The 72,089-nt window shown below is 42.5% G+C and overlaps 2 protein-coding genes and 3 long non-coding RNA genes across 7 annotated transcripts; all 5 read left to right on the plus strand.

The window, feature by feature from the left end:
- The first annotated feature begins 5,095 nt into the window (after window positions 1-5,095).
- Window positions 5,096-8,464, plus strand: LOC120375762. The gene is made up of 2 exons (XR_005586758.1): window positions 5,096-5,250; window positions 6,272-8,464. It is a non-coding gene; the product is annotated as an uncharacterized LOC120375762 (long non-coding RNA).
- Window positions 8,465-11,486: 3,022 nt separating this feature from the next.
- LOC120375763 lies at window positions 11,487-13,762 on the plus strand. 2 transcript variants are annotated; one of them, XR_005586760.1, is made up of 2 exons: window positions 11,487-11,644; window positions 12,672-13,762. It is a non-coding gene; the product is annotated as an uncharacterized LOC120375763 (long non-coding RNA). The 2 variants fall into 2 exon arrangements; XR_005586759.1 differs by having other exon boundaries at window positions 11,567-11,671.
- Window positions 13,763-27,845: 14,083 nt separating this feature from the next.
- On the plus strand, window positions 27,846-30,196 carry LOC120375764. Its single transcript, XR_005586761.1, has 2 exons — window positions 27,846-27,955; window positions 28,777-30,196. It is a non-coding gene; the product is annotated as an uncharacterized LOC120375764 (long non-coding RNA).
- A 5,886-nt stretch (window positions 30,197-36,082) lies between these two features.
- On the plus strand, window positions 36,083-40,207 carry LOC120375760 (putative surface protein SACOL0050). The gene is made up of 2 exons (XM_039496673.1): window positions 36,083-36,211; window positions 37,671-40,207. Exon 2 carries the CDS (start codon window positions 37,840-37,842, stop codon window positions 39,460-39,462), a length of 1,623 nt encoding a protein of 540 aa, XP_039352607.1. The 5' UTR covers window positions 36,083-36,211; window positions 37,671-37,839; the 3' UTR covers window positions 39,463-40,207.
- Window positions 40,208-43,846: 3,639 nt separating this feature from the next.
- Window positions 43,847-48,454, plus strand: LOC120375758. 2 transcript variants are annotated; one of them, XM_039496670.1, is made up of 3 exons: window positions 43,974-43,990; window positions 44,571-44,667; window positions 45,409-48,454. In XM_039496670.1, the coding sequence occupies exon 3, from the start codon at window positions 45,576-45,578 to the stop codon at window positions 47,769-47,771; it is 2,196 nt and encodes a 731-aa protein (XP_039352604.1). In that variant the 5' UTR covers window positions 43,974-43,990; window positions 44,571-44,667; window positions 45,409-45,575; the 3' UTR covers window positions 47,772-48,454. The 2 variants fall into 2 exon arrangements, with proteins under 2 accessions (XP_039352603.1, XP_039352604.1); XM_039496669.1 differs by lacking the exon at window positions 44,571-44,667 and having other exon boundaries at window positions 43,847-43,990.
- Window positions 48,455-72,089: the final 23,635 nt, after the last annotated feature.

Raw genomic sequence — 72,089 nt, forward strand, 5'->3', positions numbered from 1 at the left:
TCCATCCTGCTATGTCTGTCTGACAAGTAGAAGTGGGCAGGAAATGTTTCCTGCCCTGAACTGTTTCTCTTCTCTCCTTCTCTACTCCCCTCTGTGCAAGGGGAGGAAGAGGCCTACTCTGGCACAGCCAATAGCCTGATGGGTGGGGCCCTCAAACATGGAGCTCCCACATCCCTGCTAAGCCCTAAAACAGAGAGAGCAAGTATTTAAACCTGGGTGTCTCATCCTAGCTAAGTGCCCTAGCTATTGGGCTATTGGCTATCCTGGGATAGAAATGTCTCTGGTTCTTACCAGAAATTTCATCTCAGACTTGAAAAACTTTTCTTCCCCAAAAACTTTTGTGGAAACTGGTCCTTTTCCAAATAAAGCATCAGTGAAATGGCCTTTTTCAACTAATATGTTTTTGTCAAAATATCCCTGACGAGCTCTGCTACCAAGCCCTTCTTTGCATCTTGGTAGTCAACCCTGTGAGGTGATGTTACTCTCTAAATTGCTGTGGGGAGGTGGTTTTCCTGTTCTGCTATTGCATACAACTTTTAATCTCCTATCTGGCTAGCTGCCTGCCTTTCTGCAAAAACCTGAGCAAATAGCATAAAGCAGAGCATAGGGAAAATAACCTGAGGCAATGTTCAAGTTCTCCACTCTACAGCTATGCGCTACTAACAACATATAGGCATGATTATTGGGCCTGCTAAAAATCCCAAGGAACCATCTGGGAGAAATCTGAAGAGAAGGTGGGGATGGTATAAGTTGCTTATCCTGCTCTGTCTGCATTTGAGAAATGACATCCATGTTGAACTAGGCTGAATACTGCAGTCTCTCCCCCTTCAAATTAACCAAAATCTGCCTAGAGGATAACTTGCTTCCTAGGATTTATGAACCACTGAAAGCTTTGAGGAATAGGTTTTAGCTTTCTTTTTGCTGGCAGCAATACTCATAGTTACTCAAAGAGAAACTTGCTGTAACTGGTTCCAGGGGCTCTTACTAGGCTAAGAAGCATTTTAATGGTAATAGCTCACTCCTATTACTGTAAACTTCACATTAAGGCTAAATCTCCACTCTGAGCTAGGTGTGTGATTCTCCAGCGAGAGTAACTCTCATGAAGCTAATAGGAGTATAAATAGTAGTGTAGTTGCAGATACACAGCTCATGACACTCACGTGGGCCGAGTACACACCAGGTGGAATTATATTGGATGCAGCTAAGCAATACTTCTGCTGCTGCTACCAATGCTACTGCAGCTATGTACTATTTGTACTCACCATAGCTGTCATTGAGCTAGCATGATTATGTGTACATCAGCAGGGGAGTCGCACCTCTAGCTCATAGTGTGGCTATAGCCTATGAGAAAAGATTAAGACAATAACTCTATATGTTTACGATTGCTCTTAATGCATGGAGTCTGCAACAGGGAGTAGGCACTTCTAGCCTTGAGAAATAACCATATAAAGAGTTAAATATGTACAACAAAATGGCTCCTGATCCTGCAAATGCTTATGAATATTTTTTTAACTGTAAAACAAAAAACAAGGAGTCTGGTGGCATGTTAAAGACTAACAGATTTATTTGGGCATAATCTTTCATGGGTAAAAAACCCACTTCTTCAGATGCTTATGCCCAAATAAATCTGTTAGTCTTTAAGGTGCCACTGGACTCCTCGTTGTTTTTGTGGATATAGTCTAGCATAGCTACCCCTCTGATTTTTAAACGGTAAGTAGTCCTCTAGCCATCCTTCAGTGTGGAAACACTCTCCATGCTGTTGGCCTTGGGATGTGATTACTGCAATCTTTTCTTCCTAACATCCCACTTCAGATGGTACCCTTGAAATATCTTTCTTTTCTAGTCTTTACCTAATAGTAATGGCTTCCTGTCTATTACTAAAATAAATTAAGCTTCTTGAATTAACATCAAGGCTTTAAACAGTCTCACTCCTTTTATCCCAATCTGTGCTAAGTTTGGATTTTGTACTTTCAATCATGTTGACATGAATGTGTGGAATACTCATCTGTTGTCACTTACCCTATGCTGGAATTCTAGAGATCTCACCTACAGTGCCTTTCTCAACCTCCTAGACTTGCATTACCCTATTCATATCAGACGCTAACGGCTGGATTTTCAGAGGTATTTAGGTGTCTGACGATGTTGAGGAGCACATAATGAAACTTTCAAAAGCACCTACCTGCAACTTTATATTCCTAAATAATTTTTGAAAAGCTGGCCCTACGTCTTTAGGGAATGGCCATTGCTCAGTTAAAAATCAGTGTGTGAATATATACATATACTCCTGGGGGAATTCTACACAACTGCATGGGTGCATAATTCATGTCCCCTGCAGATTTCTTTACTTCCCTGCAGAAAAAATGACTTTCTGACAGGGAAGCAAAGGGAAGCTGCAAGAGCAGTCACACACCACTCCCTAGCAGTGCAGATACATTCTTTCAGATACCTGGCGCAGCTAGGGAGAGATAAATAACTATGGGGCTGAGGACACCCCAGCCATGATTACCTGCTCGTCCCATCTGGGCTGGAGGCAGGAGATCATGGGACTTCCTCTTCTCCTGCAAGTAGTTTCTGGGACTGTGTCAGATCCACCCCCAGAAACCTTCCGCAACTTTAGGAAGCTTAGCATCCTCCCCTGCTTCCTGTCCCCATCGCTCCTCCAATGTTGGGGGAAGGGTCACTGTATGGGGAGCTGCTCCCCCATCCACCCAACCCCCATGCATCTGGACCTCCCATACCCAGACACACCTGCCAAGACTCACCCTGTACACTCAGAACCCCTCTAGCACTCCATACCCGAACCCTACCCACACTGAACCTAAATTCATGCATCTGGATCCCCCCTGCACCCAGACCACCTGCCTCTGGACCCCCACCCCTGCACCCCAGACCACCACCATTGAGCTGACAGCACTTAAACCCCCACCCTGACAAGCCCCACCCCTCTGTGCCACCCTGAGCCCCCACATCCAGATAGCCACACCACTGACCCTCAATTAGCTGCACCCAGACCTGAACTCCACCAAACCCCACTCCCTAAGCACCCAGAGCCCCCCACTTAGGCCCCTCTACCCAGACCCCTCCACTGAGCCCCAACCACCTTCAACTGGAAGCCCCTGCAGAGTCCTATTGCCTCTGCACGTGGAAATGCCCCCCTCAGATCCTCTGTGCATCCAAATCCCTGCCCCCCGAACTGCCTATACACAGATTGTCCCACACAGAATCCTCTCACCCTGCACTGGATCCCCCCACACTGAGCCCCTCCACACTTGGATTCTGCCTGGATGAGCCTGCCTACCCCATACCTGGTGCAGAGGGGCAGGGCCCCAAGGTGTTTCTGGGGCAGGCCCAGGCCTTGTGCTGTATGAGGGTCAGGGTGCAGCCTCACTGCTGTGTCCCTGTCCTGGGGGTGGGGGGTGGAGGGGCTGCAGGGTGATCTCCCACCTTCATGCAGCTAGTGGCCTGTGCTCCCCACTGCCATGATGGAGCCTCTACATTTATTTATTGACAAATAAAACTTGCAGAATTTTTAAATTTTTGGTGCAGAATTTTTAATTTTTTGGCATAGAATGCCATCAGGAGTAATACATGGTGCTATCAAAAGTCCTTATAATTCTAGGCTGTATAGTCATGCTTATTTTATGTACTATGAAACTGGAACCTAAAATGAGATGATCCCCACCACAGTCTGTATAGCCCAACTAAATGCTTTTAGCACCACATGCAGAAGATAAAGAGGTAGTCTAAAGCCAAAGCATATAAAAATCTGAGGACCTGCCAATTATGTTGCTGTCCATTGTTAACAGTGCATTAACATAGGGGGCATCCTTATCTTGTGCTACCAAAAATCCCAGAGAAATCACTTTGTACCTGATTGTGGTCCAAAGGGAGGAGAAAAGGCTGGCAATGGGGTTTGGTGCTTGTCTATAGCTTCTCTCTGCAAGTGATAAATTGTATCCAAATAGAGCTAGACTGTACATAGGAGTCTTTTCTCAGTCTAGCCAGTATTCATCAGCTTGTATTTATTTCCTAGAGCTTATTGAAATCACCAAATGTTGAGGGACAGAACTCCAACTCCCATTGTGATACAATATTCATAAATGCAGCTAGCAAATAAAATTACTAAATCTAAGATTCCTGTATTCTTAGCAATTGGGCTTACACCATGTTTGAGCTACCTCCATGCCACTGGTTCCTGTCTCTACAAACGTATGTTAGGGCAATCTTGATACATATTTGCAACTGCCCTCCAGTGCATAGTTTCCCAAGTAATTAAGAACAGTCCTAGTCCTGCTAGATGACCATATATGTGGTTAAATGTATGTAATCAAATCACTCATACTGTACTTTACTGGGTGTTCAAATACTTAGTTCTAATGAGTATGTTTGTTGTGGCCCATATTCAGCACAGGAAACAGTTATTTAAGAACCTTAAGTAAATGCCAAGTCTCTCATATTCAGTGTTCATTGTTCCGTGGCCTCTTGAGATGCCCGGTGGTGGATGATCTGCTAGTAACAGGGACATCCATTTGATTTCAACTACAATAAAAGCTCTGCAAGGGTGAGACATTTGCAGATGGTAGTGAAGAGAAATGAGAATGGGTTCTCACCCCAAACTTCTTTTTAAACAATAGTCTATGGTATTATCCAATAACAAACATCACCTTTAAGGCATGCATCTGCATGTTCCTAGCCTCTTGTACAAGAGTTTGACTGCACAGTACAATTTTAGACTCCAAGCCTGCAAAGTCTTAAACACATACACAGTAGTCCCACTGAGCAAAATAGAACTACTCATGTCCACTAAGTCATGCATATGCTTCAGTCTTTGCAAGTCTGGGGCCTTATTAAGTAAACCTGAATCAATACTGTAAACTCAGATGCTGAGACATAAAATTAGGTTGAAAGGGGCATGGAAATATATATGTGGCCGCTCCTTATTTTTACTTTGTTATTTAACTCTGCAAAGCAAAATACAGAAAATCAAAACAAAGAGAATCTGAGTATACAAGATTCAGCCACAGAATGTTTAAATAGCTGTATGTGCTACATTGAGCTCAGTTCTTCAGAGACTTAAATAGGCAATAGTAGTCTGAAGGGGGAATTAATTCAGTGGAACTAGTGTTCAGGGATTTGTGGGGAAGTAGTTCTGTGTGACCACCTAGCCCTATATAAGACCTATCTGTTTGCTCAGAAACTATCAGAGGGTGTTGCTGTAGTACCAGCTGCTGAATTGTTTGAGTTTGGTAGGTAAGTAAGAGTTCTTTGTTTTCTTGCTTTGTTAAAATGCTTCTCTGATATTTTGTTATGGGACTATATAGAACAATAAGAGTCTGTTTATGTCTTGTCATTATCTTGGTTGCTACTGAAGTAGGACATGGTTTTGATGTAAACTGAATGATACTATAACTTCTGGGAGATGAATGGTGTGGATTATACATCATTGATGGGTGGAGTTCTTAAAATCTATATATTTCCTATATTAATTAATATGTAGGCTTATACCACTGTAAGCCTGTTAATTCAAACCAATGGCACAGTGCTCTGCTGTATGTCTGGCACTCACTATTATAAACTGACCTGAATTGCTCACAACTTTTTCTTTAGCTAAAACACTAACTTTGCCAGTTTTCTAATCACAGCCATGTTGTTAAAAAAACAAACCTATTTTAATGAGGCAACTAGCACTCACTCTCCTGTTGCTACTGTATGGCCAATATATGGTTAGGACAGAAGAACTCTCTAATAAGTTCTTATTGCCTGACCTTTAGGAACTAGTCTGCTGAAAGCTGTTCAGATGCTGTGTTCAGTTACTATTATTGGCAAGGGAGTCTCCTCTCTGCTCTTTGTCTCTGGGTGTTTGTTATTTAAGTGGCCATATGCTAAGACAGTGAAACTGTAAATTGACAAGGAGTTCTGGGAGGGGAAAAAGGAAACTGGAAGGGCACATTTCTTCTTCCTCTATTGTCCTTTGAAATGCTGTAATGTCCTACTGGATGCTAACAATGTCAGCCTTGCTATATTCCTTCTGAGCATTGAGCTCTTTGCTTCTTATGTGTAATCCATGGTAAACCTATTCATGTCCCATGATTCATGTTTCCATTATTTTCTGGTGGTGGAGCTCAATGTAGTAATGTGGGGTTGTAGCACTAGTCTCACTTACATTCCCCAGTGGACTATGTAAGTTGGGTGTTTCTTCATTGCCAAGTAGTCAGTTGCCATGACCAAGTATTTAACATATCCTGCATTTCATTATATCTTCTTCTTGCAGGTCTTTCTCAAGACTGCTGCTGTACCCCTGCAAACATGGGAGGCAAATTGAGCAAAAAGGGGCTCAACATGGCTTATGAGAAACCAATAACCCATGTGGTTGAAGAAGCTACAGAGGCTGCTACAGGGAGGCCAGAAGAGAGGGAGGAGGCCTGCCTTGCTGCAGAGTCCATGGGACCCACAACTGAGAAGAGGCACAAAGATTCCCAGGTCCCTGCTGATGAGAGAGAAGACAAGGAAGGAGGTGGAGTCCCTGCAGTGGGTGTGGACGAGATCTGTGAATCTGAACCAAATGAAGAGCAGCTGGTGGCTATCAGTGAGGAAACCACTAAATCTCCAGAGGCAGACCCTTCCCAGGTTCTGGAAGTCACAGCGCCTACAGGTGTTGAGAGCAGACCAGAAGGGGATGCTAAATAGATGGAATCCCCCAGCATCTGAATGCCAAGTGACTCCACCCCAGTTTCTATTTCAAGACCAAACTCCATGAAGAGGCACCTTCTGCAGAGTGAGCCTGGCAACACTAGTACTACTCTCTGCTTCTACAACCTGAGACTGTAGCTGTGGCAGAACACCTCCATCTTTCCAACAAACTCTGATCCCTAGTGCCAGAATGTCATGGACAGACTGAGTAATGCTAGTAAAACTACCTCTTTTAGGTGGTTCCCTCAGCACTGGTGAGCTGTATCCTTAGCTCTTAGCCCTCTGTAGGGAAATGGCCCTCTGTAGGGAAATGGCCAAGTAAGATGGCATGCATCTGGCACAGGAAATGTGTTCTACCAGTTGCACCAAGTCCTGTATCTCTTAGGCTAGACTGTGAAAGTACAGCACATCTCAGTACCTGAACTATCATAAACTAACTTGTGTGTATAGCCATCTTTCTCTGTTTAATGTAGATGACTGAATGTAATTAAAACAGTATCTAAGGGTTTTAAGGCTTTGGTGTGATCCCTTATATGCAATGAAGGGGAGGCTCTGAAGAACAAACTTGATTTCCTGTTCTCGTGTTACATTGCATGATGTGGCTAGAAGTCCTGAATGCAGTAAAGATGTGAGGCGATGACTAGCTTTTCTGGCACATGTTAATTACAATTCAGATGCATTTTGAGGGCTCAGCTGGCACTTCAAAACCAGAAGAAACATGTAATTGCTTATATTTTATAAGCTAGTAACTTTTCTCCTCTGAAAAATCTGTTCTGTATATGCAGTAACAGGACACTGGTGGTTTATAGAAATCCTTGTATTGATTTCAAATGTTGGCTGTCAATAAATGTTTTATAGCTGCAACAAACATCTGAAACTTTTTTATAGTTGGTGTCTACCTTCACTGAATAAACTCTAATTACAGGCTGTATGGGGAGCAGGGAGTTGCATTGTCTTAATTACATGAGTTCATACCCATATCCAGTAGCATCTTGACTTCCTCCATACTCTACAGCAGTGACAGTTTTGAAGGAGTCTCTCTTCCCTCTACCCCCAGTGATTTAGTGGTTTTGAGTGGATCCTGGGCCCTGGTGAGTCTTACCCCTGAACACTAAGATACAAGAGCTCCATCAGGGTTCAGTTCAGGACATGAACCTGACAGGCTTCCTGGGCTCAACAGCTTCAGGGTCTGGTCTTAAGCTTTGAGCCCACTTGAGTCATACAGCTGTGATGTTCCACTAGTTAATAGTAGGCCTATGCTGGGTGAGAACCCAGCACACACACAATCTTTTTGTACTCCTTCTAACTAGATAAATCTTTACCACAGTAAATTGTTTCCTTGTGGAAACGCTCATCTTGAGCAGCTCTGTTGAAATAACAAGGCCCCTACTCTGCAGGATGTAAACAGCACTGCTGTTAATAGGACTCTTTTCTAAAACCCACTTTCTCCAAAAGTGAACCTCTGTCTCTTGACAGCTCTGAGAATGGCAGCTAGAATGGAAAATAGGGTCATGGGACTGCAGAACTGCTTACTTGCTAGCTGTTTCAAAGGAGTGTTGTATTTTTGTTCACAAGCTTTCTCATCCCTTCCCTTATTCCAAAAGGTCATACTTACACACACCCTTTCTCATCTTCTCCCCATCTCAGTTCCCCCTCAGTGTGATCAAGGATTCCAATCTGTTCTTCCCCTAACCTGGCTCCAACTCTGGGTATGTGATAAATTTGACCATCTCCTACCTCAGTACTTTCTTAGTCCTATCTGACTTCATGATCACTTCCCTTCTCAATAAGACTTTTCTCTTGGACTTCAACCTATAATTGCATCTTCAGTCTCTATGAAGAATATCAGAAGGATTCCCTTTTTTTAAGGGTTCAGTCATAGGCTCTCAGCTTTTGGAGACATTCAGTTTGGCTCTACTTATCCAACTCTTACCAAGAGGATACTTGCTGGAGTTAAGTTGATATAACTGACAGTATAGTAGTGGTATCCTTGTCTTCGGTTGGCCTTAAATGATCTACTATTCTGGCTACTTCCTCACTTCCATTTTTATTCCATACACGTCTGAACTTGATTTTTTTTTTTTCCTGCTAGCACTGCTTTCTTGTTTCCACCAACACTGACATCTCCATTCTCTAACTCCCTTGACTTTAGTATGGTCTTAACATATTCTTCCTTGTTGACACTTGCCTCTTTCATTAATACATCTCTACTTAGTCTTTCATCATCATTGATTAAGTATATGCTCATACTATAAAGTTATTTTGCCATCCTCCACTCTAAAATGTCTGTAATCTGGATTCTGCTATTATGCTGTAGTTGAGCTGGTAGGGAAATACTTTCAGAAAAAAAATCTGAACACTTTTTTTAACTCTTCAGTTTTTCTTTCCTTAATGCTGGTGCTTAGAGAACACACTATGCTTTGTGAAAAGGACCCAAGATGCAAAAGTTTCCATTTGAACAACACCTCACTCATTTTCTTCCCAGTTTTGCTAAGGTTTCAACCAACTCAATTGTTGGTCTTCTGTCATGCACAGTGCTTGGAATGGCCACTTGCTTCTATCTACCACATTAAAGTTGTAGACTAATACTCAACTAGCATAGCTGAGGTAGGTCTACAAGCATATAATAAATTAGTTTCTGCCAGAAAAGAGATCATGGTCTAAAATAAAGACAGGGAAGAAGAAAGATGGGTTGACAAAACTTACGTATTTGTGTTTGTTTTAAACTAGAGGCCATGTTCTACACAATGTTTAGTAAGCAATAGCTGTAATTATAGTTGGTTACTTATCCTAAGCTGCTAGCAGATAGTCGTTTCCAACCACGCTTTGTTTTCCTACTTTGGAATCCTTCCTGCAGGGAGGCTTTCTCAGCCTCCTTTAAGCTCTTAACCTTATTGTGTTAAGTCTGAAGCTCTAGTTGTAAACCACCATGTACATTCATTCTGTTATCTAAATGCTTAATAGTCCCAACCTGTAGCTTCAAACCCACTCTTTGTACCACGAGCCTAAAATTAGAGTATACACTTAGCTAGTTATGCAAAGTATGAACAGGTACTGTACACTAAAGGCAAGAGCAGAGAAAAACATCTCTCTCAGCAGTTCTGAGTTATGTATACACTGCACATTAACACAGAAGCCTCCTTATCTTGTTCTACCACATAGCTGAGAGAAACCACCTGCCAGCTACAAGTGGCCCAAAGGGAAGTGAAAAGGCTGGCAGTGAGGTTGGTTGGTTGGTTGACTATAATTTTTGAATATAAAAAAAAAAAGCATCCAAGGTGAGCTATATTATATGTAGGAATCTTTATTTATTTAGACTACTGTTCCCCAAGTTATTTTTCTTCACAAAACTCACTATACCTGCCAAACTTTGATGGACTGACAGCTGCTTTCTATAGTTGTATGACTATAATAATTATGGCCAGGGAAAAAGAACACCTTAGATGTATGAAGCAGCTTGTTTCCACTCAGCAGCAGGATTTATACTTCTATACCACATTAAGAACTGCTTAAGTAGGTAATGTTTCATATCCTTTCAAAGATCACTTTCATACATTTGGACTATCTAGACAGACATTTGTCCTTACTCCCCAGATAATGTTTTTTCCATCAATTATGTGACTATCACAGCACTGTAAAATGTATTACTTATGTACAATCAGTTCTCTTGTATATTACTGGATCTCCGAATGTTGCTAATATTTAGCCAGTCAGACTCTCCTAGGACCTTAAGTTAAATGCACACCACTCCGTGCATGCTTTCCCATGGTGAATTATCAATAACACATCATCACTTTTCCACCAGAATTCCCAAGGCTATTCCTTCTAGGTTTACTCATCATCTGATGTAAATATTTGTCACTAAAAATCAGCTTCCTTCACTGGAGCTAATGGGCAAAGGAGAAAGAGGGCATGGGTCATTTTGTTGGTGATTTCAGTTTTTAATTGCCAGCTCTATTTATTGATGTTGTGTCTGCTGTTTACATTCTTTAAATGATCTCTTGAGTCATTCCATCTGATCCTGCCTTGATGTGCATTTGGCTTGTGAGAATTGATCATTAAAGGGGGTTTAGCATTCCTCTTTCCATTTTGCAGATGTGTCCTCTTTACATTACACTGTGCAGCAGAAATATGAGTGGTGCAGGGACAGTATCTTCTGCAATAATCTATGCCAAGTGACCAGATCCTGCTAGGGACATCCATCCAATCAGCAGCCACAACAAAATCTCTACAAAGACAAGACACTTTCAGATAGCAGAGAAGGAGAAATGATGGTGGGTTTTCACAACACACTGCTTATTACTGGACAAAGCAGGGGCAACTTGTTAAATAACATCACCCCTAAAACATATCTCTGCTTCCACCCTGTCAGCTTTGCAAGAGTTTGACTCCACAACACAAGTGTAGATCATAATCATGTACAGACATACACAGGTAGTTAATTTTACACCCTCTGAGTAACCTCATTAAAGGAAAGCTGGCAAGGGGACTATTCACAGTAAAGTTAAACATGCGAGTAAGCTTTTGCAGAACCAGAGCCTGCAGCGACCAGCAGCCTGCATAAACAGGCACATTCATACCAGCATTGTAAACTCAAAGCACGATCCAAGTAAAATTATATATTAAGGAATGTGGGGATATGTAAGTGTGGCCCATTGGTTTTTATTTTTAATTTATTTTTCACTTTTAAAGCAAAGTGAATCAAGTGAAACCATTACTATGTGAATATAAAAGATATAGCTATGTGGTTCTGAAGAAGTTAAAGGATGTCCATCCTTCACACAATCTAGCAAAAAATAATGGTGTCAGGGGAAAGTGATTCAGTGGAACTAATGTTCAGGTTCTCATGGGGAAGTAGTTCTGTGTGACCACCTACTACTATATAAGACCAGCCTAGCAGGGGTAAAGGCAGCTGTTTAAGAGCCAGCACAGGATGTACCATTAGTGCTTTCTAGTAAGCAGTTTTTTTTCTTCTGGGTTGGTAAGAATTGTCTATTGAACTCATGTTCTGTTAAAAATGCTTTCCCTGGTCTTGAATTTGTAGGCCGTATGGTGCAATAATAATATGTATTTGTATGTGATTGTTGGTTTGGGGTGTGCATAGTGGATGGGTGGTGTTACCTTTAATAGGTTCCATGTGTTTCCAATGCTATTTAATATGTATGCTTGTAGCATTGGGGGCCTGTCTAATCAACTACATGTCAGTGTCCTTTGCTCTCTGTCTGATGCTCTCCCTTGTTACAAATGTAACAAATTAACCTGACTGCTCACATCTTAGTATTATTTTAACTAACGAGACAAACTTGTGATCTGGAGAGTGGAAGTATTTGCCCCTGTCTTCAAACTTTTCTTTTATGAGGCAACTAAAACACAATCCACTTGTCATTAAAGGTATAACTCTAGTAGTGAGGCAACTCTCTCTCTCATTGAGTTCTGATTGCCTGCACTTTAGGAATTAGTAAAAAATTTTATCTAAACACCTAGATGTTTAGATCACCTGGTGTTCAGTCAGCAATGTTAAAAGCAAGAGTCTCCTTCCTTTACTACTGTGTCTTTATTGCCATTCTGATGACAAATATGTGCTAAGCCTATGGGTGGGTGACCCTAAACTGACAAGGACTCATTGAAAGAAACAGTTTAAGTAGAAGGCCCACAGGCACTTCTCTATTTGTTATCCCTTGAAAGGCTGTCATGTCTTACTGGGTGCCTGTAATATCTGCCCTGCTGTGGGCAATCTTGGCATTCAGCTCATTGGCTGTCTTATGTGTAATCTATGGAACATTTTATTCCTGTTCCATGGAGAATGTTTCAATCAGCTCTTGTAGGTGGAGAATAATACAGAAATACTCTGCTGGAGCACTCTTCTAAGTTGTACAGTCCTCTAAACACCCAATCCTTATTACTCAGTAGAGTTTCTCCTTTGCTAGTAGATATTCACTTACATGATATCTTAGCTATTTTATCATTGGATCTCACTTTAGCTCTCTTACAGATATCTCTCTGGTTACTAACACTCATCACAGATCCTACCTCCTCAGCAAGATTCAAGTGTTCTCAGAAAGAGAAGCAAATCACTTACTGCACAGCAAACATGGGAGGCAAACTTGGCAAGAAGGGGCTCAATGTGGCTTATGAGAAACCAACGGAGCAGAGGACTGAAGAAGTTACAGAGGCGGCTACAGGGAAGCCAGCAGAGAGTGAGGAGGCCTGCCCTGCTGTGGAGTCGATGGGACTCACAACTGAGAAGAGGGACAAAGATTCCCAGGTCCCTGCTGATGAGACAGAAGACGAGGAAGGAGGCAGAATCCCTGCAGTGCACGCAGAAGAGATCTGTAAACCTGAACTAAGGCAGCTAGATTTGGTGCCTAATGAAGAGCAGCTGGTGGCTGCTGCCAGTGAGGAAGCCACTAAGTCTCCAGAGGCAGGCCCTTACTAGCTTCTAGAAGTCACAGCACCTAAAGGTGTTGAGAGCAGACAGGAAGGGGATGCTTAAAATTTCTGTGCTCTGTAAGGGGAATAGGCAAACAAATTCATGACATGTTGTTATCTGTATGTATTCTAACAATTGCATGAAGTCCTGTATCTTTAGGATTGGGCTGCCTGAATGTATGTAACACTTCAGTATTTGAACTAACCTAATCTCACTTCCTCTCTGTTTAATGTATTTCCTATGGGTTTTTACATCCTTTGGCTTGGTAACTTTTTATATGTAAAAATGAGTGGCTTTTTGAAGACCAGATTTTGTTTATTCCTCTTACTATCCTGAGTTCTCAGGTGACCTCAACTATTTGTCCTGCCTACAGTAAAGATCTTGTGAGCTGATGCCTAGCTTTACTAGTGCCAGGTCCTATCTGAGGCACCAGCTGCCACTTCTCTAATTGAAGGATACGTAATGAAGGTTAATATAATTGTTTGTGAGTTAGCAGGCTCTACACAATACTCATTGTGAAGAGCCTGCTATGTACAATAACAGAACACTGGAGTCTTATAGAAGTCTATGTATACTAACCTGACTGGGTGACTGGTTTATTCTAATGTTTGCTGTCAATAAATGTCATTTTATAACTCTCAATGTCTGAAACCTCTAGCTGGTGTCTACTTTTCAGTGAATGAACTTCACCCGTGGATGTTGAGTGAGGAGATGCTAGTGGATGTAGCTATAAAAGCAATGAACATATTAAATATTGCATCTTAGCAGTCAGTGCTATACAGCAAGGATTAAGTCTACAGTAAAACTTTCAAAGTGACTACATCCTCTCTGAAAAACTGGACCCTGGGCTTTATTGATAATCTTATCCCTCAACTCTGCAGATGCATGAAAGCTACATCCAGATTCAATTCAGGAAATGGCCACAGGCCAAACACTCCTGTTCTCTGTGGGTGGAGAGCCTTATCTCAAGTTTTCTAAGTGCAATATAACACTGTAGGACTTAATAGTATACTTATTCTTCACGAGGGTCTCGGTGCACTCAGTCTGTTTCTTTGGGCATATAGAATTTCTGGTAAGAGTTTACTCCATACTCTCCATTTGTAAAAACAGGGCCCACACAGCTCTGCTGAAGTAGATAGGTCTTTAGTCTGCTTCAGCAAGGTATTACTATAGATTGTTGTAATAAGATGAAAAGAGGGCCCTTCTTCCATAAGTGAGTTTCTGGCTTCTAAGCTGAGAATGGCAGTTAGAAGAGAACACGGAAGGGGGTCGGGACATGACTTTTCAGACATGACCTTTTCACTTGCTACCTGTCTTGGATACTTCTGACTCAAGCTCTCTTATCTTACTCTGAAACTTCATTCACTTACCAACCTGATTCTAGCATGGAAATGCTTGACTGCACTGTCAATCTTCCTCTTCTCCAACCTGGCTTTCACTCTGTCTGTGCTGAAACTAACCATCTCTTAGATAATATAAACAGCACTTGTCTTATTCTCTTTTAATCTTATCGGATTTCAGTCCATTGATCAATTTCCTCCCTTCTGTTACTGTTCTCTCCTGCACCTCAATCTGTAACTGCATCCTCCATGTCTCTATTAGGATCCTTCTCATCTTCTCTCCCTTACTCTCCTGTGCTCTTGGTAGTTTTGAGACATGTTCTGATTAATTACACTGCTCTGAATCAGAGAAGAATACATCCATAAAGTTAATAGATGCTTCCTGGAGTTACATTGCGGGCTTCTCTGTCCTCAGGCAGCCTCAGACTACCTATGATTATTCCAGCTCTTCAACTACAATGCTCCAGTTATCTGGATTTTCTTCCTTGATTTTCTGCTGTCATTTCAAACTGTCCCCCCCCAAACTGAACTTCCTCGTAATCTCTCTCTGCTTCCTCACTTCCAACAAAACTGAGCTCTGCACTGTCCTCTGACTCCCTTGACTTCAGCATTGTCTTTGCTCAGTACCTCTCCTTTCTCTGGTTTGTCTTGCATTTCTTAAATCCGTTCCCCCTTTTTTCCTCTCATCACTTTTATATTTCCACTTCAAAATGCACCACTAAATTAATCTCTGTTTCTCTGAAGGTGTTACCGACTGTTGCAATTCATCACTGCCTTTGAAAGCCATCACTGACTTCTTGTTTTCTCCTGGCAAAGAGTTAAGCTCTGCTGGTGAATCCTGGCCCTATTTAAGTTAGAAGCAAATCTCCAATTAACTTCAATGGGCCAAAATTTGGCCTTGTGTCCTTAAATTCAAGGTCCTACAAAATAATCACACCCTTTTAACCTGCTTTGGCAATTTTATCTCTGTAGTTAAGCTGGTAGGGAAATATTTGAGATTTTTTTGGCAAACAGTGAAATATTTGGGGTTAATTTTACTTCAGGTTTTTTTCAGATTTTCATCATAACAAAAATGTAGGTGTTTGAAAATACAAAATGCTTTGTGAAGAAAAATTGTTGCAAAAATGTCCCCCCTTTAAAAAAAACAAACATAAAATCCCTTTTTAATCAAAACTTTAACAAGGTTTCAATCAGCTCCACTATATTTCAATCAGCTCCACTATATTTGGGTTTCTGTCTTCAGTCATGCTGACCTTTTCCACCTATTTATTCAGTAGCCAAGTGTGGTGTACACCCATTAATCTACAACCCATTTGGCTGTAGTAGGTACACAAACATAATGAATGACCATCTCTGCCCCATGGAGATCATGGGCTAAAGGAAAAGCTGCAATAAAGGAGGGAGCAGAACAAAGTGGTGAGGGTGCCAAAAATAAGAGGGGATTCTTAGCACAGACCAGTGCCATTTATAACGTTAAGCCAGTCAGTAGCAGTAATTGCAGTTTGTCACTTACCCTAGCCATTATCAGACTGTAGTATCCAAGCATCCTTTATTTTCCTACCTAGGAATTCATCCTACACTGATGATTCCTCAGCCTCCTTTAAACGCTCACTTCTGCTGTGTTAAGTTTGAAGTTGTATTTATAAACCAATGTACATTCATACTGCTCTCTAAATGCTTAATCGTCCTGATTTGCGCTTCTAACCTACGTATTGTACTACAAGCCTAAAATTAGAGCATTCGCTTAGCCACATATGCAAAATATGAACAGGTATACTCTAAGGCAAGAGCACAGAAAAATCATCTCACCCAACACAGCTGTCAATTATACATCCATGTGCTCTTCACTGTACATTAACATAGAAACCTCCTTATCTTGTTCTACCAAACATCACAGGGAAGCCATCTGTCAAATGAAGGTAGTCCAAAGGGAAGTAAAAAAAAAACACACTTGGCAATGAGGTTGGTTGCTTATCTGTACTCTCTGTCTGTGAAAAATGGTATCCAAGTTTAACTACATTTTATGCAGGGGTCTATTTTGGGACTAAGCAGTATATCCAGTTTGCTATTCTCATACAAAAAACTCACTGGACCTACCAAATTTTAATAACTGCCATCCTCTTTCTACAGTGGTTAGATAGTTATAGTTGTAACCAGGAATAAAAGAACACCTCAGATGGATATTGCAGTTCCTTTACAGTCAGCAGTAGAATTTATACTGCCATAGATTAGGAACTCCCCAAGTAGGTAATGGTTCATATCACTGCAAACAGCATTTTCATATGCTAGGACTATCTAGTACATATGTGTAACTGTTCTCCAGAGGACGGAGCCTTCTGCAATTATGTGACTATCCTAGCCCTGTTAAAAGTGGAAACTATATACCATCTACTCACTTGCACATCACTGGGTCTCCAAACATTTTGTGCATCCAATGTTTTGGCCCAAATTCACCCCATCTGACTCTTCTAGAACCCCAAGTTAAATACCCACCCCTTGATAAATGCAATTCCATGATGCATTTGCAATAACATATATGAAAGACAATTGCATTTCCACCGTAATTCCCAAGGCCATTCCTTCCAGATTTACTAGTAACTTCACTCACACATTTTGACAAAAATCAACTTCTTTAATTGGAAATAAGGATAAAAGGAGAAAGAAAGCATAGGCCATTTTGTTGGAAGTTTCAGTTTTAAATTTCCAGCTCTATCTATTGGATGATTTTAGGTGTCTGCTGTTTATATTCTTTAAATAAACTCTCAGTTGTTCCTGTTGTATTTTTGTATTGGGCTTTAAAAGTTGTTAATAAAGTAAAAATGAAAATCAGCGGGCCACACATATATTCCCATGTCCCTTTGTATGTGAGTCTACTTTGACTGGGTTTACATGTTGTACATGTTGGTATGTATGTTAGCCATATATGCAAAATATGAACAGGTATCATTCTTATATGCAATTGGCTCTGAAGAACAGATCATTGCCTTTAGGTTAATTGGGGTGGAGGGTAGCATTCTTCTTTCCATTTTGTAGATGAGACCTCCCTATATCACACTGCCTACCAGAAATCTGAATATGAATGGTGCAGCAACAGTCACTTCTGCAAAACGCTATAGCAGGTGCCCAGATCCTGCTAGGGATATCCATCCAATCTGCAGCCACAATAAAACCTCAGCAAATCCAAGCCACTTTCAGATGGCAGAAAAGGATAAATGGTGGGTTTTCACATCAAACTGCTTGTTACTGGACAAAGCTAGTGCAACTGGTTTAAATGACATCACCCCAGGACACAGCTCTCTGCTTCCACCTGGCCGGCTGTGCAAGAGTATGAGTCAACATGCATGCTTCATTTTGCACACTATGAGTAACCTCATTAATTCAATGGGACTATTCACAATGTATAAGTTAAACATCAAAGTAATTCCTTGCAGGATTGGTGCCCCAGCCACCCCCAGTTTGTTTGAACAGACACATACATAGCAACATGGTGAACTCAAAACCCAATCCAAGTAAAGTTATGTGGAAATGGAAATGGGAATATATGTGTGGGCCATGGATTTTAATTTTAATTTTATTATTAACTTTTAAAGTCCAGTACAATATTCTAAACCGTTAAAATGTGACTATAAAGATACAATCACATGATTCTAAAGATGTCAAAGGATCATCCACTTCTCTCCTTCATACAATTTAGCAGGGAATAATGGAGTCAGGGGACATTGATTCAGTGGAACTAATGTTCAGGGACTTGTGGGGAAGTAGTTCTGTGTGACCACCTAGTGCCTTATAAGGCCAGCCTGCTGAGTAAGAAGAAACTGATCAGAACCTAATCAGTAGAATAACTGAAGTGCCTGAGAGCTGGTAAGACTGTTCCTTTGTTTGTTGTGTGCTAAAGTAGTCTTTTGTTTTTAAATGCAGGGAGATATGTTATGTTGTTATTAGCCCCCAATCTGGTAGTTTGGGGGATGTAGTTGGTGGTTTTCTCCCTAAACTTTTTGTGGATGATGGCTGTGTGTACTTGGAGTAGAAGGGAATTCTTAGCAAGTTATGGTTTTGGAATATTTCTTTACTACTCCAGCATATGGCACTGTAACAATGTATAACTGACACACTGAGCTGTGTATTGTATTCTTCTTTCCTCTTCTCTACTACAGGAGTAGTTTGTAGTGTTTGTGACTTTGTTTGGATGCATTAGCCACTAATGAAGCTGTGATCAGTTAAGACATTTAGCTCATTGGCTGATTAATCTGTAATTCATGGGTCATCTTAGTCTCATCCCATGATTAGTGTTTTTTTAATCATCTCTTGGTGGTGGTGCTTCATATAGCAGTGCTCTGTACAAGTTAAACCAATACTCCAACAGTCAACTGACTAACAGGGGTTGGGTGTTCAGGGTAATCACTCACTGAATATCTGGTAATAACTTTTAATGACTAAGTAACTCAGGTACCCTGTATCTTATTTTAGTTTTCTTTTCCAGATCTTTCTGGCTGCTCAGTCCTCGGCCCAGATCTTGTCTCCCACAGCAAGAAGCAAGTCCTTTTCCACTCTTGGTTGGGCTACTACTGTAGTCCTGCAAACATGGGAGGCAAACTGAGCAAGAAGGGATTCAGTGTGGCTTATGAGAAACCAACAGCCCAGAGGGTTGAAGAAGAAGCTACAGAGGCTGCTATCGTGAAGCCAGAGGAAACCCACCCTGCTGCAGAGTCCATGGGACCCACAACTGAGAAGAGAGGCAAAGATTCCCTGGTCCCTGCTGATAAGATGGAAGATGAGGAAGGAGGCGGAGTCCCTGCAGTGGGTGTGGAAGAGATCTGTAAATCTGAACCAAGGCAGCTAGATTTGGTGCCTAATGAAGAGCAGCTGGTGGCTATCAGTGAGGAAACCACTAAATCTCCAGAGGCAGACCCTTCCCAGCTTCTGGAAGTCACAGCACCTACAGGTGTTGAGAGCAGACAGGAAGGTGATGCTGACTAGATGGAATCACCCAGCATCTGAATGCCAAGTGACTCCACCCCAGTTTCCATTTCAAGACCAAACTCTGTGAAGAGGCACCTTCTGTAGAATGAGCCTAACACTAGTCCTACTCTCTGCTTCTACAACCTCTGAGAATCAACTTGGCAGAACACCTCAATCTTTCCAGCAACTATCTGATCCCTAGTGCCAGAGTGAAATGGACAGGCTGAACAGTGCTATTAAAAACTACCTCTTTTGGATGGTTCCATCAGCACTGGTGAGCTGTATCCCCAGCTTAGCCAAATGTGTGTCCTCTAGAGAGGAATGGGGAATGAAGATGGCATGCAACTCTGATGAATTGCCCGAAGTCTTCTAACTTTGTCTAGACTGTCTGAAAATACAGCACATCTCTCAATACCTGAACTGTCATAATTGCACTTTCCAGTGCATAGCCATCTTTATCTGTTTAATGAAGGTTCTGTTTAACTTAATGTGATATATTTGTGCATATTTATACATGCAAGGGGTAAGCGGCTTTAAGACCAAACTTGTTTCCCATGTATTTCACTGTCCTAAGTTGTCTGACAGGGGTATGTCCTGCATGCAGTAATGATATTGTAAGTTGTTAACATAGCTTTACCAGTGTCTGTGAACTACAGTTCCAGCTCCATTTGAGGCATTAGCTGACACTTTTCCAATAGCATAACATGTAACAGATGAAATTTAATATCAGGTCTTTCTGTATAAACTAGCAGCATAATTTCAGAACCACTATTTTCTAGGTATAGTAATAGGACACGGGAAGCTTGTGAAAGTCTATATGCAGTAGCCTGGTATAGTGAGTGATGTATTCTAATGTTTGCTAATAATAAACTTCATTTTATAATTGCAATATGCCAGTGTTCTCATATTGCTTGTATCTACCCAAACTGAAACATTTTTTTTTTTGGCATAGACTACCAGGTTAAAAAAAACAAACACCTGAACCATGCATCAACATTCCATGTTCCTCAGCTAGGAGGAGGTATGGAGTAAAAATGTAAAATACCCACATGACATGGTCTTTTTTTCTCTTTTTTTAAAGAGGGGGACTAAAGTAGTTAAGTCTCTAGGCTTTTTTTAATAGCTTTGCACTAGAACTTGGAAGATACTTGAACTGGATGCAGCTTTCAATAGGCCCTCAGAACACAACTTCCTGCATTTGGGAGATTACAGAGTTTAATTGCATGACTGAAAGTAAGAATGAATACTCACTTGGCTTGCAATAGCCCCCACACAGACTATTTCTCTATGCACCTTGTATCTACTAATCTTTTTAATAAAAAAAAACTCACTATAAAGTCAAAACCCATACAGCTCTGCTTGAGGTAACTGGGTCCATTTGGCTTCATAAATACAGTGGCTGTTCCCTAACTGATGCTGGTTTAACTGAAAGTATGTGGGCAACCCATCTTCAAGAAGCCTGCTACTACATGTAACAATTCCAGCTGCTACCTCTAAGGAGTGTTTCCCGGTTGCAGTTGCCCCTCCTAGCTCCTCTGTTGCCACTTGAGATTGCCTTGGTGTAAGGAACAAGCTGAGTTTTGTATGAAGTCTATTGTCTCATTGTCAGCTGACATCTGCACTGTCCTCTGACTTGTTACCTTTATCTGCATACTTCCTGACATCAATAGTCTTCCACTAGTGTTACTTAATTCCATCCCACCTTCATTCTCAGATCAGTGATGCACTAATCCTATAGAAAAGGATTAACCAGTAAGTGTTTCACTATAAAGTTATCTTCCTTTGTAAAGAGAAAGACAGACCCTTTTTTTTTTTTTTTTTGCCATTCTGCAACTATCAGTCTGCAAGTCCCACATTTATTTCAATGCGGGTAAGATTTTTTTTCTCTCGTCATTAAGTCAAGCTCCTATACTCTCACCCCCACCACTGTGATTCTGTCATTGCATCTGTCTAGTTGAGTTATAAGGAAAATGGTTTGGGATTTTCCTGGAACTTGAGACTTTTTTCCTTTAAAATTGTTCCAGCATTCACACAAATATTTGATGAAAATATTAAATTTTTTGTGACATGAATATTTTGGTCTAGAAATTTTCCTTTACAGCCATTTTCCATCAAAATGTCTTTATTTTTGTTTTTTTCGTCCTTTCCTCTTCTTGTCATGCTAATGTGTGTGTTAGGGTAATTTATACTCTCAAGTATGCTGTCCTGTGTGTAATCTTCAACCAGCTTGACTGTGTTATGTGTACACGTATATAGTAAATGATAATCCCTGGCCTATGGAGATTATAGGTTTAAAAAAAATCAAGGCATGAAAACTGGAGAGGGGAGAATAAGGACTGGGCAACAATAATAAGAGGCTGTTTAGCAAAGACCAGTGCTAGGCACAACTTTTAGCTAGTCAGTAGCCTAATGGCAATTTCACATGCCTTAATGGTTAGCAGCTGGTAGTTTCCAACCAGTTTGTATTTTCCTATGTTGGCATCTTTCATACACAGATGTTTCCTCAGTCTTCTTATTTAAACTCTCATCTTAGCTGTTAACTTTAAAGCTCTATATGAGAACCAACAAAATTGTTAATATTGCTATCTAAAATCTTAATTGTTCTGGCCTATACCTTTACACTCACTCTTCATTCCACAAGCTTAAAATTAGAGCATCCACTTAGTCATACATGCCAGATATGAAGAGATATTCTATGCTAAGGCAATAATCTAGAAAGACCATCTCATGCAACACAGTTGTCAATTATTCATTGGTGGATATCTGAGTGTACATTCATGTACAAGTCTCATTATCTTGTTCTACCAAATACCCCAGAGAAACCCCTACCTATTAATAGTGTTCAAAATGAGGTGAAAAGACTGGTAATAAGGTTGGCTGCTTGTCTGATCTTTGTGTGAGTTAAATGGTATCCAAGTTGAGCTACATACTATGTCAGAGACTTATTAAGCAACTAGTATCCTCCAGTTTGCTATTTTGCTTCACAAAAATCACTCGACCCACCAAACTTTGATGGACTGTCATCTACTTGCTACAGTAGTTTGATAGCAATTGTAGCTAGGGAAAAAACAACCAAGAAGCCTTCACTGGACTGAGCGGTTCCTTTGTACACAGCAGTAAGGTAGTGGTTCATATCACTACAACCAACATTCACTTTTGTTAGGACTATTGTGACACAATTTGCAATTGTTTTCCAAAGAACAGTTTTTCCAACAAATATGAGAAAATTTCAGCCCTTCTAAATGATTAAACTATGTACCATCAGTTTCCTTGTATGTTACTGGGTCTCCAAACATTTAGTGCATTAGAAATTATGCTTTTGGGCTATATTAATCTCATCAGACTCTTCTAAGATCCTGTGTTAAATGCCCACCCTTTGGTGCATGCTTTCCCATGGTGTATTAGCAATAACATAAAAGATAATTGCTCCTCCACCAGAATTCCCAAGACCATTTCTTTCAGGTTTACTGATCATCTCACTCAAATATCTGTGACAAAAGTCAACTTCTTTTAGTCAGAGAAGAAGCATGACATTGGGCTATTTTGTTCGCAGTTTCAATTGTTAATTGCCAGCTCTATCTATGACATAATTATGTCTGCTGTTTAAACGAACTGAAACCCAGCAATAAAAACGTAAGCACATTTGCAGAAGAGTTACTCAAGAAACCTACACATCTGTGATCACTTTATATTTAGTGTGGGTTAATAGCCCTTGCAGGAAGTGATTTAGGACATATGGCCAGAATCTGTACAGATATTATATTATAGGTTTATTTTCAATAAATCAAGGAACATTTTGGACCAGAACATGAGACAGGCATATACCATATATTCTATACTGCCCATTAAGCTGCCTCTAAGTCTTGAAAGCATAGACTTCTTTGCATTTCATAGAAGCTCAGGGTTGGAAGGGACCTCAGGAGGTCATCTAGTCCAACCCCCCCAAAAAGGTAATAATTGGAAATATACCAATCTCCTAGAACTGGAAGGGACCTCAAAAGGTCAGCAAGTCCAGCCCCCTGCCTTCACTAGCAGGACCAATTTTTGCCCCAGATCCTTAAGTGGCCCCCTCAAGGATTGAACTCACAACTCTGGGTTTAGCAGGCCAATGCTCAAACCACTGAGCTATCCCTCCACCCTCTAACATAGAATGGATAGATAAAATTGCAAGATCCCAAACCTGATTCAAATGGCAGCCCTCAGGGTCCTTTTATTCTCTTTTCAGTTCATGTTCTTGCACGTTCCCACGTTTTTAATTTCCACCTTTGTGATTATTGCCAACTGTAGCTCTCTAAGTATCCAATCTCTCTTATGCAGCTGTTTCTGAGACTCCTCATAGACGTCCTGCCACCAAGAAGCTTAACTTAAGAATTTCTTATATACTTTCCTCCTGCTCACTTTTTTCTTTCTAGCTTCCCTGTCATCCAGGGTGCAGAAATACTATATTGGTGAGTATAACACAAATCCATTGGGTACCATTGAAAGACAAGGTGTGTGAGGTAATATTTTATTGGGCCATCTTCTGTAGGTGAGAGAGACAAGCTTTCAAACTCCAGAGCACTCTTCTTCAGGTCTTGTTCCTCGTGTCTCTAATAGCCTGGGACTAACACAGTTCCAACAACACTGCATACAACAGTGGATACTACTGACAGCTGCGTTAGTTCTGCAGCCTTTGTAATCTCACTATTATGATAGTGCCTAGTAGGGCCCAAATGGAAATTATGAACCATAGTGCTGGGCACTGTAGACACCGAATAAGAAACAGCTTTTGCCCTGAACAATTTACAGTCTAAATAAAAATGACAAATACAGGAAAGGGACAGAAAATACAAGCAGAGTGAGCAATTCAATAGCGACAAATGTCATGTTCACTCCACTCTTTTTTAATCCTTTCTATGATGTTAGGTTAACAGAGGACTAGCTAAGTGGAATGGAGGGGAGTGAAGTAAACAGCCACTTAGAACAAGCAAGATAATATTGAGGAAAATTTCAGGGGGTCTGATGGGCTTGGCTTCAACTGCCAGCTTCAGTCTCTGGCTGGCACCTCCCTGCAGTTCTTCTTCCCCAAGTCCACATGGCTGGGGAGAGGACAACACCAGATGGCTCCCAGTGCCAGTAGTGTGGGGTGTCCCCCATGGAGAATTCTCCATCCAAGAATGCTGTGGGGAATCATGGAGACTGGCTCTTTTCTTCTTGTACCTTCTGTTATGCTCATCTACGCTGTGAGCAGTCCCCACTTTTGTTATTGCCTCTCTCTACTTAAAAAGAATTAATGTCCAGAGATACCATACTCAAGGACTTTTTTCTGATTAGCCAGTATCCCATGGTGAGCATTTCTCTTCCCAGGACTCATTGAAACCACACATTGGCAGGCAGGCCCCACAGTTCTGCAGCACTGTACTAATTGATATTTATAGCTAATAAAACTAGTTTCACTAATATAGGTGCTATTTTACAGTCAGCAGGGTGGTTAACACTTCAACAATGGATTAAAAGACCGCTTCTAACTTCATACAACCACAAATGTCTTCCTAGAAGGAGCAACCACACTGCGGAACAATCTCTTCATGTGTAAAATTGCCCTTCAGTGTACAAAACTTCCAGCAGTCAGATGTGTCTAGAGCAGTGGTTCTCAAATGCATTTGAGCAGGTCCCCCTTCTTTGTGTCTGTAGTCATTTACACCCCCTCCACACACAAGTACATATACTGCGATCCAGCTCTGAAGGCAGAGCGGAGCTCAGCGGCTGCTGGCCTGGCACCCAGCTCTGGAGGCAGCGTCATGCCAGCAGCAGCAGCACAGAAGTAAGGAAGGCAATGTGAAAAGTGCTATTTGTCAATACCACTTTTCACAACAGAGTTAGTGCCCCATTGCGATCCCTACTTCTGTGCTGCTTCTGCCATCCTGGGGCTGACAGACAGAACTCCACCATCTCCAGGTGAGGGATTTGGGGTGAGAGAGGAGAGCCCGAGCCTGGGCTGGCTTCTGCTGAGGGATTGGGGTGTCAAGGGGAAGGAGAGCCAAAGCCCAAGTGGCAGGGCTCCGGTTGTCAGCTATGGGGCAGCAGGGCTCTGGCTGCCTCCGTTATCCCCGCCTCCTGGGTGTGCATGGCCCGTCTGAACAAGCCTCAGCCACCTCAGCTCTTAAAACATTAAAAAAATCACACAGCTCGCACCTTCCTTGACACATTTCCACAGGCACCGACTTTCCAATGTGCAAGGGGGTACTTGAACCGTGGCTCTGTCCCAGGTCCCACCCCCACTTCACCCCTTCCCCAAAGGCCCCGCCCCGTCCCACCTCTTCACACCCCATTCCACCCGCTCCCCTGAGCATACCACACCCTCGCTTCTCCTCCACTCCTCCTCCCAAGCCTCCTGCACACCGCAAAACAGCTGATCGTGGCAGGCGGGATGTGTTGGGGAAGTGCTGATTGGTGGGGCCAGGAAGCACTGGGGGGAAGAGGGGAACTGATAGGGGAGTTGCTAGTGGGTGCTCAGAACCCACTACTTTTTCCCCATGGGTGCACCAGGCCCAGAGCACCCATGGAGTTGATGCCTATACCCATGCCTCCCTTAGGAGGCCCACCCTACAGTTTGAGAACCACTGGTCTAGATATACACTCATTCCCTGGTGGAGATATCCATGGCTTCACTTCTCAGGCTGCACTAACAGTATCTTAGGGAGGGAAGTAAGCAAGATTTACTGGTGGGTTTTTGTTTGTTTCTTTTTTGACATAGTGATAGATAGTGCTTTTCTATAAAGGTATGATCTGTGCCTGTCAGTTTTCCCTGCTGTTCAGGGTGTAGGCTTATAATAAGGTGGAAGCCTAACAATCCTGTGATCAGGAAACTGGATGTACTGAAACACCTGCTTAGCTTGCTGACCCAAAAACACGCTTTCATTTGTCTGCACTATAGAGGCAACTCTCTTATGGAAGACCCAGTTAGATTCTATCTTCTTGCCTGACAACAAAAACTGACAAGCTCTTGCTGCAGAATCTCCACTACCTAGTGTTCTGTAAGAGACAAATCCTAGCTTGGTTTTCAGGTGTTCTGGCTGTCTTTATAGTGCTGCCAGTAGCCATCAGCTTTATGAATCATAAATCTAGCAAAGTCCCATTGAGTCTGAGGGCGCATAAATAAGGAGCTTCGTGATATTCTGAATTCCTTTTTCTTTCTATATCAGCATCTTAAAAGATTTACCACATGGAATCTATGAGTGATCTGCTATAAATGGACTCTGTGAAACAACTGGTTAAGTGACTTGCATAAAAGTAAATTCCATTTTATACTGACTAATGCAGTAGCAGAGAGGCACAAGTACTACTGAGCATCAGCACTTAAAACTGATGTGCATAGGCAAGTATCTGATGTACCCTTCCCCATTCACCAGGTGACTTCTTGCATTGATCAAGTGGCTAAGGTGTGTGGGTGATAATAAATTTTTCTCTCTATTTTTCAGGTCAGATGTTACCAGCTGCCAGGATATTGATGAAATACTTACCAGAAGCTTGGCGTTTTTCTCCCCCTTCCCTCCTCCCCTGCATTCCTTACCTCAACAAAGACCCTTTCTTGTGAGGCATTAATTGTTGAATCACAAAGCAAAGCAAAGCAAATGGCTCTCATTGGCCACTTCCCAGTAGGCTTCTAGCTATACTATGCTACAGAGCTCCCCCCGGAGCGCTGCTTTACCACGTTATATCCGAATTCATGTTATATCGGGTCACATTATATTGGGGTAGAGGTGTAGCATGGACACTGTATGGAAACTTGGTCTCAATTGTTTGTTCGTTTTTAAGATGGTGAAATCTGCAAGCCTCTTTGTATCCAAAATATTGTAACTGTACTAGCGAACACATAGCCACCTCTTCCTCTCAGACTAAACACCCAAACTCTCTAGGTGAGAGCTGTAACAGACTCGTGCCCTCTGTGGATCACATTCCACAAAGGGGGACATGAGTAAGTTATATATTCACCTATCTTACTATGCAACAATCTGCCTGTACACTAGTTGCTAAGTATTTCAGAGCTCCTAAGCATTTGCAGCTCTCATTGATTTCACCGGGAGTTTTAGGAGCTGTAAATCAGGCCAAATATTTGAATGAACACATATAATACCATACAATACAGCGTGCTAGAAACTCAAAAAGCAAGCCAGCCAAGAATACAGGAAAGGGCACCAGGATCTATATATGTATGGTCTATCTATTTTTTAAGTTTGTTTTTATTATTAATTATTATTATTTCAAAACAAAAGACAATAGGAATGGGCAAAAGAAGTCTGAAGTCTGCACATAAAAGATACAACCACACAAGTTTTAAAAAGCCATTCAGTGTAACAGACATCCTCATTCTTTAGATGATATAACAATGAACAATAAGAGAAATGGAGCAGTGATTTGGTGGAACTAAAGTTCAGGGAATTGTGGGGAAGTATTTCCTTGTGGCCACCTAGCGCTATATAAGGTTAGCCTTCCTTATAAAGAAGATTGTTCATGAGGACCTACTGCAAGCTGGCTGATGTTGGTGTTTTTGTAGGTTGGTAAGATATTTTTTCCTTTTTTTATTTATCTGTTTTAAATGTTTCCTGGCTCTTTTGTTAGCATTGTGTATAGTTTAATGTTATCTTTATATACACACACAAAATGCACAATGGGACTGGGTAGGGGGTTTTGTTTTTGTTATTGTTAACAATCAGTATAATTGAAACCAAGTTTTTTAAAAACAAAAATATTGTTTTTTCCTGAATGGTCTTGTAGATTAAAAAGAGAGTAAACTTAGATTACTGCAGGCTGTACTTTACAAAGATGAACTTTGGGGTTAGCTTGTTTCTCTAAGAATGTATGGCAAGTGTGTAGGATAAGGGGCTGTCTGAGTAATGGGAGAAAAGGCTAGATTCTCTCCATGTGTAGTCACAATATAATTCAGTCTTTGACTTGAGAGCTATCTCTTCTATCGTTAGTGATATTATAAAACCTAGTTTAGTTTGTTGGTTGAGCTGTTGATGATAACAACAGAAGGAAAACTACCTCTGATTTGATAAAGTGGCTATCAATAACAGGACAAACAGGGAGTTGAATTTTAAAGGGTTAGAATGTGTGGACACCTGTTGGTCAGTGGCAGTAAAGTTCTGTCTGCAATTTTAGTCATTTGAATACTAACTGTAAAGATAATTACCTGCTTCCTCTATCTGGTCCTGCTGAAATAAGGAAATGCAGCAGTAGTTGTCCAATCATCATTAGCAAGTGGGCTTCTATTAATTGGCATGGTATAGTATTGGGTAATGTGTTTGCTTAGAGTTATATGGGCTAAGTAGCTAAAATGTATGGCTGCTTATGTTGCTCCTTCTGTCTTTACAGCTGAGATGCCTTTTGGTGGTCACTAGAATATTCCTGACAGACAGAAGCCAAGCAGCCTTTTCTGTACCTCTTGGTACTGCTGTGAAGAGGTGGAGTATTTTGTTCCTAACTATAGTGCTGCTCCAGTGCCCCAACCATGGGAGGCAAACTTGGCAAGAAGGGGATCAGGGCAACCGAAGAGACAGCTGAAGATCGTAAGGTTGAGGGGGAAGTTGCAGAAGTGACACCAAAAGATACAGGTGAGGCCCAGCCTGCAGCAGGGTCCATAGACCTAGAGTGTGGCAAAGAGTCCCAGATGGAAGATCAGGAAAGCAGGGGAGATTCTGCAGAGTGCAAGGAATCAGAGGGAAGTACAAATGCAAAGCCAGAGATGCAGCAGCACACTGAAGAGGAACTGGTGGCTTCTGCTGCTTACATTGAGGCTGATCTACCCCTTCCCCAGGAAGTCACTCTTCCTAAAGTAGAAGAGAGCAGAGATCAAAGCAAGGCTGAAGAGATCAACTGCTGAAACCCAAGGAATCAAGTGTGGAGAGACTCCAGCTTCAAGCAAGATTTGTTAGAAATAACAGCTTTTTTTCCCTCATCACAGACCCTGTAACCAAAGTATTTGACTTCATTCCTGTAGACTTGGGGCCTGCAATCCAGCAGAACTCAATCCAGTTGAGAAACTTCACTCTGGCTCTGCTACAGTGAATGCACAGCTGGAGCTCTAACATTTAAAATAATATGTCTATGAGCTGCACTTTGTGCATTCATAGTTCTGACCTCAAGCCACATGTCTTCCCAAGGAGAATAACTTGTGCAATGGGGAAAGGAGTTAAAAGAATGCATTGTGCACCATGAGTTACCTTAACTATTTAAATGAAGTCCCAGCTTAAACTACAGCTTCCCTGGTGTCTGAGCTGCTGAGAATGTACTTCTGTTATGATGAAGGATTGGAATGATGCACTTGAATTTACCCTTTGAGATGATCCCATTAATATTTAACAGTAGTCTGATGGGGATTATAGCATTATTTTAAGACCAATGTAAACCAGTGGCTGAATGGGGAAGGGGTTTCTTAGTGAACCTTACTTAAATAAGCTAATCTTCCTTTTGTAAATCAACATCATTCAAATTTTCTATGCAGTGTTCCCATGAATTAGCATGTAGCTGTGCTTGACTGAATCTACTACCATTCTGTTAACAGGTCTGTTCATGACAATTTCAGCTCTAGTTTATGGGATTTAAATGATCAATCACTGAGCATAATGTACAATGGGTGTATTGGAGCTATGCAACTGTAAATAGTGCAACCAGACAACACTGTATTCCCTGCATGTGGAGTAATGGGGCATGGAATCATGTATTACAACCTGAAGTCACAATATTGTCTTAATGTAACTGCCAATAAATACTATTTTATGATTGCTGCAATGTATAAGGTCTGTAGATCTTCTTAACCCTTGTCTTCATCAAACAGATTTCATAGTCACAGCCTGGTGTAGGACATAGGGGCAGGAGCTAGGTGTTTCTGAACATAGCTAGTAAGAGGCAACATGAGTAAGGTGCTTAGGCACCTAAAGAGAGATGCTTTGGGCCAACATTTAGGCAGCAGCCACATTCTCAGAACAACTGCTCAGTTGCTGTCTAACCCTGTAGGCACTTGAAATTTTCACTGGTCAGCATTTGCAAAGACCCAAGTTCTGATGTCACCCCAAAGTTAACAAGCTGTAAGGAGCCATCCTGCAAGCCAAATTCCTGGTGGCCTCCAAGTGGGATTCTCAAACTAGGTGTCTCCCTGCCTGTCTTGCCATTGGGGCTTAATTCTGTAGGTGCTCTGACAGCATTCCCCACAAGAGCCAGGGTGCGAGAGGTTTCTGTACTAGAATATCCAATATCCCAGTGGCTAGGGCATTCACCTGAGATGTGGGAGACCTGCTTTGAATCTAGACTCTGCCTGATTTGGAGCAGGGATTGAACATGAGTCTCCCTCTGGCCCAAGGAATAGTTAAATACTTCCACAAAGTAGAACAGCTTCAAGAGATTGCAAGTCCCACCCCAGAATACTCAATAGCCTTGTGTTTAGGACACTCTCTGGAGGGTGGGAATCTGGACTCAAATCCCTCTTCCATATTGAGCAGAGTGGGAATTCAAAGGTGGGTTTGTCTCATCCCAGATAAGTGCCCTGACTATGGGACAGTCCAAGCTCTTTCCTGGGGAAAAGGGTCAACCTGCTTTACATGTCTCCCTCCATGACTGAGAGTCCTGAGAGGAGGGAGGTGCTTCTCTCACCTGTCTTTCTGGCACCTAGGTGCTGAACTCCCATTGCTCTTGGCCCTGATTCCCTATCCTTTCCTCTGACTCTCATGCCTAGCTTATTTGGTTGCTTGCTGGCTTCTTTCATGCCTGGGAGCCTAAATGACACTGAATTTCACAAGGCAATGGGGTGTCTAGGGGTGAGATGTTTGCAACACTAGAGTACATACATAAAACTTTCCCTAAGTAATCTAGGAGCACAAAGCCAATTGGTCAGAAAGAGGTCAAACAGTCTACACTTGATGAGTTTGGCTTTAGGAAATTCCATGTTTAGAATTATGTGCCACCATGGTGCAACATCCTGTGCTTCACATCTCCTTGTACTTAAATTCAGAAGTAGGAAGAGTTCTTGTTAACATTGATGTGTGCACAAACTGGCTTAATTTAGTGCAAACCCAACTCTTCCCTGCCATTGACTGAATTGGCTCTGCAGTGCTGTGGCAGAGTAAGATGGACTAGTATGCTTCCTGGATCATGGAAGCTGTGATCTCACCTCAGTGGGGAGGTCTTTTGAGTGGTGGTGTTAAAGGGGAAGGGAACTGCCTCTGCAGTACTAGCGTAGCATGAAAACCTTGACTTCTGCTTTCCGCTCACACACACCCCAAGCTCTACCTGTATACTCCTTTGTTCCTTGGCTCTAGCTATCAGCCTTAGAAACAAGCCCAAGTGCTGCTCAGCTTATAGTTAAAGTTCATTCCTTCCCCTGATAATTGCCATTTTATGCCTGCCTATATTTTCCTTTCCCAGTCAGTCCTGAGGGTCACTGTTGGCTCAAATTTTGCATGGGGACTATCTCAAGGACCCTGAGTTCTAGTTCAAGCTCTGCTGCTGCCTAGCTAGTTTGAAACAGGTCCTTATCTTCTCTCTATCTAAAGATTTTTCCCCCCGCTGTGGAGAGGCTGTACTGTAACCTGTTCTGTATGTCTTTCTCATAAATTGTTTCTCCAATTTACTTTTCTTTGGGTCTTTTAGGTTGTGAACTCTCCCATGGAGAGATTCCCTGTACATCTCCCAGGATGATAGATCCCCATTCCCACTTGGGATCCTTTAGCTTTTCTATAATGAAAGTTGACTATTACTGTTATGCAAATCACAATGTGTGCTTGATTAAACCATTTAGCTGTTTATACCAAACAATCTACTGCTGAGCTTGGACCTGTAGCTTGGGTCAACAGATGAGTTGTTGCTTATACAATGGTGCTCTGTTAATGGCACTTTAGAATGCTGATAGCCTGATTCTGCCCTGCCAAAATTTACAAAGAATCGTGGGGTGAGGGGTACCCAAAGAGAGGAGACAACCAAAGTAGTCCCTCTCCAGACTTATCTGTCTATGCTCTGCTTTTGAGAAACAACCTCAAAACCCCACTGAATAAATACAAGAATCCTTGTTCAGACTCCTAATACCTGTCTCTGATCTATCACTTTTAATCAGTAAGTCTCCATGTACTTTACAAAGGAGGTCACTATCATTACCCCCATTTTACAGGTGGGGAAACTGAGGCACAGAGCAGTGAAGTGACTTGCCCATAGTCACCCAGCAGGTCAGTTACAAAACAAAGATAAGAAACTAGGTCTCCTGAGTCCTAGTCTAGTGTTCTAGTTTCTAGGCCATAGTGCCAGAGTGTTTGCCAGTGACTTTTACTTTATGGGGCTTAATGAAACAAAGAGATTGGCCAAAAACTTCTAATTGGTTGTGCTTGTAGATGGTGCTGAAATGCCCATACCTAATGAGACTAAGGGTACCATTGTGGCCAGTGGTGGGGTTAACACCACTTCCCCAAATTAAGAACTCCCTCACTGATAATGGCTTACCCAACTAGAGTGGAATGCATTTTATGACTTATCTCACATATTTACACTTGCCCTGCAGCACACACTGTCACATAAGTTATAATCACTCCCAGCCCTCTTAAATGACTCTGCTGCTATCAATGTAAAAGATGCACAATATAATCTCTTTGATTACTAAACTATCTGTAAAGTGAGTAATAAATGTATCTCTTTATCCCTGGTGTAGTTACACTTACTTCATTCACATTACCAGCTGAACTTAGCACCTATGTTTTGTGTCACATACTTTGGTCGTGATCCTGTGGGGTTATGCCCATTTCCTGGTGAACAACATTTCACCAATAGCTTAACTACAATGGTGTAGTCATGCCTAGATCAAAGAAGTTACAGGTGCCCACCCAGAGGGACCAACAGAGACGATCTGGGCCCAGGAGTTGGCAACAAACCCATCCTGCGTTCATCCTATAGCGGTGGCTCTTGTGTCCCATGGGGCTGGGCCCAGCTCCCTGCTCCAGACATTGTGCCCTGGCACACAGGGTTACATCACAGCTCAGGTTTGACCCAGCTGCCCCTCCATCATGACAGTGTGGTGGTTGGGCCATATTTGAGTGAGTGGTGCTGCGACCCCCTGGTCACAATGCCTGACTGAAGAGTGGCTAGGCCAAAATTTGAGTGGTATGGGCGGGGGGGGTACACTGAATTGTTCTCTAGCATGGCAGATTGTCTTGAATGGCCTCTAGGAGCTAGGGTTGGGGGTGGATGGGATGAATTAGAGTTGGAGGGGAACTGGAACGGGGCAGGATTGCGACTGCAGGGATCTAGACAAGTGTTGGGAGGTTGAGGGGTACTGGCCTGGAGCTGGGGGTGGAGGTCAGATTTCAGAATTAGGAGGGGGTTCCTAATCTATTCTTGCACCGAGGCCTTGTTGCACCACTGATCCTATCACATTGCCTGGGGGAAATCAGAATATCATATGGAAGGAAGTGAAATTTTCTTTCCTTCCTGAGTAAGTCTAAGTGAGTTAAGGATCTCAATGAAATATATGTGAAAAAGTGAAAGGCTTCTCTGTGAAGTAATGGGAGTCAGGGTGCAGGGAAGGGTAATGGCCATTTCAGCTTTTCATTGCAGAGTGCATTCTGTGGTCAGTTTCAATCATCTGCCGCTTACATTCTTTGCTTAAATTGAAGCCCAACAGCAAATACATAAAAGCATTTGAAGAAGAGTTATATAAAGGCCCTACAGAGCAACCTCTCTCCATTTAGTATGGGCATGTGATTTAGGTGAGCTCTTTAGAGACATCATAGATACTAGAGATAGGGAAGCTGATTTAGTACTTTCTGTGGCAGGCATTAGGTCTCATAGAAGGTGTGCAGATTAAAGCCAAGTACCGGCTAAGCTGACTAAAAATGCAGAGTCCTATACCTGATTTCATATTTTGGGGGGATTAGAAGTGGACAAGCCAGGCCTCATATGACATTGTGCATTTCTGGGATGAGGGGTAGAGGAGTCACAAAACTTGGAGACTTTTTTATGTTTGAAACTGTCAATAACTATTTTATGATCACTTCAATATATAATGTCTCTGTAAGTTCTCACTTACTGAGTGGTTTAAGGAAGAGAGTGAAATAAACTTCAATGGTTCTGGTTGTCAATGGGCAGCAAAAAGACAGTGACCAACTTACAGAAACTTCTTCCTTACAAGCTGAATAGTCACATAGTTCAGCAGAACTTCACCACTTCTGAATGCTGAGGACATATGAAATTAAAGCATAGATAGGAAACTCTTAAAAGCCCCTGTCTCACTGCTAAGCATGTTTACATTTCCAAGAAAAAAAGTGTGTCCAAATGATAAATATGAGAGAGTCTGTAGTGCACAATCAGATCTTAAAAAGAGGGGAGGGGACACATCTCCAATACTCCACTCAGTAGCGTCATGACAAATGGCTCCCTACAGCATTTGCTCTCTGAAGTCTCCTACTTACACCACCTTGCTGTGGCAGAACTATTCCTATGGGCTGCTGGGGTGTCATTCTACATCAAGAAACCTGTCTCATCTCAGAGGGCAGCATTTTCCTGAGCTCTAACAATGCTACCAAAATAGTAATTCTAACCTGTAGATAAGCATTTGCTCTGCACAGGGCTGGCTCCAGACCCCAGCGCGCCAAGCGCGCTTGGGGCAGCAAAATGCCGGTAGGGCGGCAGCCGGCTCCGGCGGACCTTCCACAGTCATGCCTGCGGGAGGTCCACTGGAGCCACGGGACCCGCGGCTCCATTCGACCTCCCACAGGCATGACTGCTTGCAGCGGCCGAATTCCTAGAGCCGCCCCTGGCTCTGCATATAGCCAAACTGAAGTCTAAAATTACAAAATATCCCTTAAAACAGTCTGTTAAGCTACATTCACAAAATCAGAAGTAGTACCATGAAAGAGAGCTTAGAAACGTCACATGAGGGCATATAAAATTTCAGATATAGAGCATACACTGGTAATAATACAACACTGGTAAGAAACTCTTGTCTTGCCAAAGAAACCACCTAGCAGCTGAAATGATACCCAAGAGCAGTTTAAAAATGGATTTGACTACTTGGCCACATGTCTTGACTCATCTGCTTTCAGAAATAGTGTACAGCCTTAGCTGGAGTAACAGGAGTTACTAAGGCATGGTCTACAGTACGGGAGGGAAATCGATTTAAGTTACGCAACTTCAGCTACGTGCTTAAAGCTTTGCAGGATCAGGGCCTAACTCTGCAAGACAGGACAACTGTAGAGATCAGAAAACCTAACTGCTTGGTGCAGGATATTGTCACTGGCTTTTCCTGCATAGGACAATATTACATGCCAGTGTCCTTGCATAGTTTTCAAACATCATTCAGTCTGTATGAATGTCAGTACATGTTACATATTGTTCTTCCTTCATTTTTAACTTTTAAAGCTAAATACAGAGTGACCAAAAATATTTAAGATCATAAGAACGGCCATAATGGGTCAAACGGTCCATCTAGCCCAGTATCCTGTCTTCCTACAGTTGCCAATGCCAGGTGCTTCAAAGAGAATGAATAGAACAAGTAATCATCAAGTGATCCATCTTTGTAGCCTAAACATAGAGAAGCAGCCACACAAGGTTATAATATGGGACATTCATCTCCATTTTCAGACTATACACAAATAAGGAACATGGTGTGTGGGAACAGTCATTCAGAGGAACTAATGTTCAGGGACTCAGGGGAAAGTGATTTTGGTGCTACACAGCCCTATTTAAATCCAGCTTGAGGGACAGAGAGATGTTGAGGGATTAACTGAAACTGTAGAGTTAAAGCCTATCATTATTTTACAGGGTGAAACTTTTGGTAAGTGGGTATTTATGTGATTAATCAAGCAATTCTTTAGATCTTTCATTACAGATTTAAAAAGGGGCAAGGCATATATTTTTGGATGTGGTTCTCTTGATTGGGTCTGAAGCCTAATGTTCTAATAATAATATGTGTGGTATTTTAGACACTGTGTGAAAGGATCTTGGTTGTGTGGCTGGTTATCTGAAAAATGATTCTGTAAACATAATATTGGGAGGCATATGCATTTTCTGTAATGGGAAGGGTTGCAAAGCTAATTCCTGCTTAGTTATATTCATGGTGCCCTATTGTCTTGCCAAATGGCAAATTGATTTGTACAGGGGTTGTCTGAGGCACAATTTACTCCTGCAAGTGTAAGTTACTAAAAAGTTCCTCTTTGCCTGAACCAGTAGACAATTCCTCTGCCTCTCAGCTGGACTGACTTTGCAGAGATGAAATGTGAAAAGCAATAACTTCCTTGTCACTAAAGTATGTAGATAAGATTCTGAATAAATATAGCTTTGTACATTTTAATAAAGAGTTGCCTTCCTTAAACTTGCTTTGCTAATCATAGCTGCCCTCACAGATGTCTTGTACCTGAAAATGTTTTGCCTAATGTCCATGATGTAGGCTTGCTCCTGTTTGAGGTTAAGTACCCTATCCTGTGCAATGACTGAATAACTCTGTATCTCAGTCTGTCTGCCATTTGGAAAGTGGTCATGTGAAACAGTACCCCAGCTTGCTTAATGCAAAACTACTAATGGGTTGGCTCTGCAGAGACAATTCTGCTGTGGGAGAGTAGCCTCAGTGCATCATAAGAGCTAATTACACAGGCTTTATTGCTCATCTTGCTATGAGACAACCCCAGATTGGTTTAAAACTCTTCAGGAAGAGTTGCTAGTTTAAAGCTTTAACCTCTTAACATGTAAATCCATGAGACTATACCTAGATACAGTGCATCTCTAATATGGAGGGGCTATGCAGATTAATTTTTTTTTTGGGGGGGGGGGGGGAATAAGAGATGAGAGGCAGGCAGTGAACACTTTCCTAATCTATGTAATGGTCATAATTGCAGGCCACACTGTACTTGAAATCCCTCTTAGGTCCTCTCAGGTATATCCCTTTGGGGACAGATTTTGCTAATGACACCTTTGGCTGGGTGAAACTGTGATCCTACCCCTTTAGATTGGATCTCTGTGCTACAGCCCTGTTACCTACTAAACATATTAACCCACCAGTAATTGACAGCTGTAAGCCCTTTTGCCCCAAGATCCCATGACAGGAGACGATTAATGCTTTATTTTGAAGTTGTTTGGGTTAATTAATTGATTCACCCAAAGATACTTAGCATGGGGTGCAAAAGGATAAAACAAAAGAACTAAATGACTATTTCACTCTTGCCTAAACTTTAATCTCATTTTGCAAGCCTAAGTAGCCAAACTCCATGGGTGTTAATGAATTTGTTAATATCTTGCAGGTGGGATGTTGACTGGCTACTAGGATACTTCTGGCACGGAAAGCAAGAGCCTTTCACACCCTCCTTTATTCCAGGAAAAGCCCTGCTACCTGCACTGTACTGAGGGCATCAACAAGAGTGAAGCCACTTCTGAATATTTCTAGCTGGGCTGCTGTTGTAGGCGTTCAGCATGGGGTGCCAACTCAGTAAGAAGAAAGGGTTCTGCAGGATTTGTAAGAAATGTAAGGACCAGAAGGCTGAAGGAGCTGCTGAGATTAATGAGACACATGCTGTTGCACATACCTCACAGGAGGCTTCTGAATGCACCGAGAGCCAGCCTTTCACAGGGACTAGGAAAGACACTGAGCAAGCCACTGTTGAAGCACAGCCTAGGAGGTCCGATGGGGTGCCTGCTGCACCCAGCTCACAGGAGACACCAGAAGACACTGAAGAAACCCTGTCTGTTCTGCAGACTGTACAAGGCTATGAAGCCCAGACTACTGCACAGAGCACAGGAAAGGCCTCCCAGGACACTGATGCCCAGCCTGCTGCAGAGATGGAGCAAGAGATTGGAGAAGCTGAGCCTAATACAAAGGTAACACAGAACAGGCAACCTGTTAAACAGGACTGGCAGCTGGCTTCATGCATCACAGAAGACTACGTAGAAGATCAGCCTGCACTTGAGGCAATGCAAGAAGCTGGTAAGATGGACACTACTGTACAGACAACAGTGGAGATTGTTGAGGGCCAACCTACTGCAGAGAACATACAAGAGACTCCCCAATACACTGGTGAAACCCAGCCTACTCTACAGACTGCTCAAGAAAGAGAGGTCCAGCCCATATCTGAGTCTGAACAAGAGGCTGGTGAGACTCAGTCTGCTGGAAAGACAACAGAAGAAACTGAGGCTTGGCCTGATGCAGACAGAGTACAAGAGTCTAGGGCCCATTCTGTTACACAGGACAGAGAGCCTGCTGCCCAGTGTCTGTCGGTTGCATGCACCACAGATGTGACTAAGCAGGCTGCACAAGAGGAGCAGGCGCAAACCACTGCATGCAGTACAAGAGAAAGTTGGACTGTACAGGATGAAGCTGAGGTCTACCCTGCTGCACAAACCAAAGAACAAACTGGAGCCCAGCTTGTAGCACATGGTCCACTTGAGACCCAGCCAACTATACAGACCATAGAGGCTCCACAAGGTACTACTAAAAACATGCAGATTATGGAAGACATTAGTGTGGGCCCTGCAGAACCCAAGGCTTCTCAAGAGAGTCCACTGGAACCTGTGACCATTCCTATTAAACTAACAATAGAAAAGACCCAACCTACTGCACAGGCCACACAAGAGATGGAGGCTCTACATCCTGCACAGACCAAAGAATTGAAGGAGAACCAGGGTCAGCAGAATGACGTGGATTCCCAGTCCCCTAGTGATCTTGCAGGATACAAGGAGAGACGGGGGAATTCTGCAATTCAAGAGGAGGAAGATCAGGCACCTGAACTAGAGGTCGCTGAGGTACCAAAACCAGAGCAGCAGCAGCTGAATGTGGAGCAACTGGCACCTCCTCGAGAACTACCATTTTCTCATGTCCCTGAAAATCATGTAGAAAAGTGCCAGCTTTTGGAGGAGGCTGAAAATGCTGAGACTCCCATACCCTCAGAAACCCAAGGATCTGAGGGTGAAATGGCCCTAGCATCAGACTCCACAGCTAACAGTGACGCTGTACCTGCTTCAGAGGAGCCCCAGCGAACAGAAGTAACTGACTCCATGTCTGAGCCCTATAACCTATGCAGAAGGACCTGTTGCACCTGAAGTTCCAGTAACTAATTGTGATTCAGCTGAATCACCAGAGTCAGAGTAAAATGGACAAACTGAACACTGATTTAATGCCACTTCTCTCCCATTAAATTCCTGCTCTTCAACCATAATTGCCCAAAACCACTGTCCCACACAGTAAGGCTGGGAGGAAGATACCAAGCATGCCACAGGGGATATGCCCATAATAGTTTCTTAATGTCCTGTAAAATATTATGACTGTCCAAATTTGCAGTGCATCTTCCTGTATTTTCCACTCTTCTAATATGGATTTGGGAGCCTGGTTTTCCATTTGGGCCAAGCCAATCAGATCCACATACACAATGATGCGGTGTTTGTGTGGGGTTTTTATAGATCCACACTTTAGTGTAGTCAGGGAATGCTTTTTTTGTCCCTTATGTTATTCCCCCTATCCCATTCACTGTCTAATATCTAAATTAATCTGAATGCTGCTAACAAAGTTTTTTTGGGTATAACTCTGCATTTAACCCATTACTTGTAGAAGGAGAATCTGCTTTTGTCTTTATAGTTAGATAGATATATTATATGGAAAGAAGAAACTACCACTGTCAGATGAATTAAAACTATTTAACTTATTTTAGATGGTACAAATGTATTGGGGGGGGGGGGGGGTCTGCACAGCTGCTATACAGTATTAGTGAATGGAGAAATCCTTTAGCAATCTCAAGTAACATTTTAATGTTTGTGACTCTCAATAAATGATGTCTTTACTGATCATTAATGCTTGTGCCTGCTTCTCAGTATTGCATGTTTAATTTCACTTGAACATGTACATTCCTGTGACCTTTCTAATGTGAAAGTTGGATATACAGAATTAACAAATACAAACATGTGCTCTGTTACCAATAGTAGGGCTTCTTTTAAACTCCTTTCTTTCTGGATTAGTTCCAGCCGCTAGCTGGTTTCTTGGGCAGAAAGGGAGGAATGGGGGAGAAGGGTTGCTTTACCACTTATCTCTCTGCAGTTGACAACATTCAACTCTGCCTCTACAAGGAATAGGTGTCCTCCACACTGAGCAGTGTGCATGCGAACACAATGTAGCTGGTTCCTAAGATGTATGAAACTACAAACCAAGTGATCCCACTCTGCCTTAGGCTTCTATCAGGAATGGGGCTGGCATCACACCTGAACTCTTCATGTAGTTACTGTTACTGAATTCTGATGGCAACAAAAAGCATCTCTTATGGCTCACTGCTGCAAATTTCAGTGCTAGAATTCCTTTTTTTTTTTTTTTTTTAAAGCAATGACTGTTTCATCATCAGTCTAACTAGTAATGATTGGGGCTGGGGGAAAGTTTCCCTCCTGTGTGAAATTTGGACATTCCTTTTCTTCCTAAAGGGGATGAAAAGTCAAAACTCTTCTGGGATCAAAATGTTCAGGAAACCTTGATTGGAGAAATTTCAAAATACTCCAACCTCCCCACCACCACACACATACTCCCTAAACAAAATGTCTGCTTTAGGAAAGCAGACCGGTTTGGGACCGGTTAACATTAATCTCAAAATTCCTCTGCCCTGCATTGCAGAGTATGGTCGTGTACATTACAGAGTGCACCAAAATGTTGTACTCTAAGTACCCCATGCGGATGTTGCTGGTGCAAACTAAAAAGTACCTAGTTCACATTAATGCATCCTTTTTTAAAAAAGAGAACTAAGTTAATGCAAAGCAGGTACTTTTGAGTTTGTGCCAGCAGTGCCTATATGGGTTAGTTAGAATGCACCATTTAAATGTACTCTGTAATTCACAAACCTGTGGCGCACAGTGTATATATGTAGCCTTAGTCTATGGCTGAAGCTGTCATAGTGCCATGTGGCAGTTGTATTTCTAGGTCCCACATGCTTCCTCTATTAGACATGGCTTCTGAGTCAGACTACCTTGCCCAGAGAGAGTGGTCTCTCACTTTGCCAGGAAATAGATCATTTGCAATTTTTTTTTTTTTGAGCAACCCTACTTGTGACCCTGTCACCTTGTTCTATTTCTAAGGCCCTACCAAATTCACGGCCATGAAAAACACATCAGGGACCGTGAAATCTGGTCTGCCCCTGTGAAATCTGGTGGTCTGTGTGCTTTTAGCCTATACTATAGTCTTCATGGGGGATACCAGTGTTCCTCAAATTGGGGGTTGTGACTCAAAAGGGAGTTGCAGGGGGTCACAAGGTTATTGGGGGGGGGGGGTCATCATAGTAATGCCACCCTTACTTTTGGGCTGCCATCAGAGCTGCGCAGCTGGAGAGTGGCATCTGTTGGCCAGGCACCCAGCTCTGAAGGCAGCAGCCCATGAGCAGCAGTGCAGAAGGAAGGATGGCACCCTGCCACCCTTCCTTCTGCACTGCTGCCTTCAGAGCTGGGCAGCCAGAGCGTGGCGGCTGCTGACTGAGGGCCTACCAGCAGCACAGTCTGACCCAATATAGCCATTCTTATGTTCTTATTTATAATGTACTTTGAGATCGTCTCATAAAAAGCAGCTATTATAGGAACTGTTTCCATAAATAACATTTTTTAATTAAACCATACCACTGTATTCTAACTATATATAGTCAACCAATTAATTTAATCTAGCAGTTCTCAAACACTTTCCCAGTGAGGACCAAATCTTAATACAGAGTGTGTCTCATAAAAACAAGCTCTCATGGACAATGTTCCCCTCATGTTCATGCTCTTGGGAAAGTATTTTGGCCTGGGTTCCCAAAGGTAGTTAGGCTCCTAACTCCTACTGATTTCAGTAGAAGTTACGATCCTAAATGTCTTTGGATCTGGGCCTTAATGATTTCTAACTGATCCATTGGTTTCTTTAGTTCTGAAGAGCATCTCCTGTTTCCACTTTTGTTATAGTTTAGCTGTGGCTAGTACTAGAGGCTGTGAAACCTGAGATTTTGCAACTTTTGTTTTACAGGTCTGTAGACTTTTTTTTTCCTTCCCTTCTGTGAAGAGCATGCACTTCTGCAGTAGCAGCTGGAAAGAAGGAGGAAATGCCAGAACCTTGCAATCAAACAGCTCTGTGCAGAGCACCACTAAGTGCTGCTTGGGCCTGCAGTACTCCAGATACCACACTTTGCAAACTGCTGATTTATTCCAGTTTCTGTGAATTCTCCACCAGTACCTTAGACTTAGCAAACTATGAAGTAACTTCAATTGCCAGATATCTTCCATATTCATCAGCTCACTCTGTCCTTCAGTTACATTGAAATCAAATTGCAAATATACAAAAGCATTTGAGTAAGTGTCAAAAATAATCTAGAAAACAACTGTAGTCACAGATTAGAGCCAGGGTGGCCCATTGCGTTTTAAGCAAGATAGGTTCTAAACCACACTAGAAAGCAGGAAGTGGGCAGGGATGAATAAAGGCTAAAAATAGCTTGAAACCTGTTTCCACATTTCCATAGCAAAGAGTCATGAAAGGGAATGATTGTGCAGGATCCTAAGATCAGTTTTGGCACCACACACTTTGGGAGCCCGTTCCTAAATCCATCTTGGTTTTAGTGTGGAGGGGAAGGAAGACTTGTCTTCCATTTTTCCATTTGTGGTTCATTTGTTTTTTAATTAAGATTTGTCTTTGCATTTTTCACATATGATGTGCTTAATGCTTACATCTCATTTTCTACCAGTGAACAGAGTAAAGGCTTGTCTACACTTTATAGCAAATGACATTAGGGTAGGATACATGTTTAAAGAGCAATAGTTGTTCCTGAGCAACTTCCTGGGTGGAGACACATACTCTGGAACAAGAATGCCTTGTTTCTTTTCTGCTTAACCCATTTTCAGAGTGAATTAAGGTATAAAAGCACTAATAAATCACTCTTATTCCAGAATAAGAGTGTTCACACATGGAGTTAATCAGGATCAACTCTAGACAGGCTCTAAATTTTGTGTGATATCTGCAATCCTGCCATATCCAGTAGTGGGCCATCATCTGAGGCTGGGGATGTCAATCTATTTTACAACCACAGTAAAATGTATAATTACATGATTCTGACACTTTCAGATGGAAGAAAACAGGTGACAGGGATTAATTTTCAGTCCTTACTCCTTGGGGTAGAATAAAACCACGGGCTATAGTTTCACAAACATCCCTTAATTATAAACCCACTTACATATCAACTGTTGTACAGCTGCTAATCTGTTAATTTACTTCATGCATTGTTAAGTCATTGATTTGCATGGACAAATGTGGCACCATGTTGCATTTGTTTTACTTTTTTTGTAATATTTAAATACACAATGGTCACATACACAAAAATCTACAATCTGAATTTAAGGGGATGAGGCACAGGATGTTCCAAAAGCCATAGAATTCTGCTCCTTCACCATTTAGAGAGGAAACATGGGGCAAAGGAATAGTAATTCAGTGGAACTAATGTTCATGGAGCTGGGGGAAGGGGTTCTGTGTGACTACCCAACCCTATTTAAGACCAATCTGACATTTTCAAGATAGGTGTTGTGGACTGGCATAGGCTGTAGTTTTAGAGCTATTAAAATTTTTTGGAAGAAATTTCATACTGAGTTGGTAAGGAGATACTTGTTTATCTGTATCATCTTTCCATTTAAGTTCTTATACTTCCCTTGGTCATTTATTATAATGGGTCTTTTATTTTCTCCTCAAGGTATTGCAGAGCCAAACTTCATCCTCAGGCAGTAGTAAGCCTATTGTTGTGATTTAATGGGAGCAAGTGTAACTTAATTGCAACTTAATAGCAATAACAGTATATATCAGAAGAAACTTTCTTTACTTCTTGCAGTTTATAGACTATAATCACAAGGTTACTGCTTTTCACTTCTTAGTCCTGTAAAGCAATTAGGTGAGACCTTGGATGCAGCTGTTACTGGTCTCAAATTAAAGGGGGTCTATCTTCTTTCTTTATTTCATTATATTTAAACATTAGTGGGCCTATAGAAAGTACCCTATCTGAATACAAACTTCTCTGAATAACAAAGGTTCAAGGTAAATTTTCAGAAGTGCCTAAGTATCACATAAAATCAATGGGATTTAAGCTATGAAGTCACTTAACTTAAATGCTCTTAAAATATTAGCCAGCCTCAGAAACAGGAAAAGACCATTCCATAATGGCAGATTAATGTTGTCTTAGTGTGTTTACATTGTGGAATCGATATCAATCTCCAAATTGCTTCATAAACACCAGACTCTCTTCATTGTTGCTGCAGAGCCAATGCAACCATTCAAGAGTGAGTTAAATCCTATTTTGCCTCTTGGTGGGTTGGGTGTTTGTGTTTTACACCTGTGTACTTTCCTTTTTTTTAAAGGAAAGCTCTGATTAGAGAAAATATTAAAAATGTAGCTGTGTTCAGTTTTATAGCTTTAAATAAACTGTTTGACTAACTAATCAGGTAAATTACCATAGCTATGAATCATTGAAGACCAAGTGTTGCTAATTCACATAGTTACTTAGAGATGACCAAATAAGATGTATGGGTCATGTTTAACACTGATCAAATCAATATTTGCTACAAAAAATATATATTTTTATTTTCAAACAAGAATGTTTGACTTTAAATTTCATTTTTTCTATGTTTCGGGGTGGGGGAACTAATGTTTAGGGATTCCTCCTCACCTGCCTTTTTTCCCATTACAAAGAGTAAGTAAAAATGAAAAAGATGCAACACACTCACAAACAAAACTACACAACTTCAGTTTCCCAAACATCAAACAAAAATTCAAACTAAAATGTTTGGTTTGAAACTTTAAAGAATTTGTGAGAAACAACTTTTCAGCAGGAAAAAAAATCAATCACAAAATTGCAACCAGCTCTGCACATGTAATCTTTCAAATATTGTCAATTTGGATGTAGTAGTAGTGTCTAAATCTCATAGTAAGAGAGGTAAATAGGACCTAGTGTCTGATGGGCTTTGGCCCACATACCAGGGCTGAGGTGTGGGTGTTCTAATGAATCTCATACTATCTTGCAGGTGAGATGCTTATTGCTGATTACTAGGAAACTCCTGACACAAAGCAGAAATTCAGTTCCCTACCCATCTGCCACTAAACCAAGACCTTGGATGTACTATCCCTCAGTGCCAAAGACTGAAGCTACTTAAGAGTGGTTCTGCCCCAGCTGCTGCTATCGACTCTCAGCATGGGGAACAAACTGAGCAAGAAGAAGGGGTTCTGTGTGACTTGTGGGAAAGTGATGGACCAGAAGTCTAAGGAGGGAGCTGCTGCGACTACGCAGCCACATCCTATTGCAAGGGCCTTTCGTGATGCTTCAACTTGGACTGGTGAGAGCCATTCTCCCATAGAGAACACCCAAGAGACTCTACACAACACTAGGGAGGCCCGGCCTGCTGCAGAGACGGGGCAAGACACTGGTGAGGGCGATCCTCTTCCACAGGTGATGCTGGACAGAGAATCTGCTGCACAGACAACAGAAGAGAACTTAGGAGCCCAGCCTTCTCTGTGGAGTGTGCAAGAGACTGAGGGCCAGATGACGAGACAAGCCACACAGGCACTGCAAGACATGGGTGACGTCCATCCGGATGCTAAGATGCCACAAGAGACTGAAGCCAAGTCTAGTTCCCAGATAACATGGGCCAAAGAGCCCGAGGCACAAACGATGCATGAACAAGAAGCCCAATCTGCAGGAGAGTGCACAGAAGACACTGCTGAGGTTCAACCTGCTGCCCATCCCGCATATGGGACCTGGCCTGAGGCACAGGTCACACAAGAGATTTGTAAAGCTCAGCCTACTACTGTGCAGACAATGCAAGAGATTCTAGAGGACCACGCTGAAACCAAGCCTGCTCCGCAGCATGTGCAAGAGGCTGAGACTCATATGATTGAACAGAACCAAGAGGCCCGACCTGCTGCAGTGGCTACCAGTGTGGTTGGGGCTCTTCCTGCTCTCCAGGCTTATCGGGAGACTGAGGCCCAGCCTTTTATAGGTATTCCACATGATGGAGATTGTGCTGCCCGCACTAAAACCACGCAAGAGATTGCTGATCCCCTACCTGCTGCAGAAGTGACTGAGGAGGCTGAGCCTGCTTTTCAGACTGTACAAGAGATGATTACTCAGATCGTAGGAGAGATACAGACTGCACAAAGCAAAATTGAAGCCCAGCCTGCAGCAGAGACTGAGGGACAGTTGACTGCACCTGCCACTCAAGGTGCCACACAACATATTCCTGAAACCCAGCCTGCTCTGCAGATGGTACAAGGAATTGCAGCCCATCACACTGGAATGACAGACATCAGGCTTTTGCTCAATCAATTTACTACACAGACCACAGAGGAGGCTGATGCCTATCTTCCTACACAGACTGTGCAAGAGACTCAACACTCCTCTGCTCAAGCTGAACCTGCTCTGAAGATCTGTCAAGAGTCTGAGGCCCAGATGACTGTACTGGTCACACGAGGCACAGGGGTGGCCCAGCCCATTACAGAGATCCCAGCAGAGAATACTAGAGAAACTGTGGCAAAGTCTGATGCAGCAGCAATTGACCAAGAGACGAAGATGCAGCATCAAGGTAGAAAAGTCACTGCTCGGTGTCATAGGCTGCAAGAAGCCACCACCCAAAGAACTGGTGAGTGCCCTGCTGTTGCACATGACATGGAAGAGATGGGGGAGGCTGACTCTGTTTTGCAGACTGTGCAGGAAACTAAGATGCAGCATTTTACACACATTGAACATGAGATCAAAACCCAGCCCACAGCATGGGCCACAGACGAGATGGAAGCTCAGCCATCTCTGCAGTTATCTCTTGAGGCCCATGCTGCTTCCCAGGAATCTGAGGCTCCACCTGCTGTATGGACCCTGCAAGAGACCGCACATCAAGACACTGGTGTCATCTCTGCAGTACCCAGGGCCTTCCAAGAGGATACAATGGAGGCTGTGACTCTCCCTAGTGAAGAGACCCAGCCTACTTTACGGGCTGCACAGGAGACAGAAACCTTTTGTGTTGCAGAGACCCCAGAACTGAAGGCAAAGCAGACGAGTCACCCAGATTCCCAGCCCCCTAGTGCCCTAGGTGGCAATGAGGCAGGAGAGCAAGACTTGGCAATTCCTGAGGATGCTCAGCCAGCTGAAAGGGAGGCTACTGTAGTAGCAAAGCCAGAGTCGCAGCAGCTAATGGAACAACTGGCTCCTGAACAACAAGAGGCGCTCATGCTGGCTCCTGCCGCCACCAGTAGTGAGGCCTCTGAAGCTCCACAGCCTGGCAATGAAAATTCCCCACCTCTAGAAGCCCCAGTGCATGAAGCAGTGAGAGCAGAAGACCAGGGTAGGCTGAGACTCCTGCAGCCCCTGCAACTCAAGGTAAAATGGCCCAAGTTTTAGACTCCAGACCTATCAATTGTGAAGTAGCATCTCCGTCAAGGGACATGGCTGACTCTCCTCCTTTGGCTGTGGAGGACGCAGGTCCAGCAGAGGGACTCACTTTGTCTGATGTTCCAGTAAGTGGATCTAATGCAAATATAGCAGAGCCAGAGTGAAATGGACAGACTGGGCTTTGCCACTTAAAAAGAAGCATATTGCTCAGTTGACCAGATTCCTGATCTTCCATTGCATTTGTGCTCATATGGCTGTTCCATGAAGTAGGGATGTAATGCAGAGAGCATATCTGCTGAGTTGGGGGAATGCCTTCTACAATTCTACACTGTTAACTATGGGCTTGGCTGAATGTGCATCCTTCTGCATCTGAAATTGCTGCAAATGTATCTACAATGTAAAACAATATCTACATTTATAACATCTTTCTAGGGGGTTTTAGACTTGCTGGGAACTATTTTAATGCTATTGATTACTTTTCTACACAACTCACTGACCATTAAGCCCTTCACATCACTGGCTTAACCTGCAATTTTATTTCCTTCACTTTATTAAGTAACCAGCCTCATCTGACAGACCAAACTAGATCAAGGAAAGTTCTGTAACTTCTTAAAATTGCACAAATGCAACAATTGTCCTCACTCAACTGGAGTACAATAATAGTGAATGATATTTGTGTGGGTATTGGTAGGAATGTTGCTGCCTGAATTGATCAACTGATTACTCTCAATAAATGCTGTTTTCCATTAAGCTGTTTGGCTATCTCTGATAATTAAGGGGAGATGGACAAGGGGTGGGGATGGAATACAACTTCACAATGGCCTTTTCTGTGGGTTAAGTGGTAAATGCTACTGAACATGTATGTAAATGCTGATTCTGATCCAGGTGAGATCCTAGGCAACTGACTACAGCCCTTTCCTTAGTGTTGATGATGCTCTCTTAATCCTCTTCCTTAACCATCCACTCGCATCAGAACTCAGGTCTAAAACAAAACTAAAACATACATCTTCCCACAAACACTAGCATTAAATGCCCTTAACTATGTACCTGCTACCTCAGGGGGAAAGCATAGCGTGGTCAATAGTAACTGCCCAAGGTACAAGTGTACCTGCATACCAATAGATATGAGAGGTCTTTCTGCCAAAGAAACCAGCCAGCAGCTGAAATTATTCCAAAGACTCTGAATGGGTTGGCTGCTTGACTAGTTACTCCACAGTTGATAGAGAGCATCTGTCCCTACCTCAACTGGGAAGCAGGAGTCACCCTGCAGTCTGAATGCAGGCATGAGGTTGTATACTGGTTTTTTGTATCCTGGCTCTATCAGGAGTCACAAAGAAATGTCCCAGTTGGCCCCCTCTGCTTTAAGAAGAATTCATCTAGTTCTGATTTAGGCTTGGAAGGATTAGATTTGTATCAGTAAATTTCACTGTAAGAACCCATGCATGTGTGCACAGAGATTGAAAAAAGATGTCTATCAACAGTTGAAATTTATAGATAGGCTAAGTACGAAAAATGCTGCTTAAGAACTTAAAATATTTTCTTTATATTGTGACATTGACAACTTATGTTTTAATGGTTATAAACCTTGAACTCTTTCAATTGGTGTCTGTCATTAAATTTCCAGCAAGTAAAAATTTTAAATCAATAAAAATAAATTGGCATCTGTTGCAATTACAAAAAAAGTCAAATTCTAATAAGCCTATTTTGTATATTAAAATAGTGATATCCCTGGCCTACTTTCCCATGAGGAGTGGAGTTAATATTAACGCTCAGTGGACTGTGTCACTTCTTCTCTTGGTCCTAATGACTATTCCACTGTGGATAAATACTTAAATAATCATTGGCTGAGAGAGAGAATGATGATGTAGTCCTAGCTGTTAGGGACCCACTAGTAAGGTGAGAGACCCTGGGTCCAGGCCCCTGCTCCAATCACCTCTTCCATTATTTATTAAGAGTGCAATGGTTTCACCTGGAGTGACTGAGGAATCCCCCCAGCAGAATATCCCACAGCTCCGCAGTTAATGAACACTCCTGAGATATGGGAGCATCTTGTTTAAATCCTTTTTCCTCCTTTGGCAGAGAGGGGCAATTGATCCCACATGAGTGCTCCAGCTGCTGAGCTAACAGTGATAAGGCGAGCACTACCTCCTCTTCTTCCAAGTGTTTTGGGTGGAGTGAGGCAGATGCCTAATTCATTCCCTCAAAGCATCTTGGATGCCTAAGTCACCTGATTCCAGGCAACAGGTTTCCAGTGGTGGATCACTAAACTGAGATAATCACCACCCTGTGGCTCCCACCTAGGTGCCTATGTCTAAAAGCGGGGTGGGGGCTTAGCACACACTCCTCTCTTCAGCATCTCCCCTTGGCTAGTTTTAGGCAGTGAGCTATCTAACATGCTGACTTTTGTGGATCACCTAACTTGGTTTTGTGTACCTCATTGCTATTCCAGTGTTTTCTAGGTACCTAAAAGTTAGACGCCAGGATGCTCAGCATTGCAACGCCCAAGTCCCTTGGTGATCCTACCCTCAGACATCACTAGATTTTGGAAAGACATAGAGCAAAGTGAAATAGGCCATCTTCACTCCCATTTTAACTTCTTTGACTTCACTGAACTTCAACCACAGAAGAATTCTGCCCCTACCACCATTAGTATCCCCAAATCAGCTCAAAGAGTCTCATCTACCAGTTTTCTACCACCAATGCTATTATCCACATATCTGTTAGCCAGCCTGGATTCTGTAACAATGTCTGGAGAAGGAGGGTGAACTGTGTTTTCCCCCTGGGGATCCTGAGGTCACTCTCTCCAAGTTCTTTTTTTTTTACATCCTCAAATATGTGATGTTCAGCTAACTATTGAAACCTTCATGGGAGGAAATGGTCAAGGAAAATCAGGGAATGGGAATTATTTTCATAACTTTGGATTTATTTAAAAGGTGACTAGTGCCATTTTAGATACTATAGTGTCTAAATCTGTAAGAACTGTAACCCTTCACTACTAAAACATTTCAAATAGATATGAATATGGAGATCTAATATATTTAATTCCATTTCTGCTTGGAATGTCTGCACTGAACAAAGGTGGAAGGGGTTGGCAGTAAACTCAATCCTGCTCCAAAGCTATTCTTAGAGTTGAGCTGGGAAACATTGTTAGTCAGGGGTATTGGTTATGTCACAAGCTGGTAACATCTGTACAAAAAGACCATACAAAAATGCCAACAATACACTTGGTCAAATTTCTGACAAACTTTAAAAACAATCCTTGTTTTGGTTTTCACATTTCAATTTTTTTTCCCTCCTTTTATTTCCCCCTTGCCCTGAAAGAAGGGTGGGAGAGAAAAGAGGTAGATGCAAAAATGCAACCCAAAAGCAAAAATAGGAAAGAGAAATTGTTTCTGAAAATTTTCCTGTCAACTTTTTTGTGCAAATGCAATATTCTTAGCAGTGAGAGAATTCTGAGCTGAAAAACTTTAGCCAGTTCTAATAATTGGTCTCTCTGTTGTAGCAGCTGCGTCCAAGTGGCACTGCTATGCTTCCAAGAGGATTGCTAGGAGCTAGTGTCTGATAGCCATTGGCCCATGCAAGCTGGCATTTTCTTGCAGGGATGGAGTGCAGGTATTCTAATAAATCTCTTAATGTCTTGCAGGTGAGATGCTAGTTGCTGGGATTCACCTGACATAAAACAAAATACTACACCCTCCATCCTTCTTTTCAACCCTTTTGTTTATCTACAGTATTGCACTTAAACTCATCTTTCTCTTCATCACCTTTTCTCTGGCTTACTTTCTCTTATGTGAAAGTCAAGCCCATGCCTTAAAACTCCTAAATAGTGTCTTCCTCTCATCTTATTTCACCTCTTCTTTCCTTCTACTATTCCTGTATCATATTGCATTGCTATTGGGGTAGTAGCTTCCCTATTTGTGTCTTCCACCTTCAAATCCTTCCTTTAAGCAAAACAAATAAATGTTTCTGCATTAATGTCTTGAGTATTGATTTCTTCTTTCTGTGAACTGCTAGTCTATCTGTTGTATGATGTCTGGGAGAAGGACCGTGCCTTATTCTGTTTTGTATGTCACCACAACGATGCTGCTATTTCAGGATTTAACCCTTCTAGCTGGTATCTTAACAGTTGGTCCTCACACAACAAAATTCAAATAAAAAACAAAGTTACATATATGTTATGTTCCTTATCTTAATCAAAAGCACACAGCCACTTCTACAAAACATGAACAAGTCTCATCAACCATCTGTTTTTCACCATGTGTTTATAACCAGAATGTGTGTAGTCTTTCCAAAGACTATCTAAAGGTATAATTAATTACATTAAAATGTTCGGAACGGACATTATATTTTGCACTTCAGGTAGTAAGCCACTGTCTAACTATTAAAGACCAGGATGGGACCTAATGTGAGGGACAAATTATTCCACACTGGCTACTGCAGTATTCTCTGAAGCATCTGGTGCTGGCCACAGTTGGAGACAGGAACTGAACTTGTTGGATCTGATCAAGTTTAGTAAATCCCATGTGTTTTAATTCATCCTTGGTGTAACTTCATTGATCTCAGTAGAATTACATCAGGGATGGATTGAGCCCACAATCTTACTTATTGGCCTCATTCACTGTAATCCGCATTAGCAAATACTGTGTCCAAATGAAATTTCAAATCCTTCATGGACATGGTGTTCAGTGTCCAACTTCTCAAGGTGGAGATGCAGTATCTGGTAAAGGGGCATAGAATGTTTTCTTCCCTGCATTCCTGAATCCATTCTTTCCAAAGCTGTTAAGTATTTCAGTCAAATATTTCCATGAAATGGAAAAGGATTCAGTGGAAATAATAGTTAAAGGGGACTCGGGGAATGGAAAGTGGTGACGGAAAAATGTGCCTAATGGTCAGTTATAATGATCTGTTGTCTGGACTCTTTAGTTAAATTGAAGCCCCTCTGCAAATACTTAAAAGCAATAGCGTGAGACTAGAAATCAGCAAACCAAGGGCCTCTTTAGCCTGGGCACCATGGGTCCTGCTGGAAGGGGTTTGGGTGACATCTCCAGAGGCTAGAATTCTCACAGATACTAGATATGGGGAAACTAGTTTGTTCTTAGACAGGGAAGTAGCAGACTTGAATTCAAAAATCTGTAGGCCCCCAAAAGCAGTATTTTTCAATATGCCTGAGATGGGTTTCCATTACCAAATTTGAGATTCAGTTTGGGGGTTGAATCTCCTGATCTCTTTTATCCTGTCTGACTCTGCCATTGGCTCAAGGGCATGATTGATACATCATACTTAGGGCCCTACCAAATTCACAGTTCATTTTGGTCAATTTCATGGTCACAGGATTTTTAAATTGTAAATTTAATGATTGTGGTTATTTAAATCTGAAATTTCAAGGTGTTGTAATTGTAAGGGTCCTGACCCAAAAAGGAGTTGTGGGGGTGGAGGTCACAAGGTTATTGTAGGGTGGGTTGCAGTACTGCAACCTTGGTGCAGCTTTCAGAGCTGGGTGTCCGGAGAGATATTGGCTGCTGGCCCAGAGCCCAGCTCTGAAGGCAGAGCTGTCACCAGCAGTGCAGAAGTAAGGATGGCATGGTATGGTATTGCCACCCTTACTTCTGCACTGATGCTGGCATGGCACTGCCTTCAAAGCTGGGCACCCAGCCAACAGCCACCGCTGTCCAGACACCCAGCTCTGAAGACAGTGCAGAAGTAAGGGTGGCAATACTCCAACCCCCCCCCCAAAATAACTTGACACCCCCCCTGCAACTCCCTTTTGGGTCAGGACCCCCAATTTCAGAAACATTGGTCTCCCCCATGAAATCTGTATAGTATAAGGTAAAAGCACACAAAAGATCAGATTTCATGGTCTGTGGTGCATTTTTCATGGCTGGGAATTTGGTAGGGCCCTAATCATACTGTGTCCCTACTCTTCGGGGGTCATTTGGAATTTGAGGGAGTCCTGCTTTCCACACTGCAGATGCTCACCTCGGTGATGAACAGTGAGGCACAAGAATGTACAGTAAAAGCATCTCTCGTGATGCCTCCTGCTGGGTGACCAGCTCATGCCTTCAATGGGACTTTCAACAGGAGTTGGGTCCCTCAATTCCATAGAGAATCTGTGCTTTTGTTTAACAGTCTTAGTACCACAGCTAACTTGGTAAGATGTGTGCCACTTTCAGGCAAGAAGAGATTGGGATCAGGCTCCGTGCAGCTGTTTGTTAATGGATAATATCATGAGCCATCATTTCAGAGCAATACCCCAGCTGTTTGCATCTGCCTGAGCTGTTGTGCAATGTTTCCCTGACACAATATCTTTGTAGCAGTCAACAGCTTGTGTGAATAATGCACATGCATTGGACACTTGGTGCCTAATCCTGCAATGATTTACAGTATGTGAAACCCCCATGAGCAAATGCAGAGTGTGAGCCTCTGAATCAGAGCCAGCTGAAAGTAAATGGGGAGAGCAGGGTGAAGGCCACCAAATTTGTGTGGGTCTAGTGGATAGGTTGGTGTCCTGAAATATAGGAGAGCTGCATTCTATTCCCAGTTCTCCCACTCATTTGTGCTATGACCTTGCATAAGTCACTTTGACCGAGAGCCACAAAGGTATTTAGACTCTTAACTTCTGTTGGAGTCAATGGAAGATAGAAATCTAATTATCTTTGTTTGTCTTGTCCTTCACCTCTCTGGGCTTCTGTTTTCCCACCCATCATACTTATTTACATTGTCATCTTGTCAGAGTACAGACTATCTCTTACCAGGTATATATATGGTGCTTAGCATTATGGAGCCCTGATCTCCGTAGGAAACTATTGTAATGCAAATAATTTACTCTAACGATGGTTCAATTTGTGTTGGAGATTACTGATCCACTCAGTGTAGCCATAATTTTCCCACATGTTTAGAAATATCTCAACAAATTGGAAAGCTTTTTAATCAATTAACTGCATCACATAATTCAGTGCAGCTCAGCTACACAAATCAAAGGGCTGGGCCATCTAATTTAAGCCCAATGAGCCACATAGTATATGGAGCTGTGACTATGTAATGGGGCAGGGAACACTCATTAGGTGGAACTAATATGCAGGAAGTTGGGGAGGATTTAGAGAGTGGCCACCAAGCCCTATTTAAGAAGAGCCTGAGTAGTATAAAGGTAGCTTGAGAAGGATTTGTACAAGTTGTTGATTTGATAAAGTGTATTGGAGTATTTTTCCCTGTGGGCTGGTAAGAAAGTTATTTTCTTCTCTTAATTTATTAAAACTGGGGTTTCCTATTGCTTGAGCTTTATGTTACAATAGAGGTATTGGTTGTTTTAGTAAAATTTCATTAGGTGGGTATCTTTGGCTAAGTATTTTGTGTTTCCTATGGGTATCTAGTGTATTATGTAGGAACTAAAATTATGAAAAAGAGCAGTTGATACCTGATATAAACAATGTCAGGGTGGTGATGTTCTGTTTTTTCCTAAACTCCTTGCTAGAGAGGAACAAAACTAAGGGTTGCTCTAGTTCTGAGTGTCTCAAACTAAAATTGGAAGCCAGCTGGTTCTGGAACCCAGGTTGTTGAAAATCTAAAGCTCTTTTTAAAGAGGCTTAAGTAAACAGTTATTGTGTTAACTGAAAGACAGCTAACTTGAGATACTGTCTGTGTTTATAAAGGCTATGGTGGCCACTCTCCACACACTGGATCTAGGCTACAAACACTCTTTTCCCCTCTATACTAAATTCTCTTTACCCTAAGGTATACCTACCTCTTATGTCTGGGGAGCCCCTATGGAGTTTACTAACTACTGCAAGTGGCTGTTTCTTGCACTGCTGAAACTCTAAACTGGGGTGGGGGGAATAAATGTGAGTTCTCCTGTCTCAATTAAATATCACTTAATAAAACTGTCAGGCTAAAGGGAGATGGCCTGTTCAAATGTAGCCCAAAATGTGTACATAAATATAGCTGGCTTTTCTAAAATAGATCAATGGAGATGATGTCCATCAGAACTGTACACAAATATCCTCCTATCAATAGCAGTAGTAACCCATACTCTAATAGCAATAAGCTGTGATAGGGAGTGTATTAAGGGACTATTGAATTTGGGTGGCTGAAGGCTCCTGGCTTCATATGTCACAATGTACTGGAGTATTCATTAATTATCTAATGATACATGCTTTACCATGTTTTAGTGTTGTAACCCTTGCTGAACAACTGACTTAGTTGTATTCTGGGCCCTACCGAACTAGCTGAAGCCACCTTCCTCTCTATTTCTCCCCCCCCCCCCGCTTCCTTTGTCACTTTGTCCTACAGTTGTGTAGTCACTATGTGCATCACTAGCACTGTATCAGGATAAATTCTTCAGTTTTGCCTCTTCAGCTCCACTGAAGACCACATGGCAGAACTTGCCTTGCAGAAACTCTAGTGCTAATTACCAAACACAAGTAGGAATAAATGCAGTCTGACTCTCCTATCCCTTGTCCTACTAACCACTCTGCTGTCTTGCAAGTTATAAACTGGCAAAATCTGAGGTGGCATCAACTAGAGACAACACACATTGCTGTTTGCAGAGATCTCTGATCTAAAACAGATGAAGCACATGAACAATACTCATACTGAGGGAGACTCTAACTTTAGCTCTCCTAAACATTAGTATATCAAATTCCTCCTGCCATCTGAATGGCAACAGAGTTGTAGTAATGCTACTTTGACACTAAACTGGTTAACTGTACTTGCGTTAGTCCTACAGAATTTGGCTTTTTGCTGCAGCAAGATGTTAGCTTTACTAGAGAGCTGTACGTTCCTTGTGCAGGGAATGGGAGAAGACTAGAGTTCAATTCTAGTCTCTTCTGTCCAAGCTTGGCAGCAAACTTAGCCAACATGTTACTCCAGAATGGGGAAAAATGACTGATTTTGTTTTGAAAAGCAATTCAGGCACTTTAAGATCCACGAATGACTTGCATGATAAGTTAAAGTTATTTGAAGGAATATTGTAGCAATGACTAATAATTCCTGGGAACATGATGCTTCAGGGTGGTGATTACGCTGAGGGATAACAGTGATAACCAAATGAGTCAAAGATCTGGGTAACTGCATGTTTGACTAGGAACTACTTTTTTGTGTATTTTTCTATCTGTTGGCTAGTGTCATCTGGCACTCATACCTTGTTCCTCTTCTTCTCCCCCCCCCCCCCCCCAGACCTTGCTATCCAGATCCTAAAATGGGAGGCAAACTTGGCAAGAAGAAGGGGTTCACTGAGGCTGATGATAAATCTGAAGACCAAAAGATTGAAGGAGCAGCCACTGAGCTAGAAGATACTGCCAAAGAAAATGGGGAGCCAACTGCAGTGACCTCAGAACTAAAGGTTGTGAAAAAGGATGAAGGTCTCCACCTCCCTGCGGAAGACCCAACAGGAGAAGGAGACTCTGTAGTAAGCCAGGGAGATGTCACAAAAGACGAACCAGTGGTCAGCATGGGTGCAAAGGCAGAGCTGCCAGAAGGTCATGATGCTGCCGGTAGTGAGGCCCATAAAACTTCAGAGCCTGTAAGTGAAGTTGAAGCTTCCCAGCCTCTGATGCCCACAACTAAGGAAGATGCTGAGAAGGCAAGTGCTATAGCATCTGGGAACTAATAAATTGGCTCCAGCTTCACACTCATCATATAGTAGCAGTGAAGCACCTAGACAGATGACTTTGTCAACACAACACTAATTCTATTGCTAAGACCTCCTCTGAACAACTGGAATAGCTAACTGGATCAAACTAAAATACCAGTACCAGAGTTGGAAAAAATGCCTTAGTTGAGGAATAAATGGCGTCTTAATTGCAGTAACTTTATTTTGATCTAGAAGGACAATATAGTGTTCCAACAATATGGGAATCCAGCTAGTATGTATACTACAGGGAAACACAGAAATGAAGTGTCCTTTAACTGCTGTAAATGCTTTAGCTGTACTATCTCAATGCACAATGATTAATCTCCTGTTACTCCCAGACCCTTTACACCAGGGGTGGGCAAACCTTTTGGCCTGAGGGCCACATTGGGGTTGCAAAACAGTATGGAGGGCTGTGTCTCTCCAAACACCCTGACCCATCCAACTGCCCCTGCTCCTTGTTCCCTGACTGCCCACTCCTGAGAACCCTGCCCCTTATCCAGCTCCCTGACTGCCCAGAGCAGCATGTCTGGCAGCTGCACCGCCTGGCCGAGCCAGACACGCTGCTGCTCTACCCTGCAGGAGCTCACAGCCCCACTGCCCAGAGTGCTGCTGGCATGGCTGCAAGGAAGGGAGGGACAACAGGGAAGGGACAGGGGCTAGCTTCCTGGGCCGGGAGCTCAAGGACAGGGCAGGACAGTCCCATGGGCCATAGTTTGCCCACCTCTGCTTTACACAATGAATCTGGTTCTGCTCTCTGAGCCTAGTTCTGCTATGGGATATCTTACAGCCTTAATTTCAGATTTGGTTTTTTTGTTACAGTGGATGAGGTCTAACTTTTAGATAACCTTCTCCTGTCTACTTTCCTTAGTGCTATTTACTTATCTAAAGATGGCTTGGAGTAAGCTAATAAAAATCCTACTAGACTTAAGTTACTGCATGTATGTGGTGCAACTCTGAATAGTTCAAGTCTGTTGGTGAATAAGTCTTTTGGAAACTACTGCATTGGTTGTACATTATAGTAAGTATTTGTATCATGAGAATTGTTGAATGGCTCACTGAAGCTGGTACTAGAAACTGAATTCTGCATGTCTCTATTGTAAGCTGATTGCATCAACTGTTTGGCATTTACACCTGTCAATAAACAACTTTTTATGACCACTGCAAAGTACCATTGTATTGAGCTGCTTGACTTCTTGTAGAATTAAGGAAAATCCATATTTCAGGACTATGGCCTTGTCTGGTGACTTATTGAGGAGGTGGTGCTGTATAAATGTGAATTTCTCAAGCAAACTGAACACTTGCATAAAAGATGCAGTTTATTGCAGATAACTGTTCCAAGTAATTAAATGTAATGGTCAGAAAAGTCTCTGGGGCTGGGGAAAATGGCCTAGACATTCAATCCTCTATCTGTTCTGAGTCATCCCTAGTTGTCCTTGTTCTTTATATTAAGGTGGCTTTCTCTGCCACAAGTACTGTGGAGACAACGTAGGATGGGGTGAGAGCTGGTTTGTTACACCTCCAGTGTGTTCCACAAAACACAGTGAACTGAACTGGTTACTGATGACTGCACAGAAAGCAGACCAGGCTAACTTAGAGTCAAGCAGTAGCAGTCTTTACAAAACAATCTCTTATCCCTGAAACTTGATTAAACTCAGAATGAAAGTAGGACCTAATCAAATCTTTCCCTCAAGACCTCACACTAAAACCTCAGATTCTAGCCTATAGTTAAACACACTCCTTCCTGTAACACACATAAGACTATTGTATACATGTGAAGGGATGTGGTATTACCCCTAAATAGCTTTAGTATGATTCATAAAACATGAACCAGCACCTGAAAGACTCATGTAAACAGCAAGGGGGTTGTCAGTTACAAGTTGTGCACAGTTATGGCTGCTTCTGTAACTACTCTATTATCTAGTTCTGACAAACCCCAGTGAAACCAGGCTATGCAAGGAGTAGGTTAGAAAAGCTATTCCCTGCTTGTAATAATCTGCAGTGGCAGAATAGCACTGCCTCTGCCTACAAAATAGACAGGAGTGGCTTAGACTAGACACTGTCACTAAAGAAAGCACCCTTGCCAAGACTTTCTAAATTGATAAGGAACTAGCCTCCATAGTCACTTCCAGGGTTGTCAATGTCCAAATTTGTCTAAACTACACATTACAGGCTCCCTCCCCCAGGCCTCACTTGCAGAGCTGGGCTTGTAGCTGATGTGGAGCCAGCCTGCTGGCCTACAAGATGATGGTAGGAGGCAGCCCTAGCTGAGAGAGTGCTGAAACAGGGTCAATACCTGGCAGCTTCTCCTTGCCCCCAGCTGTGCGCCCGCCCGCCCCCCCTCCCCCATCCCCAGTGGAGCTATTCAGGCAGTGGATTCTGGGTCCCTTTCCTACAAGTTGTTTTCCCATTGTTTGGAGTGGAAATTCTAGGTAGTTTTTGTGCCTTTGACTTGAATGTGGAGGAGTCTTGGAATTTTTTTAAATCACTGAGCGCTTCTGTCCAGCTGACTTTATGATCCTCGTTGACTACAGGCCAATTTTCCAACGTGTCAAGGTCACTTTGAATTCTAATCATGTTCTCAAGAACTTGCAGCCCCTTTGTCTGAAAATTTTAACAGCATATACTCTATTCCATTATCCAATTCATTGATGATATTTAATAGTGTAGGACCCCACTAGATATGGTCTCCCAGTTTGACAGCAAACAGAGTATGTGGTCTTTTGAGGGTGGGGTGTCTTCATCCAGACCTTTCTGGGATGACTTATCCAAGCCTCAATGGGGAAAGGTGTGAATCTCATCTCCCTTAATTTTTCCAGATGTTGTGGCATGCCATCATCCAGCCCCTTACTCCACCCATATTCTGGATGAATAGTGGGAATGTACTGACATGCCATCCTATGGGCAGCTTTTGGTTACATAGTACATGGCAGTCAGTGTGTCTGCCCAGAATAGAGGGTCTGTAAAAACAATACAATGCCTTCATATCTACAGCCAAGTGTCGTCCTCTCCTCCTGCTACCCATGCTAATGGCCTGTATATTTCCCCAAGGAGGCCATGGGCAATCAGGGCAGATGTGACTGTTTTAATATACACACAAACCAGTATTGTCCCTCTCCCCCTGCCCCACCCCATGCATACATACATTGTTTGTGTTAACTCATCTTTGGATCAAGTGCTGCTTTTGCCTTCAGGCATTAATTGTTCTTTCTTTGGTGTAAGCATAAGCACTAGTTTAGACAAACAAATCAGGGGCAGACTACTCTAGAAAAACTACAGTAGGATTTAAAGACACTGCCCCAACACATGCATCCGGTCAAAGGAGATGAGGGGAAAGTGCATGAGTCATTTCCTGAAAAAACTCCTCTACTCCATTGGCAGCTGGGATGGTCTAGAACCAACATTGCATTACCAAGTGAACACAATGGGATTACACACATTTTATCCCAGAGCTAACAGGAGGGTAGGAAAAACTATCCCCAGGGAGGTGTGCTGTCCTATATCAGGTATTGAAGGGGATTTTCTCTTCCAAAGTAAACCAAGTGATGTCAAGGATAGTGGGTACCCTACTAGGAGCAATAGTGGTAGGTTTCAGATGTCCTACGAGTATGGGACATGCCAGACTCTGTGCTGTAGTGGTGCCTTTTGAATAATGGTAGGTATCAACATTACCATGCTCATCAGTGGATGTAGAGTTCAGTGTCTAAGGCAGTAGCAATGAGATGAAGCTCCCTCTCATGGGCACAAGTTCTGTGCTTCAGAAGTTCTAAGTGCTGGGCCCCATCAGCTTGAGAAAAGAGCCTCTATTCTCCAATTCTCTTGTGCTTATTCCCCCTGTGTGTTCATATTTCAAGCAGAATGTGGGATGCTGGTATAATTTGCTGGTTTTAGCCCAGCAGAGAAGTCAGTTCCTATCAGGGTTGCACAACCATTTCAATGATGGTAAAGTGGCCAAATTATGCTCTGTTATGACCAGTGCATCTCTGCACACATATACCACTTTATCTAAGGTTCCCTAAGAGTTTTGCTGTTACTTATCTTATGGTATGGCCTAGGAATCCCAACAGAGGTAGGGCCCAGTTGCTCTAGGCACTGTAGACGCATAGTGAGAGGCAGTTGCCCTGAAGAGCTTCCCATATAAGTGGGCAGGGGCGGCTCTACATATTCCGCCGCCCCAAGCAGTCATGCGCGGGAGGCGTCCCGGAGCCCCGGGAGCAGCGGACCTCCCGCGGGCTTGAGTGGTGAGGGTCCGCTAGTCGCGTGGCTCGGCTGGACCTCCCGCAGCTGCGGGCGGTTCGCTGGTCCGGCGGCTGCGGTTGAGCTGCCGCAGGCATGCCTGCGGGAGGTCCAGCCGACCCGCGTGACTGCAGTGACGCCTGCAGGAGGTCCACTAGAACCGCGGGAGGAGCACCCCCTCCGCAGTCATGCCTGTGGCAGGTCCGTGACTGCGGCAGGTCCGCCGGCCCAATCTGCCACCCCTGCCGGCAAGTGCCGCCCCACGCGCGTGCTTGTCGCACTGGGGTCTGGAGCCGGCCCTGTAAGTGGGAGATCTTCAGAAATGCATACAAAGATTTAGGAGCACAAGATTCACTAAAAGGTTCTTTTGAAAATGGCTCCCTAAACAAAGAGAATACAGGAGAAGGGGAAACTGAGCCAACAGAGACTGTATGACTTGGTCACTGAGTGGGTCTGTTGCAGAATTGGGATTTCATCCCAGTTCTGCTGAGTCTCAGTCCAGTATCTTAACTATACCACTAATTGTTTAAGCTTTACAGCCCCTTGGGAGGTAGGGGGGCATTATCACCATTTACAATTTGGGGGAGTGGAGTCAAAGGCATGTCCAAGATGTGACATGTTCTTGGCACAACTAAGGAGGGAATCTAAATGTCCTGACTCCCAGGCTCCCTGTAATAAACCTCCAGATAACATTTTCCCTGATATTTCCACCTCAGAGAGATTAGTAGTGACAGAAAATCCACAATGGAGCAAAACTGCTTCTCAGAGAAATGGCACTAGCAATAAATCCTGACTGTCTGATCTCATGAGTGAGACAAATTTCATCTCCCATACCCACCCATTCAATGTATTATACTTCCAAACGCTTGGGTGTATTCTGCTGTAGATCAGTTACGTGCTGTCCTCTAGAACAGCGGTTCTCAAACTTTAGCAACCCGAGGATCCTCATTTTGATTTAAAATTTTTCATAGACCCCCAAACCCATCACTCAGCCCCAGGCCCCACCCCCACTCCAACCCTTCCCCAAAGAACCAACCCCCACCCCACTTCTTCCCGCCCCACCCCTCCTCTTCCTCGCCTCTTTCTGCCCCCTCCCCTAAGCACTTCCCTCCCCACTCCTCCTCCTCCCTCTCAGCTGCTGAACAGCTGTTCCCCAGCATGCAGGAGGCACTGAGAGGGAGGAGGAGGAGTTGATCAGCGGGGCCTGCAGACCCCCTGGATTATCCTTGTGGACCCCAGTTTGAGAAATGCTGCTCTAGAAAAAAAGAGAGAAAGTTCCCTGGAGAAATAGGCTTTCATTTCCCCTGCAGAAGCACCTGGATGTTGCCAACCCATATTTACAATGAAGGGAAAGGAGTTGATAAGGGAAATAAAAGCTGCAGAAATGAATCTCACTTTATATTTACCAGTTGTCTCAAGAAAATGTTCAAAACTGCCCAAGATCCATTTTCAAAAGACTAAGGCTCCTCAATCCCATTAACTTTCAAGGAGACTTAAGCACATAGGAGACTGTATGAAAATGAGACAGCTGCTAGGTGTCTGTCTATCTTTAAAAATCTGGCCCTTCAGAACTTGTCTTGTTTTCAGAAGTGACTTAGGCACTTAACTCCCATTGATTTCATTGGGAGTTCGGAGCCCAAATATCTTTACAAAATCTGTCTCCAAGTTACTTGGGGTCTTTTGGGCTCCATTTGTCTGTCTAACAGTGGACTGCACTCCCTCTCTTCACCCCACCCTCGTTGGTGTAAGAAACTTCTCCCCCTGTATCTGGCACCTCTCCCCTACATCTCCGCCTCAAAGCCAAGACTTTCAAAAGCAGTGTCTTAAATCTATACGCAGATCTTTAAATAAATGACTTGACTTTTTAAAAATCCTGCACACCCACAGACTTGAACAAGAGCTGCTGGATACTTAGTACTTTTGAAAGTCATGCTGCTAAATAAGTCACCTAATTTTAAGCTTCTATTTTTTTTTTAAATCTTGGCCCAAATCTCCTTTGCCATTTTTTCTCTCTGCCTCTGATTCATTGTTCAATTCTCTAATAGTATTTAACTCTTTCAGTCATTGTGTGGATACAACTTGTGTTGTGTAACATATATGACTTGAGAGCATCCACAACTCCTTGTGACTTCTATACACTGGAATCAGTGAGCTAACTTTTGTGAGTAACTGCTCCCCAATCTGAGTAAAGTAGGGTGAGCTTGTTTCCCCCAGCCCACTTCTACCCCTGATACACCTGTTTTAGAGCCTCATCCTGCATGGTGCTGAGTACTGTTTGCTGGGAGCTAAGTGCTCTCAGATCCCACTGAAGTGGATGGGAATGAGGGAGTTTATAAATGCTCAGCAATTTGTGAGATCATGGCCTTGCACTGAAGTGACCCTATGCCCCTTCATGACTCCTGCCCTGACCTGCAAGAAGCCATGGTCACACATAGCACACTGATGGAGCTAGCCCACTCCTCCCACATGGATTGGTGGTTGTCTCATTCCAGCACAGATCCTATTTCAAGCTGGCTGCCTATTTACCATTCCTGCCAAGCACTTCTGTGAGGAGTACAGCACTCCCTGACTTCAAAGAGAGGAGCGGTTACCACCAGCTAAATAGCAGCATGTTTGTCAAATTTCCTTTTTCCTTTTCTCCTTTCTGCTAATAAATATGGAGGTGACAACCAGGGATGTGCCAGGCTGATACTGAGAGGAAAGGGCAGGCCCATTACTCTATTCAATATAGGCAATGCAAAAATAACAGGAAAATAACTATTTTTCCCCCTCATCAGTTTAAGTTTACTCCCAACAGGAGCTACCTTAATTAAGTGTGCTGTGCTTTTGAATTGGATTTGATCTTATCAATGCTTCACTACCCCAGTAAGTGCTGAAAGATAAGACCTTCATCTCATTCTATTCCCACCCTCACCTCTCGCTCACTCTTTCTAGTTCTGTTTTAAAAATTAACTTTCATGTTCACTCAGAGCTGAGAAACACATTACGGAAAAGACCAAATCAATTTTTCTGTTGTGTTTTTGCAACTGTTTTCTTCCATCTTAAAAGGGTAATGTTTAAAATAAATGTGTGCGCGGGGGGAGGTGAAGAGATGGATAAAATGTGTTGTTTTTCTCTCCACACTGTATGAATGCACCATCATCTCTCAGCTTTGTTACCGCATTTTCAGCCTGCGAAAATGTCTAGGGGAAGCAGGTTCCAAGCTAAGTTCAGTCCTAGTGCATTGGGTTTGATTCCACTGTTGTCAATAGAGTAACACCTGTTTATGCAGCGCATCGTTTTGGCCCACTCTCTGTCACACCTGCTGCCTTTGGATCATGTGTCTGCTCTTGCTATCTCTAACATTTGCCATGTACTGCTAAATTAAATCCCCAATGCAAAATAGAGCTGTGCAACCCACAGCAGTTTCACTCCCCAGGGATTCATGTTAAAGGTTTAATTGGTTTTAATTCTTTTGTGTGATAAGTAAATGTAACTAGAGCTGGTTGAAAAGAGTAGAAACTTCTGTAAAAAAATTGTTCCCTTTTTTAAAACAGAAATTTAACATTTCAACCATTTTCATTTGGCTTTAAATATAATGCTTGAGTATTGAGAGGTTCATCTCAATCACTCAGACCTTCATGGCAACAGCAGGAAAAAAAAACAGATGTCCCTGCTCCAAAAACTGAGTTCCTACCACTTGAGTTAAAGAAATTCTCAGCGCTATAGGGGCTATGATACACAAATGAGCAGTTATTATTTCCTTCCAGTGGAGGGCAGTGATGACACACACATGTTAATCAGTTCATTACAATGCAGAATGCATGCACGTACTGTATATCTGTGTTTGACAGAAATAATGCAGTTCTACTTTGAAAAAGGCAAGTGAATATCATGGAATGCATCCATATTGGAATATCCTATTGCTCCTCATTAAACTGAAACATGCTGCTTTGTAGAAAATACAGGCAGCAATTGTGAACTCCGCTGGAGTCCTGAAAACAGTAAGAGACCTTGACTTCATGGAAGAAGTAGTAGAATACAGTTCTTTGAAATATGGAAGAATGCAAAGAAATCTGCAAAGTCAGTGGGATGACATCATGGTTGATTTGGTCCAAGATTTCTCTGGACTTGAGCTTTTGGGCCATACAATACACAATAATTAAGAGTGCATTGGGTTTTGACAGAGCCGCTTAGGGTGTGTCTCATTCTAACCAACTAATGAAAGAAGTGTCACAAAAGTAGAAGATTGTTAATACACCTCTCTTAGAATGACCTAAAATCCAGTGAATAGGGCCAGAATTGGTTTGATTTTACATGTATACAACTTAGAAACATTTGTTCTTTGGGATGGTAGTCCGTTAGAGAGTGCAGATGACTAGGACAAAAGAGGTTTATTGAGACCCTCTGTAGTTAAAAGAAAATGATCCTCTTTCTCTGGAAAAGTAAGGGCTGTTCAACATAATTCATTAGTTTAATCTGCTTTGTAAGGTTGCAAAGTCTGAGTCACTCTTTTCATATTCATAGGGGTTCTTCTTTCTAAGTTTCACTTTGTTTCGGGTTCAACACAAAAGCTTAAAATTAAGCTCATTCAGAATTGCTGAGTTCCACATTGGGAAGAAGAAAAATCACAGGACTATTGGAGGACTATTATGGGTTCTGTGTCCTATTAGTGAAACTCAAAGCAAACATCTCCCAGAAATTCTTCAGGAGGTCGTATGGTCTAGTGGATAGCAAACTGGACTGAGTGTCAGGAAACCTGGGTTCTTTTCACTATGACACTGAGCTACCATGTCATTTTAGGCAGGTCACTTCACCTCTGTCTCTACTGACAAGCTTTGTCTCTCTAGTTTTGTCTGTTTAGACTGTCAGGTCTTTGGGGCTGTCTCTCTCTGTTTGTCTATAGTGCTTAGTACAATAGAGGCCTGATACTAGTTGTGGGTTCTAGGCATTACTCTAATACCAACAATAAATCAAGCGAGGCTGTCAGACTATATCAGGTTATAAAAGCACCATCAATAGTTACTGTATGTCATCATGGAAAAGTGAACAGTAGAAAAAAATTAACGTTGTGGAAAGCATAGTTGTGTTGTACTTAGTTAAACACAATGTCATCAGGTCAGCTATGATAAACTATCCACGTCACTGGATAGTGTTTGCAAGAGAAATGCTAAGAATTCATTAAACTCTGGCTCCATGTATATGTTATACATGTGCAAGTCAGCAAATCTGTATTAATGGTAACTTCCCAAGTTAAAAATCAGCTCATAAAGTTACTGCACGGGCTTGAGCAAATTACTGCCTAGGGTTGTTTTGTGTTTTCGTGGGGGATTTTTGTTTGTTTTTGTTTATTAATACATAATATGGTCCAAGGAGCAAAGCAGAGGGGAGTTATAAGGAAGATTGATAGAGATGAGCATTGCCTCTACAAAGAACATGTTGGTGAAGAAAGCTTGAGATGAGAAGATGAAAGAAGGGGGTTAAAAAAATGAATGCCTTCTCCCACCCATCCTTACATTAAATCGTAAGGGAAAATCCACTGCACAATCTATGCAATAATATACACAGACAGCATTAGCAATTAAGGGGGAGGTTGGACCTCTTCAGGCCTTAGTGCCAGAAGGTGTTTAGATACTTTGATGACCAGGAGCATGGCATAAATACCTAGATAGACAGCAAGGAAATCATCACTGATGCTCCAGCAGTTTTCTTCCATTGACCAAAAAGCTGGTTGCTTATGTGCTTGAAAGTTGGAAGGGGGGCATGGTGTGAGGAACTTCATTTGACTGCACTCAGCATATCACTTAGATAATTAGCAACTAATACATGCAACAGGGAAAAGCAGAGAGAATAGCAACCTGACAGAGGTGGGGGAACACCACTCAAATACCGGAACAATTGGAGGGTATTTTTCTCAAATGCTCCCAAGTCTTGGCCCGTGATGTGCTTTCCTCTGCCAGCTAATCAGTACCCTACCGGCTTCTGTGAAATTTGAGGTGGCTCAACAGAAAAGAACTAGGACCTAGAAACAACTCTGGTGCAACAATTGATGAAAAGGCAACATCCTTACCTCAGCCATCTGTTGAGAAGTTCCTGTGCACCCAGAATCACCTAGTCTAGGCTCCTAGGGGGAGAAATAAAAACTTTAAGAATTGCTGTGATTGTTTTCATTGCAAATAAAGTTGTGAATGACTTTTCCCCCAGCATGATAATCATAGCAATAAGATATGGAAAAAGACCTGATGGGTCATCAGGGCAGCAGCAACAGAGGCCCTTGATGAAGCCTGATCTGAAAACATTATTTTTAAGCTTGAAAAAGTTTGGTAAACTTTCTTTGTTTGTGTTAAATGTTCATGTCTCCGCGTTTAAACACCCTAGCCTTTATGAGAGAAGCAGAATAGAACTACTGATGTACAACAAGAAAAGACAGTACCGTAGTCTCTTGGGGCAGGGACCAACTTTTTGTTCCATGTGTGTAACAGAACGTAGCACAGTGGGGCCCACCTTGCTCCATGTCTGTGGCTCTTAGGTACTACCTCAGCACAAATAAATATCAATAATGGTATTTCTGGCCACACTGAAACCTTGAGATCACGATCTAGTGGGATTTCTAGCTCATTTTCCAACTCAAATAGATTCAGAGAAGCCTCTTACATCAGCTGACCCTCAAAGGTTTTTTGTGATTTGCCTGTCACTTAAAGATATGATCAAGATTCAGAACTTTCCCCGAATTCAGGATTATTCACGTGGTTTGGCTGGGGAAAGAGGGGTAGGAGATAGGCATGAAGTTCAGTTTTGAGTCCAAGCTTCCTCCACATTTGCAGTTGTTCACATGAGAAGTGTCTGTCTGGTCCCACCTCTGTGATCACTCAGTGGTACACCAACCTGAAGCCATCTGTCCACAAGTAAGGAGTTCCCAGACTGAGGTCTTAGTCCTGGTCTACACACAAAAGTTAGGTCAGCATAGCCATGGCATTCAGGGATATGAAATTAGCTATGCCAACCTAATCCTGTGTGAAGATGCAGCTAGGTCAACAGAAGAACATATCTATTGACCTACCTACTATTGCTCAGGGAGGAGGAGTTTCTACAGCTACAGAAGATCCCCTTCCATTGCTGTAGGAAGTGTCTATGCTACAGCAGTACAGCACTGTAGTTGTGATGCTCTAGCACAGATATGGTCTTAGACTTTGGGGCATGGTATCCACCTTTACTGTCTGGTATTTATTTGGCTGGTGGCTACCTGTGACTGCTTTAAGACCAAAACTACTAATTTATACAAACATACCCATCTTAATGTTAATGATCCCCATTTGTCTGTTCCCTCATGCATCTTGCCATAAACTTTGACTCAGAGTTCTCTGTGGCATTTATTGTTTTGGTTTTACTTTGTTAGTACAATATCTACTAGAGGGCCCTGCTCCCTGATTGGTGTCCTAGCTGCTTGTGTAAGATAAATAATAATCCATCTTAACAGCAAAGTACCATGGTGCTATGCAAGTAATTCCTAACAATCACTAACACTGATTTTACTTTGCAGAATATAAAATTGAAACTGTGATCAACGTGGGAATCATAAGGTATAAGCACTGGACTTGCATGTGCTTTATAGAGCTTTCTGACTGAAAGGAGCTTTTCTCAGTGTGTACAATGTGCTGTTAATACCGTAAACTGCATGCATGTCACTTTATTGTGGTTAGTAGAATGCACTCCTTATAACCCATAAGATGGTGCAGGATTATTAGGGCTTCTTGCAGTGAGTGGATAGTAAGATATTCGTTGGTTAACTGAAAGAAAGATGTGGGACAAAGGAGATTATTAGTGTGAGAAAAGCAAATGAGAGATAACTTTATGACCAGGGGGAACTTTTTATGGCTTTCCAGAATCCAGGGTTCAGTTATCAGAGCCACAACTCAGTTCACAAACAATATTTATCTCTGACAGGGGAAAGCAGCTCTATTATAGGCCTTGGAAGGAGCAGGTTTTGATAATGAAGTTACAGGAAAAGCAGAGCCTCTCAATTTGAGAGTAGCCTTTTCTAATCATGACGGCAGCATTGTGGCAGGTCGGGAGCGAATCAATAGCGCAGCCATCTGAGAGACTTCATTTACGAAAAGTTCTGTGAATTGAGGCTGGTGTGTTCCTGGCAAAGAATAATATTTCCTTAAGGGACTTGGAACTCCAGAGATAAAGAGAGGTTGTAAGGAAGTCAAGGTATATTTATACATCCTCTCTGTGCTGCTGCGCTTGTCACATTTAAAATGTGAAAGAGAAAGAGAAGTTTGGAGAAGGCAATTTTACAGCAGCCCCTCAGACATACATACCAGGGTTCTCCTAGAGCTGGATTGTGACCTGCCTGTGTTCAAGCGTGCAGTGGGGAAGGGTTCACAAGAAACACCTCTCCTACCTTTTGTGCGGCTCATAAAAGGGCAGAGTCTGAGGGGACTGCCCAACCCTTATTTCCTCTAGGGAGCAAATCAGCCAGAAAGTGGCAAGAAGGAACTTGGGCCTTCCCCTTCCCACCAAGCAGCCTTGTACCTCCTGATACTCTCCCTGTCCTGGTGCCCCCTCTCCAGGACCATATGGCCCCAAACCACCCTTGCACAGGGTCATGTGCAAACTGTATAATCCAGTTCTTCCTCTTTCAAGTCAATGGGAGTTAGTGAATCAGGTGTAAGGCAAAGAAAAATCTCTCAAAGACTTGAATCCTGGTCCAGCAAATACTTCAGCATGCGTGTCAAGTATCAGAGGGGTAGCCGTGTTAGTCTGGATCTGTAAAAGCAGCAAAGAGTCCTGTGGCACCTTATAGACTAACAGACGTTTTGGAGCATGAGCTTTCGTGGGTGAATACTTCAGCATGTGTGTAACTCTAAGCACATGAGCAGTCCCTCAGAAGTTACCAGGCTTATGCTTTATGCTTATGCTTTAAGTTAAATATGTTTTAAGTGCTTTGTGGATCTGGTTCTTAAAAAGCAAGACTTCTCATTATCTGGCATCTTCTGGACTGAGCTGGAAATGAATAAGAGATGTGCGGCAGAGACAGGATTTCTCAATAGGCTAAATGGCCAACCATCTTTAAGGATTCTCCTTTTCATTTTTGCCTCCTGGGCTGTAAATCTTAGCTGAGGTAAATCAAGCCCAGCTGAAGTGTAGCATATTATTAAACTATCACCTGAGGGACCACTATCTCCATCTCCATAGCTGCCTTCCTTTCAGGGCATTAATGATGAATTACCTGCCTTTGCCTCTCCCCATGTGAGCTTGACGAAATGGTGAAATAGAGGCACATTTCAAAAAGCTTGTTCAAGGAACTAGGAGATTTTCCCCAGATGCTGACTTAATGCAGCTTTTCAGTATGTTCCCTTCCTGGATGTCCTGGTTTGCTTCTAATATTCCCCAGCCTCGGTCAAAATAATAATGTTGAAGATATACATCTATCAATCACCTCTATGTAGTGCCTTTCATCTGATCTTCTCAAAGCTTTTTACCCCTCACCCCCAATAAGAAAGAAATCTACACTCAAGCATACATATATGGAACTAACAACATATAGGCCCGTCATTACCATGATCAAATACTTTGGTTCTGTGTTGTAAACCATCCATATGTTTTGTTTCTTTAGGTCTCAATTCTGCAAAGACTGAGACACATGCAAAACTTTGAAGCCCATAAGTGTGGCTTAAATCTTTGCAGGACTGTGGCCTGAGACTGTCAGCTCTTGGAGACATTGTGGCTTCCCATATACTTGCATGATGGTTTATATGGCAACAAGCACATTTACATAATAGCCTAAATAATAAGCGGTTAGAGATGGATGGATTTTAAAATTATCTTTAAACTATTTTCCATGAAAATGTTTCAAAATCTTTCTTTAAAAAAACCCACAATTTTTCAACCTGTCACAGAGGCAGCTATTATTATCGTCGTTTAACAAATGGACAAGTCGAATCACAGAGCTATAATAATTGCGTTACCCAAGGTCACAGAGGGAATAAGTAGTGGAGCTGGAAATGGAACCCAGGAGTCCTGCCTTTCATTTCCTTGCTCTAATCATCAAAGCAAATGGGAGGGACAAAACCCTATCCCTCTGGAGTCTGGACTATCCACGTAATTGGAACTTTCTAATGTAAAAATGTCTCCACTTGCTAGTCCAGCAGACAGGTTTAGAACTGCAGATGAAATGGAAATGTTCTTGCCTTTGTTGAAACTAGTGTGGAAGATCCTGCCTTCTCCACATCAGATCAAGGATCCAAGAGCAAAGTGGCGTAGAACTTGAATATGTTTCCTTGACAAGCGGTCAAGATTTAAGACTGCTTGTTTGAAGATGCAGCTTTACATGTGCACTGCCCTTAGTCTTATGGCCTTTCCTTGTCATGAAAGGGTATTGTTGTGGCTTTGCTGGACAGCTGGAATTAGAACAGAAATGTTTATGTGCTACAGAACTTGGGACTCAAGTAGGTGTTTATCTGTCCCGATGACTGTCGGGATTG

This window comes from Mauremys reevesii, linkage group 12 (assembly GCF_016161935.1).
Source record: "Mauremys reevesii isolate NIE-2019 linkage group 12, ASM1616193v1, whole genome shotgun sequence".
Classification (NCBI taxonomy): domain Eukaryota; kingdom Metazoa; phylum Chordata; order Testudines; family Geoemydidae; genus Mauremys; species Mauremys reevesii.

Coding starts and splice junctions, on each gene's coding strand:
- LOC120375760 (XM_039496673.1), top strand. CDS start 37,840: ATGGGGTGCCAACTCAGTAAGAAGAAAGGGTTCTGCAGGATTTGTAAG.
- LOC120375758 (XM_039496669.1), top strand. CDS start 45,576: ATGGGGAACAAACTGAGCAAGAAGAAGGGGTTCTGTGTGACTTGTGGG.